Genomic DNA, 64,153 nt, shown 5'->3' with positions numbered 1-64,153 from the left:
GCCGCAGAGGCAAGCAGTTGCATGCCTGGGAGTTGAAGGCTCTTTGGCAGTCTCCATGATAACCGTAAATGCAAAGACTCCAGAGAGTCTTTAAAGCAAATCTGTGCTGCACCTTACTAGCTGTGGGATTTCCGAAGTCACTTAAACGCTGAGTCTCATTTCCTCGCTTGTATACATATTCAGGGGGGTTGAAGGAGTTCGATTTATAGTTTTGTTGTCAGAATTGAAAGGGTTAATTCATGAAAAGAGTTGTCACAGAGCTAGCACTCAGACTGCAGGTGCTATTCTTACCACATGAGAAGAGAACACCTCAGCTGGGAATAGTTATAGCTCCGTCTCCACTGTGCTTTGCAGCTGACATCTTGCTATGGACTTCTGTCCATCCGTCTTTCCCAGAAGCCTGACCATCACCGGCCTGTGACGGCCTTTGGGAACTTCATAGCTCTTGTTGTTCCCAGGTCTCTCATTCTTGCTATTCAGGGAGCTATATCTTAAACTCATGGCCCATACCTCAGTGTGATAAATCTTGAGACTTAAATGAAAAGTAGATGAAATCCCTAATCAGCCATGATCAGCTGTATTTTCTCCCCTCAAGGGTTTTCTCCTAAGAAATGCAAAGTGCTTCTCAGGAGGAAGGCAACGGGGCTCTGCTGTTAGTTCAGCACTGTCTGTATTTGGACTCACCTTGTAATCGTTTTTTGCTTTTTTTTTTTGATCCCTTATCTTAAGACTGGTTTTCATCTTGGTTCCCAGCCCTTGTGCAAAATCTGACTTGACTACAGGCTTCCTCTTTAGTCTCTATCTCCAGTCTTCCTGGGCTCCACATTGAAGTCTGGACACCAGGCTTTGCCCTGGCCAACCCTAGACAATAACATACTGAGATTACAACACTTTGCTTTCTGTGTGTCTCCAGCCATCATATTTTCAATCACTTTGAGGTTACATGACACCTGTGCAGAGCCACAGCTCTTACTCAGCTTTTCTACACATCCTTGTTGTCCTTCTAGTACTTTAACTTATTATGCAAACATCAAATCAAGTTCTTCTGGGTTTCCTATGTAAATGATTACTTAGACTTGAAATCAAGAATCCTCATCCCTTTCTCTTGTTTGCATAGCACACCCTTTTTGTTGCCTAAAACCACCAAACTTTCTGAGAATTTTAAATACAGCTTCATTCATCCATTCACTTTTTGGCATATAGTCATTTAATGCTCTCCCAGTAGAGCCATGTAAGACCTTCCTAATAGACTGTGCTGGTGTGAGAAGGTGCAAGAGTCAGCTACTCCCGCCCCCTGCATGCACGCATGCACACACACACACACACACATACACACTGCAGTACGAGACTAGACAGGGTGGTCCGTAGTGGGTCTGAGTAGGGACTGGTCCATGCCTGTATGACATCGCGTGACACACGGCACATAGGGTATGTTTGATATGTGTGAAAAGGAATCCAGGTGATGCAGAAAACCTGTGCTGTTCTCGTGAGGAGGTGGTGCTCCTCCTGTGCCCCAGCCACGTGTTCACGTGCATGAACAGTGCCTCCTGCTGCCCCCGGTCCTCTCATGTGTTCCTTGCTCTGGTACCCAGTTCAAACCCTCAGCATCCCCCAGCTCCAGGGAGGGGGTGCCTCCACTATTCCCTCTTCCCTCCTTCAAACTGCCATCAAAAACAAGAGAAATCGTGGCATTCTGCTGCCCTTAGACCTTCCATAGTTCAGAGAATAAATCTGAGATGCAAAATCAGATCCAAATACCAATGTCCCTGTACCCCCCTTCCCACATCCTTCCTCTCTGTCTCTGTCTCTCCCTCTGTCTCTGTCTCTGTCTCTCTCTCTCAGTGCCCTGCTCATAAGGGGACTGCCTTTGGCAGTGTCTGTACTCGCCACCCACTGTGTCTGTAAAACAGACTGTTCTGAAGATCTACTTCCCTCAGTACCGTGCTGAGTGACCCTTAGTGTTTAACACCATCGTGGTCTGGTCTGGAGCCAGGAATGTCTTTATTTTTCTTGGTGAAAAGTAGCAGTCATTTTCTAATTATTTTAATGTTTACCTTGTCTCAAAGTTTTAATAGAAACATCAGTTAATTTAAATCCTCTTTTTTTGCATAGCATATATAGAAATCTGAGAATAAATATAATTTATAAAACCTTTTACAAAATAAAATATTTATAAAACTCTCCATGTGGCTCATTGATTATAAATAAGACTTCAGAAAGTAAGTTCTAGGACAGTGATAGAATTTGGATAGTTTCCTAGAAATCAGGACAGGATTTAACTTGTAAGATACAGTATTCTACAGTTATAATTGGGTGTACTGTTTGTTCCAGAATAATAATTTAAACCCTGCTGATGCAGTTTAGGGTTAAGCAGAAAGAAAAAGACAAAAACTCTTTTTGGTCACAGCTATTTTAGTTTTGATTAACATTCATTTATCTCCCTGAGATTTTTTTAAGAGAAAGGAATAGGGTCTAAAATTCTGGGATTTTGTCCCAACCTTCCTGGAACTCAGCTCTTTAGGTGTCACATGACTCTAAGTTCTTTGGGTTTTTGTTTCTTCAAAAAATGAATTAGACCAAATTATATAGTCATTCTCAGCTATAAGTTTCTTTGATTCTATGTTAATTAAATATGAGTGAGTGGCAGTTCAATGTTGGTAAAACCTTGATTTGCAGACTTCTGCCAAATCAGACTGCATTTCATACGTCTGTAGTATGTGGGGCTGAATGTCAAGAGTCAAAGGGTTATAGTTTGGTGTTAGCTCCCTGTCTGCTTGAAGCCGGTGAGTGGCCCTGAGAACACGTCTTTGACAGACTGTCTGGAATCCAGGATTCTCCTGACGCTTTGGTTTATGTTACCTGTCTGGATACTCACCTGAAACTGAATGACTTAGGAAGCTCCTTTTTGCTGTGTTAGTTTTGAGTTCCTTTAATAAAATTGCCAATATTATCTTTGGTAATTTTTATTCTCTTGTAATTTAGATGAGGTACCTCACTTGAATCTTGGCATTTTTATGGGAAATTTAAAATGGCAATATTCTATCATGTTATTTAGTCATTTTACCATTTTTCCTTTAAAGAGTGTAAGAGGACCCAAGTTCTGTGAAGACTTGCAAAGCTGATTATACTCAGAAAGGAGGAACTGATCAGTTTTCTGGCAGATCAGATGTGATCCAGAGCTTCCCATACTAACGGATGTACCGTAGGGGAGGTGGCCCCACACTCAAAGGTCACCCTACTTGACATGGGACAGAGGTTATGGGTAAAAGCCCTCTGCATTTAATGATGTGCAGTACTGGAACACCACACTCAGTGTTCCAAAGCTTTTGAAAAAGCATATTTGAAAACTAGATTTGGTATGTTACTCTCACTGGTTCTCTTAGAGTGCTAAAACAATGCTAAAATGTTTAACACTGTAGAGGAACCTCCATATTTTCATTATTGCACAATGAGAACTGTGTATGTAACTCTAAAACTAAAAGTATGCTACTTGCCTGAATCTTCAGAAACTTATAAGCAGAATTCAGGACTCACTGGTAGTAACTAATTCATCTCCACTCCCTTATTTTAAAAATGTGCTTTATATTATTTAACTTGGTAAGCTTTCTTTTTAAAAAGTAGGACATAAAATATATACACAAAATGTTTATCAACTCTTTTATTCTGCTAATACAAACCAGCAAAGATACAAGAATAAAACTAATATTCTAACACCTGTGTGTGACACTTATATATTTCAAGTAATACAAGTCACTATTCTAATTGAGGATTAGAGTAGGAAGGGCAGGAGACAGAGGCTTTGCAACCACAGCTAGAGAGAACCCACAGATGTTCCCTCCAGAGCTTCGACACTGTAGGACTTAAGGAAGGAGCAGGGAGAACATGCCGCAGCTGCACAGGCGGCCCGTCCCAAGGAGGAAACTGGAATTAGAAAGCATTACACTCAAGCTTCCTAGGGGATCTACAGGTTCCCCACGCCAGGCCCTTCACCACCAAAGTCTAAAGTTCCCAGATTATCTATCACCTCGAACACTCGTATCCTCTCAGGTAGTGTGATGAGATAACTTATCTTCCAAAGCAGAAAACTTTTAGAACGGAAGGGTCACTTCTAAGAAACAAATAGCCTGGGATCACATTAGTAAGCCCAGACTGTCCAGCATGAAACGAGACCCATGGTCCAATCCTCTGCCACTCTCTGTCCCACGAATGCTTCCATTCTGTCTTTGGGAATTCATTGTCTGAACAAAATTACCACCCTAGATCTTTAATCCAGGCGCACATTGCCTTCACCCTGTTACTCTTACTCTGGAAAGGGACCCTCCAGGCTATCCCATGTGTGGTCTGTCCAAAGTTCAACTGCTGGCTTTTCTGTCCCACCTCCTGAGAGGGGCCGACGTCCTCCTTCCCCATCGCTGACACTGGCCATGGGACTGTCCTCCCTCCTTCCCCGCACGAATCTCAGATTCTTCAGTGCGGGGGTCACTGGCCCGCATTATCCGTCATACCTTCCTGCAGGCATCCGTTCAATGCTAGACCCTCCTTAGTTGTTAAGTACTTTAGCAGCTTGCTCATCTTTTTGGTTTAATCCACGAGTCCTCTGTTTTTCTTCAAAATACAACCACCCAAATTCTCTGGTGGCTTAACTCCCATGACCTTTTCTACAATCCCTCTTCAGTCACCCATTCTCATGGCTGAACTTTTGATTTTGTCATAACCTTTAACTATACCACACCCAAAATGTAAGTTGCATGATTTCTGAGCACCTCCTTTTAGCTTTCTAATGCCTTTACGCTAGTATTTCTAATCTGAATATTCAATAAAACTCAAGCACCCTACCACTTTTTCTTGGTCTCATTGATCTCACCCTTCTTTTTCTTTGTCATCTTAAGTTGATTTATTTATTCATTGCTTTTATCCATTGCCCCATATCCCTCACATCCCTCTTCTTTACAACCACTTGGCAAGACTCTCCACCTGCTCATGACTCACCTGAACCCCGGAACATGGCTTAAGGAAGAACATTCAACCATGTTGACTCTCAGTCTTGACCCGTAATTCTGTTACCTAAGTTCAAGGTTTTTGGAACTGGGAGATACAGCCCATTGGTGGGGCACAGAATTAATTTGAGGGGTGGCAACCTGCATTATTAATGAATTTGAAGAGAACAGAACAGAAATTGTTTGAGTGTGTTTCACATGAGAATAGTAAATAATCTTTGTGAAACGCTTGTTCCAGATTATATGTATGTGAATTGTATACTAGTTTACAATCTTAAAAATATTTCAATATAAAAATATTTCTTATATTTGTATCTTAAAAGTGTTTCTTCTTCAAAAGTAATTCAATTTGTTGACCCAGTCATTTTCTATTTTATACCTAGACACCCTCCTCAAACCACCTTCCTCACTTAGCAGAAAACCTTCCGTCGATTTCAATAACAAAACCAGAAGCAGAAGAGAACTCCCTCATCTTTCCACCAGCTCTCCTGGGCATCCAGCACCTGCACCACAGGCTCTGAATTCTGTCCTTTTTCATGGATGAACTTTCTCTGCTTCCCTTTAAGGCAACCAGTCCATTGCTACACTGGTTCCCATGGTCTTTTTTTTTGTGTGTGTGTTAATGTTGTTGTTTTATTTTTTTGCATTTTATTATTTATTTATTTATTTTTATTTTGTTATCATTAATCTGCAATTACATGAAGAACATTATGTTCACTAAGCTCTCCCCTACCCCAAGTCCCCACAACAAACCCCATTACAGTCACTGTCCATCAGCATAGTAAGATGTTGTAGAATCACTACTTGTCTTCTCTGTGTTGCAAAGCCCCCCATATTATACATGCTAATCATAATACCCCATTTCTTCTTCTCCACCCTTATCCCTCCCTACCCTCCCATTCTCTCCAGTCTCTTTCCCTTTGGTAACTGTTAGTCCCTTCTTGGGTTTTGTGATTCTGCTGCTGTTATGTTCCTTCAGTTTTTCCTTTGTTCTTATACTCCACAGATGAGTGAAATCATTTGGTATTTGTCTTTCTCCGCTTGGCTTATTTCACTGATTATAATACCCTCTAGCTCCATCCATGTTGTTGCAAATGGTAGGATTTGTTTTCTTCTTATGGCTGAATAATATTCCATTGTGTATATGTACCACATCTTCTTTATCCATTCATCTACTGATGGAGACTTAGGTTGCTTCCATTTCTTGGCTATTGTAAATAGTGCTGCGATAAACATAGGGGTGCATCTGTCTTTTTCAAACTGGAGTGCTGCATCCTTAGGGTAAATTCCTAGAAGTGGAATTCCTGGGTCAAATGGTAAGCCTATTTTGAGCATTTTGAGGAACCTCCATACTGCTTTCCACAATGGTTGAACTAATTTACATTCCCACCAGCAATGTAGGAGGGTTCCCCTTTCTCCACAACCTCGCCGACATTTGTTGTTTGTCTTTTGGATGGCAGCCATCCTTACTGGTGTGAGGTGATATCTCACTGTGGTCTTAATTTTGCATTTCTCTGATAACTAGCGATGTGGAGCATCTTTTCATGAGTCTGTTGGCCATCTGAATTTCTTCTTTAGAGAACTGTCTGTTCAGCTCCTCTGCCCATTTTTTAATTGGATTATTTGCTTTTCATTTGTTGAGGTGTGTGAGCTCTTTATACATTTTGGATGTCAAGCCTTTATCAGATCTGTCATTTACGAATATATTCTCCCATACTGTAGGGTACCTTTCTGTTCTATTGATGGTGTCCTTTGCTGTACAGAAGCTTTTCAGCTTGATATAGTCCCACTTGTTCATTTTTGCTTTTGTTTTCCTTGCCCAGGGAGATATGTTCATGATGAAGTCACTAATGTTTATGTCCAAGAGATTTTTGCCTATGTTTTTTTCTAAGAGTTTTATGGTTTCATGACTTACATTCAGGTCTTTGATCCATTTTGAATTTACTTTTGTGTATGGGGTTAGACAGTGATCCAGTTTCATTCTCTTACATGCAGCTGTCCAGTTTTGCCAGCACCATCTGTTGAAGAGTCTGTCATTTCCCCATTGTATGTCCATGGCTCCTTTATCGAATATTAGTTGACCATATATGTTTGTGTTAATGTCTGGAGTCTCTAATCTGTTCCACTTGTCTGTAGCTCTGTTCTTGTGCCATTACCAAATTGTCTTGATTACTGTGGCTTTGTAGTAGAGCTTGAAGTTGGGGAGTGAGATCCCCACCACTTTATTCTTCTTTCTCAGGACTGCTTTGGCTATTTGGGGTCTTTGGTGTTTCCATATGAATTTTGAACTATTTGTTCCAGTTCATTGAAGAATGCTGTTGGTAATTTGATAGGGATTGCATCAAATCTGTATATTGCTTTGGGCAGGATGGTCATTTTGATGATATTAATTCTTCCTAGCCAAGAGCATGGGATGAGTTTCCATTTGTTAGTGACCTCTTTAATTTCTCTTAAGAGTGTCTTATAGTTTTCAGGGTATAGGCATTTCACTTCTTTGGTTAGGTTTATTCCTAGGTATTTTATTCTTTTTGATGCAATTGTGAATGGAATGGTTTTCCTGATTTCTCTTTCGATTGGCTCATTGTTAGTGTATAGGAAAGCCACAGATTTCTGTGTGTTAATTTTGTATCCTGCAACTTTGCTGTGTTCCAATATCAGTTCTAGTAGTTTTGGAGTGGAGTCTTTAGGGTTTTTTTATGTACAATATCATGTCATCTTCAAATAGTGACACTTTAACTTCTTCTTTACCAATCTGGGTTCCTCGTATTTCTTTGTTTTGTCTAATTGCCATGGCTAGGACCTCCAGTACTATGTTAAATAACAGTGGGGAGAGTGGGCATCCTTGTCTGGTTCCCGATCTCAGAGGAAATGCTTTCAGCTTCTTGCTGTTCAGTATGATATTGGCTGTGAGTTTATCATATATGGCCTTTATTATGTTGAGGTACTTGCCCTCTATGCCCATTTTGTTGAGAGTTTTTATCATGAATGGATGTTGAATTTTGTTGAATGCTTTTTCAGCATCTCTGGAGATGATCATGTGGTTTTTGTCTTTCTTTTTGTTTATGTGGTGGATGATGTTGATGGATTTCTAATGTTGTACCATCCTTGCATCCCTGAGATGAATCCCACTTGTTCGTGGTGTATGATCCTTTTGATATATTTTTGAATTCAGTTTGCTAATATTTTATTGAGTATTTTTGCATCTACATTCATCAGGGATATTGGTCTGTAATTTTCTTTTTTGGTGGGGTCTTTGCCTGGTTTTGGTATTAGGGTGATGTTGGCTTCATAGAATGAATTTGGGAGTATTCCCTCCTCTTCTATTTTTTGGAAAACTTTAAGGAGAATGGGTATTATATCTTCTCTGTATGTCTGATAAAATTCCGAGGTGAATCCATCTGGCCTGGGGTTTTTTTCTTGGGTAGTTTTTTGATTACCACTTCAATTTCTTTGGTGGTAATTGGTTTGTTTAGATTTTGTGTTTCTTCCTTGGTCAGTCATGGAAAGTTGTATTTTTCTAGGAAGTTGTCCATTTCTTCTAGGTTTTCCAGCTTCTTAGCTTATAGGTTTTTGTAGTAGTCTCTAATAATTCTTTGTATTTCTGTTGGGTCCGTCGTGATGTTTACTTTCTTGTTTCTGAATCTGTTGATGTGTGTTGATTCTATTTTTCTCTTAATAAGTCTGGCTAGAATCTTATCTATTTTGTTTATTTTCTCAAAGAACCAGCTCTTGGTTTCATTGATTTTTTCTATTGTTTTATTCTTCTCAATTTTGTTTATTTCTTCTCTGATCTTTATTATGTCCCTCCTTCTGCTGACTTTAGGCCTCATTTGTTCTTCTTTTTCCAATTTTGATAATTGTGATGTTAGACTATTCATTTGGATTTGTTCTTCCTTCTTTAAATATGCCTGGATTGCTATAAACTTTCCTCTTAAGACTGCTTTCGCTGCATCCCACAGAAGTTGGGGCTTTGTGTTGTTGTCATTTATTTCCATATATTGCTGGATCTCTATTTTAATTTGGTCATTGATCCATTGACTATTTAGAAGCGTGTTGTTAAGCCTCCATGTGTTTGTGAGCCTTTTAGCTTTCTTTGTACAATTTATTTCTAGTTTTATACCTTTGTGGTCTGAAAAGTTGGTTGGTAGGATTTCAATCTTTTTGAATTTACTGAGGCTCTTTTTGTGGCCTAGTATGTGGTCTATTCTGGAGAATGTTCCATGTGCACTTGAGAAGAATGTGTATCCTGTTGCTTTTGGTGTAGAGTTCTGTAGATATCTATTAGGTCCATCTGTTCTAGTGTGTTGTTCAGTGCCTCTGTGTCCTTACTTATTTTCTGTCTGGTGGATCTGTCCTTTGGAGTGAATGGTGTGTTGAAGTCTCCTAAAATGAATGCATTGCATTCTATTTCCTCCTTTAGTTCTGTTAGTATTTGTTTCACATATGCTGGCACTCCTGTGTTGGGTGCATATATATTTATAATGGTTATATCCTCTTGTTGGACTGAGCCCTTTATTATTATGTAATGTCCTTCTATATCTCTTGTTCCTTTCTTTGTTTTGAAGTCTATTTTGTCTGATGGTAGTACTGCAACACCTGCTTTTTTCTCCCTATTATTTGCATGAAATATCTTTTTCCATCCCCTGACTTTTAGTCTGTGCATGTCTTTGGGTTTGAGGTGAGTCTCTTGTAAGCAGCACATAGATGGGTCTTGTTTTTTTATCATTCACTGACTCTATGTCTTTTGATTGATGCATTCAGTCCATTTACATTTAGGGTGATTATCGATAGGTATGTACTTATTGCCATTTCAGGCTTTAGATTCGTGGTTACCAAAGGTTCCAGGTTAGTTTCCTTACTATCTAAGAGTCTAACTTAACTCACTTAGTATGCTGTTACAAACACAATCTAAAGGTTCTTTTCTATTTCTCCTCCTTTTTCTTCCTCCTTCATTCTTTATATATTAGGTATCAAATTCTGTACTTTTTCTCTATCCCTTGATTGACTTTGGGGAGAGTCAATTTAATTTTGCATTTGCCTCACAATCAGATGCTCCACCCTCCCTACCATGATTTTACTACCTCTGGTGACAGCTATCCAACCCTAGGAACACTTCCATCTATAGCAGTCCCTCCAAAATAGACTGCAGAGATGGTTTGTGGGAGGTAAACTCTCTCAGCTTTTGCTTATCTGGAAATTGTTTAATCCCTCCTTCAAATTTAAATTATAATCTTACTGGATAAAGTAATCTTGGTTCCAGGCCCTTCTGCTTCATAGCATTAAATACATCATGCCACTCCCTTCTGGCCTGTAAGGTTTCTGCTGAGAAGTCTGATGTTAGTCTGATGGGCTTTCCTTTGTATGTGATCTTATTTCTGCCTCTGGCTGCTTTTAAGAGTCTGTCCTTATCCTTGATCTTTCCCATTTTTATACTATGTGTCTTGGTGTTGTCTTCCTTGGGTCCCTTGTGTTTGGAGATCTGTGGATCTCCGTGGCCTGAGAGATTATCTCCTTCACCAGAGTGGGGAAGTTTTCAGCAACTACCTTCTCAAAGACACTTTCTATCCCTTTCTCTCTCTTCTTCTTCTTCTGGTGTTCCTATAATTCAAATATTGTTCTGCTTTTATTGGTCACACAGTACTCTCAATATTCTTTCATTTTTAGAGATCCTTTATTCTCTCTGTGCCTCAGCTTCTTTGTATTCCTCTTCTCTGGTTTCTATTTCATTTATTGTCCCCTCCACCATATCCAACCTGCTTTTAATACCCTCCATCGTTTTCTTCAATGATTGGATCTCTGACCTGAATTCATTCCTGAGTTCTTGGATGTCTTTCCGTACCTCCATTAGGATGTTGATGATTTTTATTTTGAACTCACTTTCAGGAAGAATCATGAGGTCCATATCATTTAAATCTTTCTCGGGTGTTGTATTAACAATTTTACTCTGGACAAGGTTCTTTTGGTGTTTCATGTTTGTATATGGCACCCTCTAGTGTCCAGAAGGTCTATTCTGGAGCTTCTGAGCCCCTGAAGCAATGTCGGGGGTCGCAGGGGAGTGGTACTGGTGCCTGGGGGTAGGAAAGAGCTGTTCCCGCCTCCTGGCTGCTGTGCCTGTCTCCACTGCCTGAGCCAGTGGGTCGGTCACACAGGTGTAAGTTTTTGTCCCAGAGCAGCTGGATATGGTCCCTGCTTTTCACAAGCAGCCAGAATCCCAGTCTCCTCAGGAACTCTGCCTGTATTAACTTTCCATCCCGGTAGTCATGTGAGTCTCATGAAAGCACCATGAAATGTAGGTTTGTGCTTCCAGAGCAGATCTCTGGAGCTATGTATTCAGTAGTCCCAAGCCTTCCACTCCCTCCCTGCTCCATTTGTCTTCATCCCTCCAGTGAGCTGGGGTGGGGGAGGGGCTCAGGTCCCACGGAGCCACAGCTCTGGTATGTTACCCTGTTTGCTGAGGTCTGCTCTTTTCTCCAGGTGTGTGCAGTCTGATGCTGTCCTCTTTCCTGCTGCTCTCTCAGGATTAGTTGTGCCAATTAAATTTTCTAATTGTATCCAGCTTTAGGAGGGAGCCTCTGTCTCTCTCATGCTGCCATCTTTTTCCCCATGGTCTTGTTTTCTCACAATCTCTGTGCATGAAATAAAACATGTCTGTTGCATCATCAGTTATTTGCTCTTGCCTCTTATCATTCTCTGGAATAAACAAATGTTTGATAAACATAATACTGAACACATATAGTTATCATATGCCATAATCTGTTGTAAATACTATAATATGTTAATTCTTTTCATCCTCATTCAAATTAGGAATTAGTCTTCGTTTATGGATGAGGAAACTGAGGCACAGAGATGTTAAATGAAGAGCTTGGGGCCATGGTCCTCGGATGTGATGGCATCAGGATTTGAACTGGACAGTCTGGCTCCGGAGTCCATGTTCGCAGTCACTGTGCACGTTGCTGACCCAAACTCATTGAGCCATTGCCCTATTTGCTCTGGTCTTCTTTATGGAGAAACCTGTGTGTCAGAGGCCCAGGTGGTGCCGCAGCAAAGGTCTGGGGAGCCTCACGCCACAGCCTTCTGCTCCTGACTGCAGCAAGGCTGAGGCCATTGGGTGTGTGCAGCTGCCGGCGGCTCACCTCCAGCCCAGTGGCAGCGTCTCTACCCCCGTGTGGGTGCAGCCGGCAGTCAGAGGGGTCAGAGTTCCTCAGGGCCCAGCTTCACCCACAGCCGAGCAGGGTCAGGGGTTACAATCCCCCACCTACCCCCACGTCCTTCTTGCTTACAATTTGTTACAATTGTTGCTGTTTCTTAATTTGGATATATAACAGACATCTCTAACTTTACATGTCCAAATAAAAACTGGGTATCTTAACCGAAACCAGTTCCTCCCTCAATATTCCGCATTCATTCACTTCACCCTGCTGCTCAGGGCAAAGCCTGCGGCAGGCACTCTTGAACCTTCTCATTGTCTCACATGCCTTCCCCACCCTATCAGCCAGTCCTGAGCTACAGCACAGGTTGTCACCGGCACCAGCGCTGCCTTCACGGCTCAAACTACCGTTACCCCTGCTCTGAGCCCTGCGTCTGCTGGCACTGCCCTCTACAGTCTGTTTTCTGGCAGCAGTTGAAGGGATTTATAAAACGAGTATTTCAGACCATGCCTACCCGTCTGCTCCAGAGTCATCCAACGGCTTCTTTGGAAAGGTGAGATTAAAACAAAAACGAACTCTGCATCCGCTCTGGACCTGCTGGCTTCTCTCTGTGCCTGCACCACACCTGACTGCCCGGGCTCTGTAGTGGCCATTCTCAGGCTGGACTGCTTCCCCGCAGGGCCGCTGGTTCCTCCTGTCGGTCAGGTCTCCTCGGTAGGCCTTCCCCGGGTCGCCTCCGTGCAACAGGCACCTACCCAGCCATTTGAAGGGGGTTGGGTGGCAGAGAACGTCGTGGTTTCGGGAAACATGCTTTCATCAAAGTCAGTTATGGCCTACAAACAGTTTTACTGTCCCAACTGAGAGTGCAGGATGGAAAGACAAAATGGAAGGCAAAGAATGAGCTAAAGGAAGAAGTTTACAGAAAACAAAGCAGAAACAAAACCCATAACCTTCAGTAGAGATGAACAGAGCTCTCTCAAAGGGAAGATGGGTTATGTTTCAAGACTGGCTAAGCCCCTGATTAATTAGGTACGGTGCTGTAGTAGTGGGCACGAAGGCAACGGGACGCCTGGCTCCGTGTTCACGGGGCTGCAGGATGGGGATGGGTATTCACCTGGGTGAAGGAAATGTTGCACACCTTGATGTGAATGATGGTAACACCAATGAATATGTCTGCTGAACCTCACGGGAGTGCACACTTAAGGTCTATGAATTTCACTCTGTGCAAATCATACCTGAATAAAGGGGAAAAAAAGGTCCAGGAGCATCACTGTTTAACCACCTGGGTGAGGTAAATTATAATCTGCTCAGATGTACAGATCACTGTGATTGAATCGAATGGAAAAGGAAAAATCATTTCCAAAATTGTATATTTTTGCAAGGTAGAACAACCAGAGATTTGAATGCTACATGTACCTGCTCCAAGGCAGTTAAGTCACACACCTTAGCGGACACTCTAACCCTTCAGGTAGAGTCTGAACAAGCAAATGGGGCTGGAGGAGCGGGTCCAGCTGACTCAGTCCTTGTTCCTCGGGGTGCAGATCTCTTCGTTTTCCTAGTATGATGTTGTTGCCAAAATAGTCTTTGCTTTTTGCCTCAGCAAACGCTAAGGACAAAGATTTGTTTTGAACTAAAGAGCACTGTCCTATTTATTCAAAATTACAAGAAGGAATTGAGGGTAGGAGGAAAAAAAAACTGGCGTATTCCTGGCCCATTGCCTAAAACCATGGCTTCCTTGGTGAACAGATGAATTTGAAAAGTGACCACGGAGGGAGCCTGGTAGAGCAAGCCCAGACCGCCTTACTCTCAGGGAATAGAGTATTAATGTGGCAGAAGAGTGTTGCCCTGCATTATCTCCTAAGAGCGTGTGTGTGCCTGTCACTCTCCACTCTCTCTCCGGAGAGAGAAAACCCAACTCTCAGCGAGCCAAATGAGGGAAGAGAAGTTGAGACCGGATGACTGCACATCAGGTGCCCTGGGAACAGTGCAGGAAGGCAGGGCACCACACGCAGAAAGGGTGTCATAGCCAGTACCCACGGTGCTTGTCTGTACCCCACCATGTTTTGTCCATCCAACTAGGGCTGAGGGGAGTGGGGGGAGGCAGTGGCTTTCAGTTTCTACTTAAATATTTGGAACAATTCAGAGTGAGTTGTAATAATACATCATTAGGTGGCTGAGAGGCTGTTCCAGATCTGATCACTGCTTAATGTTATCCAGAGTAGGAAATAAAGAAATTCTGATAGATGTCTGTGAGTTTGGAATGATTCTGAGACTTACTTACAAAGCAAACAAACACCTATTTATTACCTTAGGTCCTGACAGGGAGATTTTGGTCAGAGATTCTCATTTTCAAAGTGAAGTATTATAGCAATGATTAGGAAATTCTCTGATCACCATCTAAACAGAACTTGGAACCTGGGAGACACATGTAAAGAACACTGCAAATGAAGTAGGAAGTGGCAATGGAACTACCTTTCAGGCATGTGCCTATTAGGACTATTATTAGCTCCTCAGTTTTGTTTTTGTTTTTTTTTTAAGCTCAGGCAGGACCCCTGCCTTAAGGTTGTGTCTCAGAGGCTGGGATCTGGTATAACCTTACACATATGTGTGCAAGTTAAGACTAGAGTTTATCAGTTAGGAAAGTGTGTAGCTTATTATAACCCTTAAAAGCGCACCCAAGTACGGTGCCTGAAGACAACGCGAGAAGAGAACCAGGTATTGTTGAGTTCAAGGCTGTCTAGGGAGCCCTGAGCAGCCATGGGGGGAGAACTCCTCACCTAGTGACAGGGCTTGGGAACCTGGGTGGGCTGAAAAGAAAAGACCGAGCATGGTCAACAAATCTTGAATAAATACAGTTAACAAATAAATAGGTAACTAATAGCCAGAAAAAAGAACACATTCACAACACAAACGAATACATGTTGAATTAAATAATCGAGTGCCCATAGGGAACTGGTGGGAAAATCTGCTTTTCTTTTCCTGAGCTACTGACGCCTTTGAGCCGGGGATACGCCTTTCCCGGCTGATGTCGGGGACGGTCCTTCTCCACCTGTGGGAAAGAAGGTTGATGGGGCAGTGAATCAGAGGATGACGTGGGGATGAATGACACATGGGACCTGGCCGTCAGCCCACTCACACCTGGGATCTGCATGCTTGAGCAACGCCCTTCGACCGGGCAGATACACACAGTGAACTCCTGGGGACATGAGAACATCCGGGGAAACTACAGCCTCGTAGTGGGAGAACATTTCCACTCTGGGGAGACTGAAGTGAAGGACTGGGATTATTCCAAGGTGGGAGGGACTAAGATTTCACTCTGTCAGGGCTTTGTTACGCTGCTATTGTCCAGGTACTGCAAAAAGTTATCACTCACACAATGGGGTTTTGTTCCTCTGAAGAAATCATTCCTTTCAGCCTGGTGAGAAGTCATTAGGAAACCACCCCCTGCTCCTTAAATAAACCTGTTTGCAGAAGAAGGTATTTGTAAGGGCATCTGAAGATTTTAGGGGAGGAGAGGGAAACCATTGTTAACAGTTCTTGAATTGTTAATTAATAAGGAAAGACTGAATGGAATCTTTTCTGAGTCTATCTGGATTGAAACTAGACACCTCTGAATTTGAGAAACATACAGCTGTCTGAATTTTGTATGATTGTTACCAATGTTACAGTGAAAGACCACAGATCTGTGGATGGAGTGAGTTTTCTCCTCAGGGGGATGGACAGCCCCGGTCAATCACTCTGGATAGAAATCAATCGTAAAATGAGATCTGAGAATCTGCATACCCAGCACAGAGCAGGGGAAAGGGAAACCTCTCTTCCCTGTTAGACCACGAGAATTTGGGTCTAGGCTTGACACTCTCTTGGCTGCCTGAAGGTTCTCTACTAGGTGGAAGTGCTGGCGTGGGGAGGGGGGAGGCTGCTGGCCAAGGGAGTACAGGAGAAGAGGAGCAGGTAGGCTCTGGGGTGGCGCGGGTCCTGGGCAGCCATGCAGTGTTATAGGTTCAAAGCTCTATTTTTTTTTATTAAGGTATGATTGATATACACTCTTAGGAAAGTTTCACATGAAACAATGTGGTTACTACATTTACCCGTATTATCAAGTTCCCACCCATACCCCAATGCAGTCACTGCCCATCAGTGCAGTAAGATGCCACAGATCCATTATGTGCCTTCTCTGTGCTACACTGTTCTCCCCGTGATCCCCCACACCATGTGTACTAAACATAATACCCCTCAATCCCCTTCTCAAAGCTCTTATTCCCAAGTCTCCAGAAGCCTTTTGAAATGACCAGAAAGTCAAGGCTGCTCTCCGTGGTGCTGTGGGAGATGAGCTGAGAGCCTCTCGTTGCACCTGGGGAAAGGCGCTACAAGAGAAGCAGCGTGGTCTCCCGGGGCCCCAGTGGCAGTAGCAGGGTGGGGGACTATGACTGTCTGGTCTCCAAAACTGAGGGAAGCGCCTTCCCTAAAACAGTAGGTGGATATGTCAGGGGAGCTAATTTCTAAGAATACAGTCTGGGATGGCTCCTGGCCTTGGAGTGCATATTTGCACAGTGTTCGTCACTGGTGTTCAACAAGGAATTGTGCTATTATGTATCCTCAATAATATTCTAAAAGTCCTTCTGAACTAACAACTCAGGGCAGATTTGTTTTGTTTCTGAAGAAAGACTATTCAAAACTAATCTTTTACTTGGTTTTAACTTAAGCATCTTTTCAGGAATTTCTCTTTCCTCACTAGTAGATCTGCTCTGAGTGTCATACAGTGGCTCTGGTTGTAATTTATAGGTCATGTCACTGCCCAGTAAGCCAGGGAGGTTTGTGAGACCAGTAGCTGCTGGCTCTGAGTTGTGCAAGGCAGCCATCTCAGTGGGCCAGAAGGCAGTTCTCACCTCCTATGGCCATTAACCTTTCTGTGGTCAGAGATTCCTGTAGATACAGAGAAATCTTCCTAATAATCATAAATTGGGTTTCTACTGAAAAGTTTGCAATTTACCTGATTCGTGAACTTTTGTACTTCAGTTTACAATTGCTTTCTGTTTTTGATTATTTATTATTGCTGCTTTTACCCTTCAAACTAAGAAAATGACAAGGTAAAACATTAAGTTTCTTTCCCATTCTTGTACATCATCCCTTTAGTAATGACTCCCAAATGACTTGGCAGTTTGGGGGGTAGTTATTAAAATAAAGATATTTCAGAATCACTCTTTATGCTTTATGGAGTCTCATGAAGACTTAAACAACTTTATTACAGAAGGCATCCAGTTCAAACTATATTCTAACCGAAGCTTCTATTTTAAACAAACTTTCAACAAACTCATTTTATATTATAATTTACTTGGGAAAAATAAAAGCAATTTTAATTCACCTCCAAGTCATATTTCTGTTATAATGACTGCCATGACCATTCTTCTCTAAATTATAAAATGTATTACTTTTTATTACTCCTGATGGAGAAATACATGCTATATAGCAAAACAGGGAATTTCCACATAGTTACTAAAACTATTTCCAGTTACCATTCAGTATTCCTATTGCACTTAGAATTTTGCAATACAAATCGAAAATATCCCCAGGATTTCTGGAATGGATAGATGTCTCTAACTTTTATTTTGTAGAAGCTAAAAATGGAAGCTCAGAGTAACCAGCATACAGCCAGAGGTTAAGGATCTGTCACACAGCACAGAGGGAACAGCCAGATGATAGCTATCTTACAGGCCTACTTAGAATAAAGAAAAACAGTTCAAAGATGTATTCCCTAAATATTAAGAGAAAGCTATATCAAGGCACAAACAGGTTCATTAATGAGATTAATGAACTCCTTAACTCACGCAAAGTGAATACTGTTAACTGTAGTTAGTAGCCGCTCTTGCAGGCTGAGCGAAAGGTTCTTCCTCTTCGCAGGATGAGTCAACTCCTCAGCTTGGTTTGTCCAGCCTGCCTACGTTTCTAAACCAATCCCAGCCACAGTTCTTCCGTCCAGGGGTTCTGAAGAAACTCGTGTGTCCTGGATGCGAAGCCTTCACAAGACCCTCCAGAGCTTTGCTGGTCCCGGGCTGTCCGTGTGCCTGGCGCACGTCCCAGCCCTCCTTTTTCTCTGCCGGTTCTTACAGCGTCATTTCTCATCGCTCTGGAGGCTGAGCGTCCGAAATCAAGGCGCGGGCCTCTTTGGTTTCTCAAGAGGGCTGTGTTCTGATGAAAAGCTGCGTGTGTGATCGCTCACTTGTTGGTGCCTAAAAATGGTCAGGAATCAGAATTTCTTACATGGTTTTACTCTCCGGGATACCAAACACCAGTTTATTCATGCCACTCGGGATAATTTTCCTGTCATTTATCTTACTGTATCAGTTGAATTTGTAAAACAAACATACACTTTGTATTAACCGGGAGACCTGCCCAGGATTCATCAGGAGCTGAGGAGGGGATCCAGGGATCCAGCGCCAAGGGTGTTCCCAGCGCCCAGGGGCGGGGCGGGGATTTTCGCAGGCAGACGGGGTGGGGGGCACCGGGTCAGGAGCTCCAAGCGGGTCTGCAGGGGGCGCTCTGGGTCGCGGGGCGGGTCTGCGGGGGGGGGGGGGGGGTGCTTGGCTGGGCCGCGGGTCAGATCGGCCGGGGTGGGGGCAGCCCTGCGGGGTCGCCTGCAGCGCGGGCCTGGTGGGCGGGTGTGCAGGGAGCCCCGGGGCGCGGGTGCGGGCGCCGGGAGGGCGGGGCGGCCGGGGGCGTGGGGAAGCAGCGGGGTGCGCCCGCCCCGCCGTTCCGAGGGCGAGCACCCGGCGGGGCCGCGGAGCGAGGGGCAGGCTCGGGCAGCTCCCCAGCCGCTCCGGCGGGGATAAAACTTGAGGAATAACTAGGAGGGGCAGCTCGGCGTGTCCTGCGTCCAGGCCCGACTCAGGAGCGAGCACGCTCCCGGGCAGGCCGCCTGCGAGAAGCCACAGCGCCCGCGACCCGCCGCGGCGAGAAGCGGCCCCGATGGCCGCCGACCGGCGCCCGTGCGCCCCGCGCGCCGCGCTCTGCCGGCTGCTCCTGGCCCTCGCGGTGAGTGGCGGGAGGGTGCCGCCGCGGCCCGGGGCCCTGCGCGGCCCGTGCGGTCGCTGGGCGGGCCGGAGTCTCCGCCGGCGATCGGCGCGCGTTTGGGCGGACGAGGAGGGCGTTGGGTGAGGTCGCCCGGGAGCCCCGAGCCAGCGGAAGGCCGATGTGCCGGGCGAGCCGGGGGCGTCCCCAGGCCAGGGCTCCCGTGCGGCCGGGCGGGAGGGGCCCCGGGGCTCGGGGCATGGGGAGGCCGCGTTGGGGCCGGGCCGCGCTGGGGGCCTGGTGGGGGCGTGGGGGGGGCGGAGGAGGCCGAGTCCGGGGAGAGGGGCTGTGCGAGGGTCGTGGGTGGTCGTACTTTTTCACCGTCTGCGGGGGCGCAGACCTGAGCCCGGTCCGGGGTCCTCGGGTCCAGGAATCCTGCCACCCAGGGCCACAGCCGCCTGGAGGTGCAGTTGGGGACAATTCCCCGAGGACTCGGGAGACCGAAGCGAAATACTGGGAACTCCGCCGGCGCGATTACGCGCGGGAGCTGCGGACGCGACCAGGGCTGCCCCGGCCGGCGGCCCTGGGGCCCGGGGCCCGCGCGTGGTCCTCTACGGCGGCTCCGGCGCCACCAAACGTAGAGCGATGGGTGGCCAGCTTTGCCCTCTCTTGCAATCAGCGAGTTGTGAAATATAGCCTGGTGGTTACGATCCGAAATGTACTTGTGGACGAGGAACCGTATCACCGAGCGCACAGGCTTGCGAGGCATCTATTCCAACGAACAGACAGCTTTTGAAATAACTCCAAACGGGAACTGCTTCAGTGTTTTCTTCTGTGATGTATTTGGAAGAGTTTCCAGCCTTTATGTTTAGATTCATGACTTTCGTGTTCTGTTTTCTCCGTGAATGGACGTGAGAATGGGGAGAAGAGTGGCCGTATGCCCCCACTGCCCTCTGTTCTCCCTGCAGGGGAGGCGTGGAACCCCGCGAGCCGTCCCGAGGGCGGGCTGGGCTGTGGCGAGGCAGGAAGGTGCGTGTAAGCTAAATAGATACCGACAGCTATAGCATATGATTTACTCATTTAGGATTATTTTTTAAAAGCTTAAATTAAGTGGTATATCTGGAGACTTGAATACTGGGGAGTGTGCACAGAATGGTTTCTTTCAGCAGCAATCCCTTACTAACACATCTTCAATTTCTGATCAGATGGGTAAATTAAGACCCCTGTTGACCACCGTGCTCCGTACAGTACATATTTTCATTTGACTCATAGGACTCTCAACTATTCAGTTTAATATTAATGGCATAACCTTTCAGACACAGTTTTCACTTTATAATTACTTTACTGGATCTCTCGAAAAAAAAAGATTGCTTGTTTGAAGTAGGGCTCTTCAAAGCAAGTCTTTAACACAAAACGGAGACTTTTAACATGTTAGCCTTCCAGCTGGGATGTCCCACAGCTTGAGGAACTTGCCGTTTGCACTTTTCTGCCCCATCTGCATTCCTTTCCCACCCCTCTGTCCTCACTATACTCAAGCAGCAATTACAAGCACAGGTCTTAATGATCCTCCCCAGACACACACAGAGAAAAGAAAAAAGAAAATAAGGAAGTATAAAAGAAAGGAGTGGAGGAAACTAGAAAAGAAACACATCAGATCATCCCACTATTGTTGAAATTAGCGAGTGTCTCTTAAAATGGTTCTCTTAAAGTAGCAAAATTGTCAGGGATGGCGGTGAAACTAAATTGCATTAGCTCAGTTCAGATGTCTTCTGCACCCGGTCTAAATAATGAGATCCTTTTAAATATGTGTTTAACATTGTCCACCACATCAAAACTACTTTGATAAACACATTGTTATCTATTACATACTATAAATGGTATGACTTGGACAGTTGATCTATCATTTTGCTGAAAGGACTCTTCAAAACGAGTTAAAATGATATTTTTCTTTTATAGTATAACATACCTTTTCCCCTGGAGTATGTGAATCTCACCTGTAACTTAGGTTGGCAAATGACTGTTCTATCTTTTCAGATTTTATAGCACTAATTAATGAGATAATGTGATTCCTCAACCAGACTTCTTTTTTATTGATAACATTTGATATATTCGTCTTTTAAAATGAGAATACAATAATGTCTATTAATCTTTTGCATTAGTGAAAAAAAGGTTAAGGCATATAGTAAAGGAAGTAAATGAGAAGTAGTTTATTTTAAAACCATGACCTTAAGGAAGTCAAAGTTTTAGTATATACTTAGCTCAGCGCATTGTCAGCTACCTTTTAAAGAAGAGATTGTTGATGTTCATGCTGAGATACAGCTAGATCCTGAAATGCCTTCTGAATCACTAAATACACGTAAGCCATGCACAACTTCTGGTCCTGCTGCGATCCCCTTGGCAGTTGGCATTCCATGTATGGTCTGTGTAGTGACCAACGGTTGATCATACTTTCTGTTTAACTAGAATACCTATCTTACAAAGGGTTTGGTGAGAAGGAAATGTACTAGAATGATCTAAGTACTGAGAATACAAAGAGGTAAATCTTAAAATTTAGAATTTGAAAGGTAACATTTCCTTTTTCAGAAGCAGGTGTCTGTAAAAGAAATGACAAATGAAAAGATCTGTGACTATTATGCTTAGTTAAGAAGATCTCCTTTATTTTTTAGGTTTTCCATATATGTCTGTTCTTTAGTTTCTCCTCTATTGGAAAATGGTGTCATTTTAGAAAGCTATGTCATGTATTTACAGTAAGACTGACAAACTGACAAAAAAGTAAAGCAATCTCAGATAAGCCTTTCATTTTCACTCTACTTTTGGTATTAGATTTCTTTCTCAGATTTTAATGATTTGTATGATAAGCTTTCTATCATACAATTAACAGAATATGGATACTCCTGTAAAAAGAAACAAAGCAGTTAATTTTTCCAGGACTACAGTAGGCAGTATATTATAATTTTTAAAAACTTAATTTGTTACATTTTACCTTAGAGTTGATTGCAACTCTATGTTTAATAAATCAAATATTTATAGTTGCTCTGGAGGGTTCTCCATTAAAAGAGATTCTTTTATAACTCAAATAGTCAACCCGTGACTCATTAATCTTTAAATAAATTTTTGTAGGATGCAACTTTATTGGGCATCCTATATAAAAGTTATTTTTAAAACACCTTTAAAGGTCATTAGTTTATCATTGCTAATCTAATGGTGACTGTACATTTTTATTTATTTTATTAATATATCCCATCCCCACAAATATAGTATCAAAGTATAGTTTCAAGAAGGATGACTTAACTGAAATCTATATATGAATATCATCCCTTTCAAAAATTATATTATTGAATTAATCGTACATTCTTTCGAATGATATGCTACATAGCAATGAAAATGAGTGAACTACAGCTACATACTCAGCATGAATAAGTTTCACAAACCTAATTTGAGCAAAGAAATCTAATTGCGTACAATTTGCATATGACTGCATATAGGTAAAAGCCAAAAAACTGACAAAATAAACCTGTATTTTCTTTAGGAAAATGTGGGATAAAATTAAGCAAAGGCAGAGGACTAAATTATCAACACAAAAATCATTCATTAGTCATCACCTGAGTTTTAGGTGTTGAGGGAAGGAAGAAATGCAATTGGGGAGAGGTTTATAGGGACTTTGAAAATTATAGTAATGTTTTATTTCTTAACTCTGAAGGCGAGTTCCCTAGTGTTCATTTTGTTATTTCTTAAAACACACATATATACTATATATAGTCTTTTGTATTTATAATGTATCTTACAAAGAACATTAAAAAAAAGAAAAGGGAAAGAAACAAGCGAAAGACTGGATTAATGAAACCAAACGTTGTTCTTGGGAAGCATAGACCTGGCTAAGACTGAACAGGTAACAAGTAGAGAAGGCCAGATACACATATTAGGAATAAAAAAGGAGGCACAGTTATGGAGAAACAAATGTTTTAAAAATGATAATACCAATGGCATTCCAATTGAAAACACACACAAAACAGGCAATTTCTTGCAAAATACAAATCACCACCCTTGACTTGAGAAAACAATCTTAATATAAATAGATTTATAACCACTGAAGACACTGAATTGGAAGCCAAATGACTCCATATACACACACCTTCATATCCATCAAGCCCAGACCTGTGAAAGGTGAATCCTTCCATAATTGTGTGGAACAATTTCTACCTTATATAAATTGCTTTAAAGAACAGAAGAATTAGAACTCCCTTTAACTCATTAACTGATGTCACTTACGTATATTTGAAGTAGTAAAATAGCAGCAATCCAAACCAATAATATATTTAAAAGGTTATCATGTCCACCCCAGGAATGGAAAGATGGTTTCACATTAGAAAAGCTATTACTGTATTTTAACATAGTAATATATTCAGAAAGCAACTGTATGCTCTTTTCAAAATAAGTAGGAAATTACATTTATTTCTATAAAAATTCTTAGCAAACTGGAATATAAGAGAATGAACTCATAATGAAGCATGTAACAACAATGAAAGAGAAATTATTTAAATCATTTAATTAATCTTAATTAATGGTGAAATGGTAAAAACATTTTGTTTAAAGTTAGAAACAAATCCTTGATGGTCACTGTAGCTATTTCTATTCAACTTTCTACTGGAGGTCTTAACAAACATATACATGAGATAAAGTATATAATAGCAATAATGAAAGAGGTTAAAGATTTAAAGGAAAGAAATCTAATCGACATTTTGCCAGCTGTAGGATTAGCTACATGGACTAAGATAGTGTGGGATCTATCTTAACCAATTAGAACTAATAAAAGTATAAAACTATTGGCACTTTCCTGGATGAAAAAACCTGAAAAGAATTTTTTTCATGGAATTGATCAGCTGGTCATAAGAAGAAGGCTGAGAAAAACTAACATACTTTAAAGGAAGATGATAGGGATTGGAGTCACCATAACAAACTACCAAGATTTATACTAAAGCTATTTGAGTAAAACTATAGAGCATTGATGTGAATATAAATACACATGCTGCTGAAATAGTGCAGTGAGCCAGAAGCAGATTCTGTGTTCATGGGACTGTGCATATCAGGTATGAAGCATAATCATTATTAGTTAAGAAAGGAGGAGTTATTAGTGATGGTTTTGGATCAGTTGGCTATCCATGTGGCAAAAGGTAAGGTGAGCTACAGTGAACCAAACACAAAATGCATTCCAGATGGGTGAAAGATTTAAAAGTTGGAAGTAACTTTACAGTTTTTAGAAGAAAATACCAGACTGTGTATTTATGACAGAATAGAGGGAGAGTTATTAATACACAAGAGTATAAGCCAGAAGAAATGATGAAGTAGTTAACTACTTCAAAAAAACTAAAGGAAATGATTAATAAATTGGACTACCTTAAAATTGAAGCACTGTGTATCAAAAGTTACCACTGAAAGATTGAAAAGGCAACCCACATAAGCCTACAAGTAAAAAATAAAAAGATAATACAGAAAGAACTAAAGGAGAGGAATAAACAGTTTGCAAAAGACAGTGGCATAAATGTAGGAATGAGCAGTCACATTAGAAATTAAGAAAATGCAAATTAAAGCAACAGCCATGAGACTGGCAAAAATTTGAAGAGTAAGGAAAATTAATTGGAGTAGAAGATATGAAAAAATAGGGAGATCTAATATTCTAGGGCATTAATGTAAGTTGATATTAGTAATTTGGAGAGCAAGTTGGCAATAGTTAATGAAACTGGAGATGCTCTTGTATTTCTACTGAAGATGCTCCAATGAAATTAGACATGCTTCTATGTATCTTAATAAATGTGTGTATATATATATATTATATACATATGTTTTATAAAATAATATACATATATCCTGTATATCTTGCATGTGTAAGACTGGCCACATCTGTAAATTTTAATTAAAAAATGAAGCAAAAATTGAGATATTTGAATTGAAATTAATTAGAATATTAATTAAAAATCTGGATATACACATGAGCATTTATTATATTGTGTTCTATTTGATTTAAATATTTAACTTAAAATATGTTTAAAAGAGTTGTAATTATAATATATAGTTTATGGCTTTCTTTTGCTACTCCAAGATATTCAACTGTAGAGTTAAGACACATTTGGACCAATGGGTACATTATTAAATAAAATGATTTTTCACCCCAAGATAACAACTATATTCCTAGGGACAATATGCAGTTGAGCATATGAAATATGGTTGTATTTTTTTAAAGGGCAACTAGCTTACCACTTTATTGGTACAGTTAGCAATCTGATTCAGACTTTCTGAAAGTGACTTTTCAACTTATTATTTAAATTAACACTATTACATGTTGACCCTATTTGTCTATACTTTGGAGTTGTTTTCTTTTACTTTAATTCAAGCAAGGTAAGATAGGTCTTACATAAGTGCAGTAACATTTAGAGCACATATATGTGCAAGAATTTTTATTGTGTGTATATATATATATATATATATATATATATATATATACACACGTTATGTTCCATGACTTAAAATCTTTTAATTTTGTGAAGAAGTCTGTTATCAGAAGTGAAATATTTCTCTGTGGTTATTGTTTGATTTTGTTTTGCTGAATTTGAAGGAGCCTTTCACTGCCAATTTGTGGAGGTGGGTGTGGAAAGAATAGTTTTATGTCAGTGACACTGTAACCATGAAAAAAATTGTATTAAGATATAAATTATGTACCATAAAACTCATGCATATTAGGTATACAATTTAACAGATACTAGCAAACTTAGAGAATGTACAATCATCACCACAATCTAATTTTAGAACATTTCCTTCACCTTAAAAAGAATCATGCTCATTTACAACCACTCCACATGTCCACCTCCAGCTCTGGGCAACTAACTTACTTTGTATGTATTTGTCTTTTTGGGACATTTTTCATAAAAAATCATATGCCATGTACTCTTTTGTGTTGTTTCTTTTACTAAGCATAATATTTTTAATGTTTATCCATGTGTGGCATGTATCAGTACCTTATTTCTTTTCATAACTGTAAAATAGTCCATTTTGTGGATATATCACATTTTGTTGGTCCTTTCATGGGTTGATGGACATGTGGATTGTCCCCACTTTTTGGTTACTGTGACTAATGCTGCTATGACTATTCAGGCACAAGGTTTTGTGTGAACACAGGCTTTCATTTCTTGTAGGTAAGCATGGAACTGCTGGATTATATGTTAAATTTATGTTTAATTTTTTGAGAAACTGCCAGTGTTCCAAACTTGCTGTACCTTTTTCCATTTCCACCAGCAATGCCTGAAGGTTCCAGCTTTGCTCAATCCTTGTCCACACTTGTTATTCTCTGTCTTGTTTATTTAGCTACCCTGACGGGGATCTCATCGTGGTTTAGATTTACATTTCCCTAATGCCTAATGCTGTTCAGCATCTTTTCATCTGGATATTTGTTTATTTCTTTGGATAATGTCTCCTCAAACATTTTGTCCATTTTCTTTTGTATTACTTGTCTCTTTATTGTTGAGTTGTGATGGTTCTTTACGTATTTTGGAGAAAAGTCTTTCATTATTGTGTGCTTTGAAAATATTTTATGCCATTATGTGGGTTGTATATTGCTTACTTTATATTTTTTGAAGATCAAAACTTAAAATTTGATTAAGTGCTATTTGTCAATGAGGGCTTTTGGTGTTAAAAGAAATCATTGCCTAACCTAAGATAATGAAGCTTTACTCTTCAGTTTTCCTCTAAATAGTTTAATTCTTATACTTAGATCACTTAGATCTGTGACGCATTTCAAATTAATTTTTATATATGGTGTGAGGTAAGGGTCCAAATTCATTTTCTTGCATGAGACTATCTAATTGTATTAGGACCCTTTATTGAAAAGACTATTTCATTGCCTTGAACTTTCTGGGAACCTTTGTCAAAATCTGATGACTACAAACGTAATGGCTTATTTGTGGGATTTCAGTTCTCTTCCACTCATCAATATGTTTATGCTTACCCCAGTGCCACTCTGTCTAGGGTATTGTATCTTTGTAGTTTTCCTAGTGAATATATTGAATCTATCGGATGAATTTTGGGACTATGTCTTCTGATGCATGCAGATAGGTCACTACTGTGAATGGAATTGTTTGCTTAATTTTGTTTTCAGACTTTTTATTGCTAGTGTGTAGTAATACAATCAATTGGCTTGCAATCAAATGGAATGTTGATCTTGTATCCTGCAACTATGCTGAACTCATTTATCATTATTCCCTTCTATTCCTTCTTTGTTGAAGGTTTTTAATTGTAAATGGGTGTTGGATTTTGTCAGTTACTTGCAACTATTGAGATGATCTTGTGGTCTTGTTCTTTACTATTTTTTAAACCATTTTATTGACGTAGGATTGACACACAAAGAGCTGTACATATTTAATGTATACAACTTGAGGAGTTTGGAGGTAAGTATAGATCTGTGAAATCATCACCACAGTCTATGCCATAAAAATATCCATCACCTCCAAAGTTTTCTTCTCACCCTTTTTATTTCTTATTATTATTTCCTTGTAATAAGAATACTTAACCTATGATCTACCCTCCTAGCCACAATTTTAAGTATATAATACAGTATTGTTAACTATAGGTTTTAGGCTAGACAATAGGTCTCTAGAACTTATTTATCTTGCACATCTGAAACTTTTGTTCTCTATACTGTATTGATGTGACTCTTTTTTTTTTTTTAAATTCTAGGTCTTCAGTTATGGTTGTGAAGCCTGCAAAAAGGTGATATTTAATATACCTTCCAAACTAGAGGCAGACAAAATGGTTGGCAGAGGTGAGACATTTCAAAACTGTTTTTAAAACAGAAATTTAGTTTACCTCTGCTGGAAAGAGCATGTTACCCAATCTTTGCCTTTTGGAATTTGCCTGGCTCGATTTATAATTAGATACAATTCAAGATAATTTTAAATATATCTTCCATTCTTTGTAACATTGAATTCTGTGGTTGATTCCAGTGCAAATGTTCTGATTCGAGTTTCTGTAGTCATTCATGTTTTAACAATTTAAAAACTACATAAAAGATTATATGCAGGATACACCCTTTCATGATTCTAGGACTTCAGAGAGATACAGGTAAGTTGCTGAGACTCTCAGCAGTACTTTTATTGAAGCTATAGCTGCCCTGGAGAATGTGGCAAGGGGAACCATTCCTTTCCAAACCAAACTTAATCACCCATTTGTGCCCTGAGAAGGTGCTTTCCCAACAGTTGGGAAGTTGGGAAGGGAAGGACTTTAAATATGGTACAGGGAATATTGGAGGAAAGCGTCGTGGGTTTTTTAAAAAAAGAGATAATAGTTTTTCCCAGAGATACCAAATTTACTTTTTCAACATAGTGCCCCATTTCTGGATAAACTGCCTCCTTTAATTTTATTAAACAACTATCACTTTTATTCCTATGGGAAGGAAGAAAGGAGAGGAGGATTTAAAGAGAGGTCTAGCACAATAGACGGGAGGTTTTCATTACCCTGAAAATGTGAAGATGAGAGAAATATGTCGTTAATCCTGAAGATGCTCTCTTCCTTCTGCTTAAAGCTTTTCAGGGTGATGGTTTGGATGAAAGTGAAAGCTCTGTGCATGGGTTGCCTATGAGTGTTCTGGGAGGTGGTTACTCAAGTGAATGCTAATGTATCGGCTCCGGTCCTGTTAAAACACATCGTCGAAGAATGGGATGGATTTGATACATGTTTCATAACACTTATATTATTACTTATTCTTTCTTGCTTTTTACTAGGAAAAATTCTAGAGGGGAGCAGATCCCATGTAAAGTTTCAGTGGAGAGTCCTGGAAGGCTAGAAAGAGGAACACAGAGAGAACTGTGGGCCTATTGGGGGGACAGGGGTGGGTCTGGGGGTGGGGTGTGTGTGACAGAAAAGTGCCAACGGGAAGGAGTCAATGATAGATTTTTCTCACTTGACTATTGGCAAACTCATACACTCCATTACCTTTGGGCACATGTGTATAACTTCTGGCTGAAAACAGGTGTACCTAAAGACTCAGATATACTTTTAAGGAAAATTTTTCTCTCCTTTATTCCGGTACATGTGGGGGGGTGTAGCTCAGTTTTGTTGTGATTGCTACGCACATTCCTCTTTAATAGGAAAATCATTTTTATAAGCCTTTTGGAAGTGTAGAAGACACCTTATTTCATACAAGTATATAATCAACAATTTTTATTTTTTAACTGAAAGAAAATTTTCATTTTTTAATACATGTAAGGAGCCTGGTTAAGATATTTTGGTAAATGCAGAGTAATTCTTTTAAGACTTTTTACTTTTTGCATCCATTTCTACTTTACAACTTGGAAACTCTTACTTGCAGTTAATTTGAAAGAATGCCTGGGGTCTGCAGACCTTGTCCAGTCGAGTGATCCGGATTTCAGAGTTCTAGGTGACGGGTCGGTGTACACCACTAGGGCTGTCATGTTCTCTGGTGAGAAGAGGTGGTTCACCATCCGGCTGTCTGACCTGAGGAAGCAGACACAGAGTGAGATACCTGTGCTCCTGGAATGTCCGAAGAAGGTATTAAAAGTCCACTGATGTTTTCAGGCATGTTCTTCGTTTCATATAAGTACTTTCCTTAAAAATTGCAGATGACAAAGGGATAAATAGGCTTTTTTTCCTCCTCTTTTCCCTTCCCTCTGTGTGCTTTCTGTCCCTCCCTGTCTTCCTCCTTTCCTCTATTCTCCTCCCATTGGCCTTGGATTTTCCTTTGTTAAATCTAAATGACATCTGCTCTGTGAAGGCTTCTTCCAGTCTGAATCTAACTAATTGCTATTGTGTGATTAGTGTGGTCAGCCATCATGACAGTGTTTGCAAGTTTTTACTAGTGCAGACAGTCTATCTAACTTCCTTAAGGGCACGAGTTGTGCCCTGTTGTATTTATAGCCTCAGTGAATGGAAATCCTGGAGGATGCGTAATGTGGAGAAGAATATGTCGGGCACGGTACTGGCCATCCTCTAGGTGACTGCCCACTGTGGTTCTCGAGTCCGTGACATGGAGATGGTCACCATGAAAGTAGTCACAAGGGTGGTTAAAGATTTAGAGCAGATTACAGCTAAGTGGCATTAATGTGTTAATGATGATGTTAATTTAAAAGACTGTTTAGCATTTTAATAAATGCTTAATAAAACTATTAATTAATTCTCAGGGAAATAAAATGTCTGCCTTGGTACACCATGAAATGAAATGGACCACTATTGCAACAATGGAAATATTCTATAATCTGCACTGTCCATTACGGTTGCCCAACAGGAATGGCTACTGAGCACTCACATGTGGCTAGTGCAATGGAAGGATGGCATTTTATATTTTACTTAATTCTAAATTAATTTAAACTTAAATAGTCACACATATTGGACAGAGTAAAGAGTGTTAGGACAGTGAAGAACATGCAATTTCTTGCTGTGGTTCTGAGAGTGAGGTTTCAGCAGAAAAATGAGGTAAGTGCTGTCTATAGATGGTTGCATTGAGAATGTGCTCTCTATCTCTATGTAAGAAAGAACAAGAAACACGAGGAACACAGTGACAGTTTTCCAGATCTGAAAGTTTGGTCAGAGTTAGGAAGGTGCACAAAATGAAATTCTCTCATTTAGGGGAATCTTTAAAGTCTGGATACATTCTTTCCCTTATAATTAAGGCAAAAAGCCTTTCACTTCATGGAAACTCCCAGGACGGAGCCTCCGGGAGGCCTTAGGTTTATAGGCTCCCCAACTCTTTCACAACAAAGAGGCAGTGATGCTGTTTTTCTTCAATTCTCTTTCTCTAAATTCAGGTGCTGAGGAAAAGGCACGTGAAAGAACTGGTCCTCAGGCGTTCCAAGAGGAGATGGGCGCCGATTCCCTGCTCCATGCAGGAGAACTCCCTGGGACCCTTCCCTCTGTTCCTTCAGCAGGTAGGCTGGAGGGCCCTCCGACGACTTGTTTCAGTACTGAGAGTCGGTTGTGTTCAGGTTCAATAACTCTTTAAGCATTTAAAGTAAACAGATTTGATTGAAGATATTCATGAAGTGTAAGAGTGAGCACAGTGAGATCACAAATAACCTAATAATGAGGAAAACTAGAAATCATTAAAGAACTAATAATAATAATAAGAGAAAAACTTTGCATCCGTGAAACGCCCTTGGCTGAGAGCTGGTTGGTGGGCTCTCCTTGAACACCCAGGCTGGGCCCTGCCGGGACCCTCTGGGAGGACCTCCCTGTCTCTCCTCACAGCTCATGTGAGGTCCCTGTCTGCCTCTACCATGTCTGCAGTGGGCTTTATGGTTCTTTGCTCTTTGCCAAATCGGTAGGTGGGAAATGATGCCTTGCTGTTTTTAATGAGGTTTCTCTGGGTACTCGTTACATTGAATATTGTTTTCATTAAACTTGACTTAAAAGAATCTTTTGCTCTATGGTTTTACTGTTCTGTGTATTGATGATGTGACAAATGTGATTATCATTTTGTTGTCAATAAAAACTGTAAACACATAAGCTACATTTTTAAAAAACAGCATTTTTTTTAACTTCTGTGTTTTTCTTTTTAGGTTCAGTCTGATGCAGCACAGAACTATACCATCTTCTACTCAATAAGTGGGCGTGGAGTTGACCAAGAACCTTTAAATTTGTTTTTCATAGAAAGAGACACTGGAAATCTATTTTGCACCCGGCCCGTGGATCGTGAAGAATATGATGTTTTTGATGTAGGAGCTTCATTGCTATCAATGACTTTAAGTGATTCACTTACGTTTCTCTTGGCTCTCCAGCTGCTCTTTCTTTCCTTTTTCCCACCCTCTCTTTTCTGAGGGCATCTCAAAGTCAGAGGAAGTAGATATTCAGAATACTTGGTCTCTGTCTCAACCTCTGCTAGGTGAGCCTGACACGGAGCCACCAGGTTTAGTGGTGCTGGAATTCTGGTGTTCGCCAGGGGTTGGTTTGCTTGTGAGATGCCCTCTCTCCCCGGTCGTGGTATGCTTCCTTTCCCCAAGACTTGGCCACAGTTGAGTAGAAGGGTCCTCTCCCCTTTCTGCTCTTTTTTTTTTTTTTATCTTCCTTCCTTTCATATATATAATTCTCTGGCCATGTCTGAGAACTAGATAAGGAAGCAAAAGTGGGAGATCAAACCGACAGAAGGGCTGGTAAGCCGGCATTCTGATATGGATGAGCTTATAGTCAATGGGGACGGATGCAGACAATTTCCAGTGTAGTATCGTAAATGCTGTGTGAATGTTTCCTCCATAGGAAAGAGGGATTATCTTCCTAGAAGAAGGAAATGTGATTGATGCCCACTGCATGTCTTTGTTTTCTGTTAGAATATTTTCAACTCAGTGTTGTAACCACACACTGAATAGATGTTCCGTTTGACACCACATGGCCTTTGATGAATTAGAAATGCAGAACCTGGTAAATGATGTCTGTTAGAAAAACTCTTACAAATATGTGATCTGTGAGGTAAAACAAGAAAGGGCCTTGGGAGTTAGCAGGTGGAGGTCATTGCTTTAGTTTAACAGATGATGAAGTAGGGATTTCTCTAGTGTGGTATCTATTTTCCCCAATATAACTTTCTGATTATGGAGGGAGTAAGGACTGCAATCAGAGTCTCTATATTCACACTAATTCCTGAGTTTGATGGCCCTCAGTTGTGTGTGACCTCACTGTACTCTGAAGTTTTATTTGAAGTATAGTCATTTCTACACCTGTTGCACTTAAAGTGTTCCATTTGATGCTTTGATGATTCAAAAAGCATTGAATGGAAAATTGTGTTTTACTATTGCAGAGATTTTCAGAGGAGGTAGCAGATAGCATAGCATTCTTTCTTGCCAGAATCTCTGTTAATGGACTATTGAGCTTGCTTTGTCCTGTTTTCCAGCTGATTGCCTACGCGTCCACTGCAGATGGCTATTCCGCAGACTTGCCTCTCCCGCTGCCCATCAGAGTAGAGGATGAAAATGACAACCACCCCATTTTCACAGAATCAATTTACTATTTTGAAGTTCTAGAAAGTAGTAGACTTGGTAAGATGAATCTTTTTCACTGATGTTTTCTTGCTGTTTTCCTTTGCCATTTGTGTTTTTTTCTTTTGTGAAATGTATGTTCATATCCATTGCTCTTATTTTCTTTGGTGTTTACCTTTTTATTGACTATGTCTTTAATCTACCTAAAAGCATTCTGTAGTATTAAGGATGTTAACCTTTTGTCACACTGCAAATATTTTCTCAGCATGTTAGTTATTGCTTTACAATTGTATTAAAGCTCCTTTTGAGGCACAGAAATGAGGGTCTCTCATTTAGGTGAACCTGTCCATGAAGGGCTTTTCCCTTTCAGACTTTATGGTAAGACAACTTATAAAAGTAAAATGTATTATGCTAAATATGTTTGTACACATTTTTTGAGATGTTGAGGTTTTTATACTCAAGGCCAGACCGTCCTGAGATGACATTGGGTGAGGATCTGTTTACCAGAATACATTCAATGCTGTCAGATTCAAACAGTGTGTGATATATAGGGTATTATGCAAGTTTGTGGGGTTGTCAATATACACCAATTACTTACAAAGGCAGACAACAGTTACTCCAGCTTTGTATGGTATTTGGTTTATATGCTTTATTTCATTTTGCTATTCTGTGGATTTATCTTTGTTCTCACTTCCAAGAGAGGACATGCAGTGTAGAATGTATAGTAAAACTAAAATCAGTATAGACATCTGTATTTAGGGGGCTCTTGAATGACATCCATTGACAATACAGTTTTTTTAAGCTCTTCGTTATGTTGTCTCTCTTCTTAAGACTTATGACTCCCGATCTGGAATAACTTTAGAGAAACATGTTCTCCATCCTGAACACTTGAACATATGGAAACACAAGTGTTTCTGTTTAGTTGGCCCTTACATGTGGCATTTGTGATGTTTTCTGAGATGTGCAATTTGGGGAATAACCACTCTCAATAAATCTGAATGAGTGTGAACTCTTTCAGGAAGAATCACTTTCCTAACTTGCCTATTAATGTTTCTAGGAGTTACTATGTCTTCACTGCATTATTACATCTGCTAGTCCTCTTTCTACTTTACTTTGGTAATTTGATGTCATAGATGCTCTTTGTTGTACATAAGGTACAATTAAAAAAATAAAAATTGTTGGTTTCAGAAACCTAGTTTTTAATTCAGGGTCTGTTGTTAATTCACTGTGGGAAACCATGGAAGTCCCTTTGAGTTCCCTGACCTGTAAAATGAGGTAATCACATTAGATGACCTACAGTGTTTTTAACTTTACAATGAGTATGACTTTGGTGCATTTTTCTTTTTTTCAAAGAGGGATGATTGTTTTGAACTCTTGAGTGTGCTTCTCTCTTTGGTAGGAACAGAAGACTCCAGGGCAAACTCTTTGATGCCCAGATTAACTCAGGGTACTTTAAGCATCTCTCAAGTTCAGACCAGTTAAGGCTCTGATGCTCTGAACTAACTGGTGTTTGCCTCGAGTTGCCTTAACTCAACACAAAGGTTTGGACCTACGGTGCTCAGCAGATCCTGAAGGACAGAGCTCAGGGGAAGGAGTCTTCAAGCCAAGATTTTAGGAAAATTTTCTGTGATAAGTAAAACCAAAGAATCAAAATAGAGTTTGTGTCTCCTTGTCAATAACTGCAGGAAGAAAAGACTGCCTTACGGAGATTATGAACTTTTCTTATAAAGAGATGAATAACATTTATTTTCTGATAATAGTTAGATAATCCTTCATGTCTTCACATCAATCCACTGCAGAAAACTTGTCATTTGTTATAAATGTGTAACTGGACATTTGCTATCATGTGATATATATGCCTATATTTACTTATTTGCATGCATAAACATATAAATATCAACTTTAAGCATATATTATAGTGACAAAATGATTTAAAACTTTTATTTCCTTGCATTAAGAGTTTTACTTGGTTTTTATTTGCTTCAAATACAATATTTCAATGCATAATATGTGTTTGTGTGTGTGCGTGTGCATGTGTACGTGTGTGTGTGTGTGATTGTATGTGTCTGTGTAGCGTTCCTCAAGCCAGTCTTACAAACAGGACTATAGGCAAAGTGCATCTATGTATGATATTTCACGGGCTTCGGAACACTATCTTCACACCATAAAAATACCACTTGTATGTGCTCTTTGATACCTGAACTCCTTTACCAGAGCAATATTCTTACATTCCCCCAAATGACAAATACTCATAGCCCTATCAAAGAATCAGTTGACTTAAATTTTCCCTGAATGGTAAATAGTATGAAATCCTTTCCTGAAGATTAAATTGGGCAGTGGGATGTGGATACTAGGCTGGTGGATGAGAATGAGGCCAATTAGAGACCAGAGAAAAACATCACAGAAAAGGGACTGAACTGTGGGGGGTCAGTATGACCACCTACACAGTTATACCCCAAATCAGTCTTGATGCAATTGTTACTCAAAAATTCAGTGTAAAACATTGGATTTACTTAAGAGACATGGTTTAACCTCTACAGCTAGGTTTGTTATTGTAATATGTGGGACTATATATTGAAATTATTCTGGATTGTCATTTACTGAAATTACTTGATGACCATTTAACTAAATTTTTAGTAATTTACCATCAAACCCTTGTAACAGTGAGCAAAGTAAAAATACACCTTGATTCTCAGCATCATTGAGTTTTGACTGATAAATGTGAGGTCATTTCCGTCAGTAATGGCAAGAAATATATTTAAAATTAGGTTTCCACCATCACTGCTAAACTGAAAAGTGTAGGTACTCCTAAGTATATTTTTCAATTCTGGAAATTAAAGACTTCTTTTTAAACATGTAGGTACCACAGTGGGAGTGGTTTGTGCCACGGACAAAGATGAACCGGACACTATGCATACACGCTTGAAGTACAGCATTCTGGAGCAGACCCCGAGGGCACCTGGGCTCTTCTCTGTGCATCCCAGCACAGGCGCCATCACCATAGTCTCTCACTCCCTGGACAGAGAGGTACCTGTCACCCTCCACAGAAGAGCATTTGCCAGGAGTTGAGCCCCACACCCCATTCACTGTAATTTGCTATTCTGTGGATTAGAAGTTTATATTTACACTTAGATGTAAGACAATAAAAATTTCTGGCCATGTTACCTATCTTTTCAATATTCCTTCTATTTCCTTCTGTAAGAGAAACCGTTAATCTAGAAATACACACCAGTCGGAATTTAGAAGTGGGAACAAAAAATAAGTCTTACAGAAGTCGTTATCATGGAATATTATTCTATTTCTGTATGTGGCTAGTTGCCTCCAGCTTTGCGAAGTCTTCAGTTCTCATGTAGGACAGTTATGCTCGTTCCATGAGTATAGATCATATCGTGATCCCTAGGCAGTTATCACAGGTGTATGCTTTTTGTCAGGAAAGAGTTAGTGGAGATAAAGTCGATGGATTATTAAAAATATGTAACACTATTTGGATGATAGTACTGGCATATTGCCAGGTATAGAGCACATTATGTTTCAGATTCTTTATGCATAATTTATTCGATCTTTATAATTTCATTGTTTGACTAGATAGGTGTTATATCCAATTTATGGAAGACAAACGTGACAGTCAGAAAGGCTCATTGACTTGCCTAAGTCACATTGCTGCCCTGGATCTTCTAATTTTTGTTGCTGTAGCTGTGTCCATTTGGCCAGCCTATATTCAAATCAGAGCCGTGAAGTATGGACTGAGGGAGATTAGTCAATTTCGTGTGTACAAAACAGCTTCTTTAGAACACTTCAGTGGCTCACTGCAACCACAGGAACAAAAATAGAAGGGTCAGTGTGACTGGGAGCAATTTTAGAAGGAAGAAATCATTGAAATTTGGTGCCAAAGAATAGCTCCTAGATCGGTATTTCTGCCTACTAACTTTTTCTTGAGTATAGAGAGGGCTCTTGCCTGGGTGCCTTCCGAACCTTTCCCTGGAGGTTTCCCGTGGGTGCGTTAAATTGAGGACATGCCATACACACCTCGTTCTTTCCGCCCATCCGTGCTGTGCTCACTTCCATGGAGACTGGCTTCTCCCTCTGGATTTCCCGAATTCGTTGGTGATACCCTTGTCTGCCTACCTGTCCACGTAGGACCCTGAACATCATTCTCCATCCCCCCTTTCTCTCTTAGCTTGTATATAGAATCTGTTATCAAGTCCTACTGCATTCTACCCCCTCAGTCAACTTGCTGTCACCCTTCCACTCCATTCTTATTGCTATTACCTCAGATTTGGACCACCTGAGACTATTTCACGAGCTCTTCAACTGGTTTCTTTGACTTCCAGCTCAGTTTATTCCAACTTTTGCTGAACTTAAGGTTCAACATAACCTTTGGCATCAGATGTTCTTGAATCCCTCTATGGCTCCCATAAAACTTTTCCCTCATACCTGCTACTTAAAGCCTAGGTCTAAATTTCTAGTAGGGCCTTTGTAATTTAACCTTTGTCTGTCTCTTCACTATCCCTGTCTACCAAATTCTGAGAGTATATATGAATAGGGAAATAAAATAAAAGCATGGATATACACAAATAGAAGAGTGTACAATTGAGGTTTCATTTATAAGTCTAAACAAAGCTTTTCAAAACTAATTTAAATACTTGCTCGTTTTCAGGTTGTAGACAAGTACTCATTGATAATGAAAGTACAAGACATGGATGGCCAATTTTTTGGGTTGATGAATACAGCGACCTGTGTTGTAACAGTAAAAGATTCAAATGACAATGTACCCACTTTCAAAAAAAATGCTGTAAGTGTATCAGAGTTTATCTTTGTTGATTGTCATTTGTTAATCTGATTCAATAGAATATTTATCATGCTTTGAAGTATATATGCTCATTTCATGAATAAAACTAAAGTATAAATAGCTGACATATAAATATTTATTCATAGTAGTGTCGATGTCATCCCCCTCTTGTTTAAGACCTGTATCATTAGTTTTTGTTTGTAATGAAGTTCTTCTTTTATTTAAAAGACAACCCTTAATGAAACAATACTGTCTGTGATTCATGGCTTTGAAATAGTGTAGGTCGAAACTGTAAGAACAAGGACTTTTGAAGTGGAACAAACACTTTACTTTTTTTGTAAAAAAGTTCTCTTTGTAAAGTAAGTTTTTAATGAATTCTTTGTTTCAGTATGAAGCATCAGTAGAAGAAAATGTAGTCAATGTGGAAATCTTACGAATGTCTATAGAAGATAAGGATTTAATTAACACTGAGAATTGGAGAGCCAATTTTACCATTTTAAAGGGCAATGAAAATGGACATTTCAAAATCAGTACAGACAAAGGAACTAATGAAGGCCTTCTGTGTGTTGTAAAGGTACAGTAATAGTGAATAATTGACTCCTTGACTAGTTATCAAGTTTTAATCAACTATTGGTTTAAACTAAATAAGTTTCAGATTATTCCTTCTATAAATTGGAAGGGAACTTCACCTCTTTAGTACAGCTGTGCCCATCAAATGCCTGTCTTTCTTGTATGATTTTGTTGCCAAGTATGAGTCACCCAGCTTACACTTGAACAATATCAAGTACAAGGATCTGTGTATTTCCATCAGCAGCTTATTCCATAGTTGGAGGGTTCCAATCTCAGAGGTCCTTGCTTCTAATGTGCCTAAATTCTTCTTCTCGTACCCCATGTGTTGGCGCTGGGTTCTGTCTCTAATGCTATGGAAAGGCTTTTAGGTCCACTGAGACTGATGTTTTCTAAGATAAATATTCCTAATTACTTTATTCTTTACATGATATAATTTAGAAGCCTGTATTCTTCTCAGACTCCCTCTTGAATATAAGCCTGTTTGTGTCTGATCCTTTTAAAAATGATTGAGGATGAAATACAGTATTATGTCAGACAGCACTGAATGAGCTTATTCTTGTTCTGTGTACTGTATTTTGGGTTGCACTGTTAACAGTCTCGAGTCCAGGTAATGAGGACAAAAGAGCTCCCCCCAGGGTTCCCCAGAAAGGAGGGCAGCTAGACGGTGATACTTTACTGCTTTGTCTCTGGTTCAGTTTAAGTTAATTTCACATGAAAAGAACATAAAAAAAAACTTCCCAGTAAAATTTGTATATACTTATTTCCATTATTTTTAAACATGAAATAGTTGCACCTGTTTTATGATTACTGCCTACTCCTTACATCTAAGAAGTGTTTTTAGAATTTTCAAAGTGGTTGTCATGTCCTAAGCATTTTTACACCACAGGGAATGCTATTCAGGCTCCTCAGGTAAGCTGTATTTAGGGTCACATCCCTGTTAGGGTCCAGTGTTATTATTATCCCATTTTATAACTAGAAAAAGGTTTGTTTATAGTGTTCTTCTTTTGCACAATTTCTGCTAAGTTTGTATATCAGTATTAGGCTTGTTTCACAAAAATACCTTATTTTGCTTCTTTGCCCATGCTATGGAATTCTAAACAGAAACAAGAAACATTGGGTTAAAGGATTTATTTTTAACCTTAACAAGAACCTCCTGGTGGGTCCCTACCATTCTCGCCATCTCCAGACGAGGAGGCTGAGTCAAAATAAGCGCAGCGCTTGCCCCAGGGCGTTGGCTGCGCGGGGATAAAGCCAGTAGCCAGCCAGAGACGCCTGGTGTGCACACGCTCCTCAGAACAGCGTGCTCTCCTGCCAGCTCGGTGCCCCTGGGTCTTTTCCATACTTGGGTTACATGGAGGTTTTCTCTTTCTCTGGAACTTTTCCTTTCTACTTCTCTGAGTTTATGTTGTGCATTATTTCCTCCCTCTCTCTCTTCCATTATCAGCTCCTTTGCTGATTGGACCTTCTCTTTGAGCCATCCATGATGTTCTCTAACACTTTGGCCAATAAAACTTGCATTTGCCATGTTTGGTCTTCCTTTCTCTATTCTTAGAAAGATGTGAGTCGTCCCAGAGCTCCTTTGGTAACCACACTGGTCTCTAAAGGTATCTCACCCTTTTTTTGGTAAAGATCTGTGTTTACGTTCTTGTTTTATTTTTAAGGACTTTGAAACCTTGATGAAGTAGGTGTATTCTATTTTAAAATCAAACACTGTGTAATCAGGGTATTTGAAGTCCATCTTTCTGTCATGCAGGCTGCGTGACTGATGACGATTAACCTCCTCCCTACTATTAAGTTAAAAGGATGCATCAGTGTGTTGATGATGCCTTACAGGAACCCTCCTCTTCCAGCGCCTTGGTTTTTCCCTGTTATATAGGGTTGTGTTTAGGATAGGATGCACTTTGTTTATCCCCTAAAGGATTAAATAATCAGGAGGTCAACCCCAAATTTGCTTAGGAGTACTTACCTTCGCTGAACAAAGCATCCATTTGCCTTGTTATCTTATTGCATTATATTGGCTGTTAACAAACAATGCATCACTTTTTCCCTTCATTTACCTGTGTGACAGCTAGAGAGAGAGAGTACTAAAACCTACAGGGTCAAGCACTAATTGTGTGCTTGAATGCTAAATGTCATTCCTTTCAACAATTGTATGGAAGAGAAAACTTAGTCCCAGAGAGATAAAGAAACTTTGAAAAAGTGACACAACTAGGCTGCAGCAGAGACAGGATTTCCAAGTGTGCTCCTGTGCACTATGTTAAATTGCTTTGCAGAGCTGTGCGGTCTTGGAATGTCAGCCTCTGTATTACCTGTGAAATACGAGTAATGCTTCCTTCTGCCTCCCTAGTAGCTATTCAGTTATAATAATGACAGTGAAGGCTCCTGGTAAACTATAGGATTATTAGTGGTTGTATTTTTTAAAGTCTTAGCTTGTGCTTTTGGCTAGTGCTGTGATTTTCCCTAATAGAACCAAAGAGCATGAGCCAATACAACGTTTAGCTGAGTCTTGGGTAAACTTCCCATATCTGATGTTTCTTTCTATTTCAGCAGCTGTAGTGCATATGGGCTTGAGTGTGGATGGTAGTATTCTTGATCGTCCTCAACATGCAGGATCCTCCAAAGGAGTGCAACGCTCCGTTTTCTAGGGAGTTGCTAGCAGATAGAGGATATTTTCGAACACTCTTTTTTTTGAATTGATGAAACAAAAAGTTACCCTGTGGTGGAAGAGAATTCATGGATTTTCATTAATCATTGAGGTCAGCCTGCCACATTTCTATTCTGGCGGCGTGTTAAGCTACTAAAACAATATGCAGCTTAAGCTGGAAAAATTGTACAAAGAAATCCTAAGGTCCTGGCCAGTAGGGAATGAATGCACCTCCCCAGACCTGCAGCTGTGTCCTGAATCTCCATCCACTCCTCATTGCCAACAGATGCGCTCACTGCATGATCTTATCAACACGTATACTTTGTGAGATAGTGTTCACTAGCAGCAGATAAACAGAGATTAATCCTTCTTTCCTCTTGACTGTCCAGTTTCTGGGATGTTGATAAAAAAAATTAAGAGTTTTAAAACGTTTTGTGGATTCTAAGATTCAGAAATTTTCTTGACTGATTAGTGGACTCATGATATTAGTATTTCAGCCTGGTAATATCTAGGTGTGGGAAAAGGTTTTAAAAAAATTTTACTTGTCAGTCTTGATTTTGTTCAAGGTTCAACCAGTGATTGTTTTGAGAAGCAGAAAGAATTGAAGAAAAAGTGCTTCAACTTTGCAGCAGGATGTAAAATAGTGTTTTCTGGGTTTTGCCTGATTTGCTGTCTGAAAATCCATTACCATCAAAGGGTTGATTTAAAATGTTTTAGAGGCTAGTGAACCAGTTAAGCAGCATAGTAAAGCAGAGGGATTACAGTGTGGTGGTGAAGGACAGGGGCTCAGAGAGGCTCACTGACTTCACACTTCAGCTCAGATGACTGTCTTTTAGCCTTGAGAAAATCAGTGTGCCTCCTGTTCACCACCTTCTTGCTCTGCCAAATGGGGAGGCCTGTAGTCATAGTGCCGCTGGGCACATCACTTCCCTGTGAGAGTTTCCATAAACTACAGACAATGTCAAAGTGTAATTCTCAAATTGTCAAAAACATAATTTTTGAAAAAGTAGATAGTGAGCACATGTAAATGTTTCACTTAACTCATTAACGAAGGAATCAGCAAAGAGGCAATGCAGATACCTAAGAAATAATGAGAACTGGGATGGATTGCGGTAACAGGAAAAGTCGACATAAAATGGCTGTTATATGCCTTCCATGACAGTTAAAGCGTGCATTTGGAATATCATTTCCATCAGAGAGAAAATGAAATCATTCCACCCTTGTTACTGACCCTCTGTGAGGGGTTGAGACCCCTACAAGGGTCCTCTGGCCCAGTGTCTCTTATGCTAGTGGAACAAGACCAAGTTCAGGGCAGCAGAGCAGAAGTTTATTCTTTAATCAAGGAAAGGAGAGGTGAGATCCTGGGCTCTAAAGACACCTTGCCCTCCAACGGAGTGAGCAGAGGGAGCGGGAGGGAGACTCTCAGGGGTCAGGAGTGCAGGGCTGGTGACGGGGCAGGATCCAGTGGAGGGTGGGCTCTGTGGGTGGCTGGGGCATGCCCAGTCCCACAGGCCCCTGGGCACTGCACTGCTGTGCCTGGGACCCTGCACCTCTCCCCTCTGTGGTGGAGGATATTTATATGGCAATGTAATGAGGGCGTAGTGAGCTTACAAGGTGGTCAGGGGTGAAACCAGGCAGCCGTCTGACACTTGAAGTTCTCTGGTTCCAGCCGACTCTGCGGTTGGACTTTTGTGGCAGGTGTCAGGGCTCCGTCTTGTTCAGCTGTGTTGTAGCTGACACCTAATTCTGTAAGAGCTGTGAAACGTCTAGACTGGAGTCAGTAGTAAGGAGCAGGACAAGCACTGCCTACTCCTGGCCAGGTGACCCTTAGGCTGGGGGGTTACACAGGGTCCCAAAGCGGGGCCACACAGACACTGTCATCTTGCTGCATTATGTTTGGGTTCATGGTAATAATTTTCCTTAGTAAGAATGAACTCTGAAAATATTTCAAGAATCGCTTTTCCATAACTCTGTAACACCACCTGCAGAAACTTCTGAACCAATCTTGTTAAGGCTTAGTGAAGAATCACCTCTCTACTTTGCAAAAGTTAAACATCAATACTGACTGAATATGCAGCACTGTTCATAGTTACAGAAGTTCACTTGCTACTTGAAGTGCCAAAAGTATTTTACACAATGCTGACATACATGTACTTTTTTCTTCTTTAAGCCATTGAATTATGAAGAAAACCGTCAAGTGATCCTGGAAATCGGAGTGAGCAACGAGGCTCCGTTCACCAGAGACGTCGCCCTCAGAACGACAGCCATGAGCAGAGTGTTGGTCACCGTTCATGTGCGGGATCAGGACGAGGGGCCCGAATGCAGCCCTGCCACCCAGTTTGTACGGATTAAAGAAAATCTAAAAGTAGGGTCAAAATTCAGTGGCTATAAGGCATATGACCCCGAAACCAGAAGTAGCAGTGGCTTAAGGTAATGAGAGCTCTATAACCACATACTAGTAATGCATTTGTAGTCTTTGAGACAGTAACTTGTTTTTAATATATCTTATATTGCTAAAGGCTATTTTTATTTTTTATTAATAGGTTCAAAATATTGAATGATCCTAAAGGGTGGGTCACCATCGATGAAACTCTGGGGTCAATCACAACATCCAAAATCCTGGACAGGGAGGCTATGACTCCCAGAAATGAGTTATATAATATTACAGTCCTGGTGACTGACCAAGGTAAAAATGTTTTAATATGGTATTTTAGAAAAGAATTGGAGAATAAACTTCATTGATTCTTGTGTAAAATTTATTGCAGTAAGTATATGGGATTCTTAGAAATTACTTAAAAGATCATTCCCATTTCTCTTAGTCATCTAACAGAGTGAAACTTCATGGCAGCCAGAAGCCATGTCTTATTTGTGTTTATATATTGCCAGCATGGGGGCCTTAAAGCTTGTAGAGCTCCCCATTAGAGGACAATGATGAAGTCTGTCTAGGATTAGATAACGTGGTCTCACTAGACTCTTCCACATCTTTTTATGCAACTTTAAGTCAAGCCCAAGCATCTGTACTTAAAAAATTTTCCTAGGTAGTTTAAATGTACTGAGATTAGAATAACTTTTCTGTAGCCACTTTACTGCTTATTAACATTGGCACCAGAACAACCCAAGGAAATAGAGTTTGAAACACAGACACTAATTTTTATTATTTTGGTAATGATTCTTGTAAAAGAAGTTATTGACAGTTGTATCTGACATGCGAGCAACAGTTGTGCTTGTGCAGATGACTTTCATGCTTCATTTATCCATCTGTGTTTTTGTTTGTCATTTCCTCTCATAATCCATTTATTTTAAAATACATTATATGTTGACTCTAGTTGTGTTTTTTCTTAGGAAACTATAAAAGAATTAAAAATGACACTGAGCCTTTTTCCTATCCTCCTAGGTGGTAGATCATGTACTGGGACACTTGCAGTTATAGTTGAAGATGAAAATGATAATTCACCAGAAGTGCTGCAAAGTTACCTAACAGTTTGCAAACCGAAGATGGGGTACGCTGACATTTCTGCTGCTGATCCTGATGAGCCTATCCACGGCCCTCCATTTTCCTTCAGTTTGGCGAGCACTTCCCCAGAGATCACCCGAGTATGGGTGCTCACCAGGCTTAATGGTATTCAACCAAAAATAACGATTTATGTGCTCTCGAAAAACAGAGTGGGTTTACCTGTTACTTGAATATTCTTATTAACATATGTTAGGAGACTTAACCTTTTGCCAGGGGGCCTGTGTTATATACAGTATGTAAAATGAAAGAAATCATTTTTTATGAAGGCAACATTAACATTTATAACAAAAACAAGAAAGCTTTGTTAAAATATTAGGTAGCTTATTATTAAGACAACTTGTTTCTGTTGTATTTTTAAAGTAACTCCAATAAGTTAGGAGAGAGCAGAAGGTGAACAGGTTAGATTTTAGTGTGAACAAATTGTGAGAATGAGGATTGGAGTGTCTGGGACAGGCAATATTCGATGATAACGAACAGCATATGTGTCCTGGGGGTGTTCTGGAAGGAGACACAGTGGGGTGCAGATGGAGGCATGGCTGTGCGGCCCTCGGGGCAGCTTGCTGTGCTGTTGGTCGCTGGAGGTGTGATGTCCTGTGCGTCAGCCAGAGGTCACTGCTGTTCTGTCCCTCCATCATCTCATTCATGCAGCTGGACTTCTGTGTGGGCCATGCCTTTTTCCTAGAATACCTCATGCCCCAATTCTTAGCCTGATATCCGCAATACTTATGGAGCCCCTATTATCCACCCAGCACTGTTCCAACTCTGGGGAGATGTATGGATATGAGCAGGCAGGCATAACTCCAGATCAGATGCTCACATGTGTGAAGTTATTCTTGCTGTAGGAGTGGCCCTGTGACCTGTCCGTGCCTTTGCTACAGCTGTGTTCACGTTGTATTTTGTTTTCTTTTCTCCTCCATACCTGAGCTTCTCAGGGCATCTGTAATCCATCTGTTATTTCCAGCCTCTAGCCCAGTGCTTAGTTGCTGACTAATAAATGTTTGTTTGATCAATAGCTGATTAATACATATGTGTAAAGAAGAACATATTAGGGGAATAAATAAATCAGTGTTGTTAGTGTTCAGAGAGTTTTAGTTGGATGCTGAGAGACGGGAGGGAAGAAGGATGGAGTCTGGTGGTGAAGGTCCCTGTGAGCAGGCGGAGGGGACGAACCTTGGCATTGGAGGCCACAGCAGATGTGCCCTGGGTGTGCAAGTCAGGCAGTGCTACCAGATTTATGTCTTAAAATGTGGCATTGGTGACAGGAGGACAATTTGACAGGAGCAGAGCTCACTGACCAGGAAAATCAGAGGCTACTGCAGTAGTACGAGAAGTTGAGACGCGCCTCTGTTTGTGAGCCAGGAGAGGGCTTGGAAGGGTCTAGCCTGAGACACAGCATGATCCTGAAAGGCTCCAAATAAACCATACGAGTAATTGCATTCCTTGAGGGACTCGGTATGAGGTGTCCCTCTGTAGGTTCTTAACAGCTCTAACAGTGCATTTGAGGAAGGTCTGAGAAATCCGGTGACTTCAGGTGCACACTTCCTACTGCGTCATTTCACCTCACTGCAATGCCCCCCAGGTGGAAATTGCCAGTGAAAACGTGTGGAGTTTTTGGTCAGGTGATAATTGAGTTGTTTAAATAATGTGTCAGGACTATTGGGGGAATATCCCGTTGCTAAGGATGTATTGTAGTGGTATAGATCCGTGTTCCTGTGTAAGCCTTATACCTGCCTGTGTGACATTAATTAGCTTTCTGGTATCGAGATCACTTCCAGCCCAAAGGCATTAATATGAAGAGTCTATTGAGCTTTGAAAAATTACCTTATACCCAAGGTACCAGAAGGTAAATAGATAAGAGAATGTGAAATAAACGCTGAAGAATAATTGTTCATTAAAAGTGTAATTGCTTTTTTCTTTCAGATACGGCTGCCCGTCTCTCATATCAGAAAAATGCTCAATTTCAAGAATACAATGTTCCTATTATTGTAAAAGATAGAGCTGGTCAGTCTGCAATGAAAACCTTGAGAGTCAATTTATGTGACTGTGTTCACCCCAGCCAATGCCGGGCAGCCTTGAGGAGTGCCGGGGCGACGCTTGGGAAGTGGGCCATCCTGGCCATTCTGCTGGGCATAGCATTGCTCTTCTGTAAGTCTTTACATACTTAAGTTAAAATGTGTTATTTAAAAAAAAATTACTATTTAACTCATGATTCTAAATACTTTAACATGATGGGTAGAATTCAAGCTCTTAAAAAGGGATATAATTAAAATACACACAAAATCACTTCAAATTTAAAAATCTTAGCTCAAGTTAAGGCCTGCTAAAAATGTGGAAAGCCCCAGGTAACACATAGGTCACCATGCTCAGTGGCTTTATATTCCACCCGTGCACCTCAGGTGCACGTTTGTTTTATTCTGAATATGCTAAACTTTTCTTTTTCTTTTTTTTTTAACTTAGCTGTGCTGCTGACCTTAGTATGTGGAGTTGTTGGTGCCAAAAAAAGAAAGGCTTTTCCTGAGGATTTAGCACAACAAAACTTAATTGTATCAAACACAGAAGCCCCTGGAGATGATAAGGTGGTAAGTAATGTTTTTTAAATGAATATTTGTCTCTGAGTATCTCCCATAATTTCCTTAACTTATCCTCATAAAGTTACTTTGAAATTTAGGTGTTAATTTATACCTTTAGGTTTGTCAGAATTTGTAGGCATAAGTATTTTATTTTCAATATTCAAATATTTATATAGTGTCATTATTAAACTTCTGAATTGGATGTATTGTTTTAGTTACCATTTTTCCCCTCTCTAGTGTTATGATCTAAAACTTGTTCTTTGATGTTGCAAATTTATTATAGTAACAATCATTTTTGGCTGCTCTCTGAAGTATATAATTCCAGATATCACCTGTTTATTTGATTCTGTGACCATTTATAATAGAAAAAATACTTGTTCTTAAAAGTCTCAGACTAATAAAACAGAAGTTCTCAAGGTAAACTAAGATAATATCAAAGAAATATATGTTTTAAAAAGTGAATGTGTGTGTGCATGTGTGTGTGTATGAGTGTACATATGTGTGCATGTGTGTGTGTGTCTGTGTGTACAGGGTGGGGGGCTTGGAAGATTACTGCCACTCTCTTTCCTTATATATTTTGTGGGACCTCTGAACTGCTGGACACTCTGCTTCTCGTTTTTTTTGGCCAGTATATACAAAACGTTCTTATAAAGCATGTTCATTCCTCAAAAATATTTCAATTTATTTATGAGAAATCGACTCTTAATTTTTTGGGGAAAAAAAATAGGAACATAACAGTGCACCATTAATGTTGATATGCTACAGCCCTGTCAGAGTTGGAACATACTTAATGATATGTAACTTTATTCATGTTGTTTGAATCAGCGAAAGAGGTACAAATTACTCTGTAACTTGAGGAATAACAAAGGTTTGAAAGTGATGGTTACTCCTCCGGTCTTTTCTGTTACTGTTTTCTAAGGCAATGAGATGGTATGTATCTTTTATAGATATATTTCAGATTCAGTAAACCATCTGAACCTGAAAAGTCTTCCAGTTTAGCTAGTAACTCTGCATATAAAATAGAAAAAAGAGTCGGTAAGAAGATGGCACAGTGGGCCTGATCATCACGGCGGTCTCGTCTGGAAAGTGGTAGTTCCCAGGCAGAACTGACACGCAGAGGTCAGCGCTGAAAACAAACCTCCCTCCGACAGCCCAGCGGGTCGGTGTGAAGCCCCACGTCACTTTTCTGTTTAATCAATCCTTCATTTTAAAACTTCCCTAACACTTTGTTCTCCTCTAGGTCACTCCATGTCTCTTTTCCTTTGAAAGGGAACTTTCTGAGAGTATAAAAAACCATTTATTTTATTCAGTTCCTCTGTGGCGTTACTTCCTATTCCCCCAGCCCTCCTTGGAAATTCTTTTGACAAAGACCACCAGTGGCCACTTCTTTCCTCAACACCGATGGGCGCTTTCGTCGTCTGAACTGGGTCTTGAACGGCTCTCCTTCCTTCCACGTCGCTGGCCTCCCCACTGCAATCCCCTCTGGCACGGCCTCAGAGCTGGGCCTCTTGGATTCCTCTGTTCAGCTAAACTGTGTCACAACTCAGATGACTTTATGAGGGATAAAGCATGATTTTTTTCTTGTGGCTGTATTCTCAGACGTTTTTTCATTTAGTCTGCAATTTTCTCTGGGTGATGTCCTTTATTCCTGGGGCTTCAACCGCCACCTCTCTGGTAGTGACTCCAGAATAGAGCTCCAGCTCAGCTCTCTCCCCTGAGCTCCAGCCCCATCATGTGCAGTTGACCTCTGAACAATGCTGGGCTTAGGGGTGCTGATGCCCTGCGTGGCAAAAAAATCTGCTTAGGACTTCTGACTCCCCAAACACTTAACTACTAATAACCTACTGTTGACTGGAAGCCTTAGAGTTGACTAACACATGATTTGTGTGTTACACATTATATATTGTAACTCTGGGGGGAAAATATGTTCCCAGTTCAGGGAAAATTACCTTTGAAGCCAAAATCAGTCAAAGGGAGAAATAAAGTGAGAGAAACCTATTTATTGCCTATAAGCAGTTGTCCACTTCTGCTCATCCATGTCTCTTGTAACCTGTTTGCAAAAAGGGACCCCACTCAATCTCTAGGGTCCAGATGTGCCCTCACTCCCTGCTGCCCCCTGTAATCACCTGTTGATACGGAGATGCACTAAGGCCAGGCAAGAGATTCTGGAAATACTGCAATTTTACCCACATATATATTATTGCAATAAAGTAAGCTAGAGAAAAGAAAATGTTTTCTCAAATTGTCACAAATCTCTGAAAGATCTTCCAGTATATTTATTGGAAAAAAATCCATGTAGAAGTGGATTCCTGCAGTTTAAACCTGTGTTGTTCCAGGGTCAATTATACCCATTTTGGATGTCCACAGATGAGAAATCTGTGTGGCATGTCCAAAACTGAATTGCTCACCCTCCTCCTGCCACAGCCATGTCTTCTCTATTTCAGTGAATTGCACCATCTGTCTGGTTGCACCAGCAGAACACCTTGAAATAGCTCCCAACTCCTCTCCTTGCTGCCTCACCCAACCCACCACCACTAAGCTTTCTGTGGGGTCCATTCCCTTCACTGCTTCTGCTCTGGCTCAGGTCCTTACCATCTTTCACCTCCAGTGATTCAGTGCCTCTCTCTGATACCCATGGCACTGAACTGGTCTCCTCATTTGTCTTTCACATTATTGCGTAGAATGATTTAAAAAAAAAGTCCCTTGCCTATTCATAAAACTCATCTTTGAGTCTCCATGATCTGCCTGATAGTCCACATTTTTTATCATGGCAGATAGGTCTGTCCTCTGGCCATTTATAACCTCTTTGTGTCTCTGAACTCTGTGTGGCACCATTCTCAGCAGGCTGACGCTGAGGCCCCCAAATCACCCTGCTTGCCTTTGTTTCCACCTGCAGGCAGACACTTTCCTCCCATTCCTCAGCAGGAGTCCCTGGGCTCAGTTTTCCCAGTTTCTCTGGGTTGCATTTTAATGCTTTTCTTCTATGTTCCATATAGCATTCATCTGAGTTCCACAATCTTTAAGTAATTATCTATTGGAATTTTAGCTTCTTGGGGCCACTGAGGGATCATGTCTGTCTTTGCATTCCAAGATGGGGCCTGTAATTGGAGAATGAGAAATGTCTGTTGAGTGAACGAGTGAATAAAAGGTGCAATCAAAATTCTCTCTCCTTTGCCTTCTTGTGACTTTACTTGGACTCCATTTCCTCCCAATACTAATGGTCTTATATTATTTTATTTCAGTGTTCTGCCAATGGCTTCACGAGCCACACCGTGGGCTGCTCGGCTCAGGGAATCTGTGGTACGCTGGGATCGGGAGTGAAGAACAGAGGGCAGGAGACCATCGAGATGGTGAAGGAAGGGCACCAGACCTTGGACTCGTGCCGGGGGGCTGGGCAGCAGCCCCCGCTGGACTCCTGCAGGGGAGGGCACGTGGAGGTGGACGGCTGCAAATACTCGTACTCAGAATGGCACAATTTCACTCAGCCCCGACTCGGCGAAGTGAGTTTCCTGGAAGGTTTTGGCTCTACCAATTGAATGTAGGAGTGGAGAACAATAGGAAATAGAAATTAACACATATTTTCAGAAACTGCCTTTTCATTTTCTACAATGTATTCTTTCTCTTTTGCTCTCTGGTTATTCCCCCCCCCCCCCCCACCGCTCTTTGGTTTTGTTACATTATTTAACATAAAAGAGTTTTATTCCATCTGTCATTTTTCTTAATTTCTAAAATCTCATGAAAACTGGAGTTTCTAATATTCCTCACTAAAGTTATATTTTATATTTCACTATTAGATGTATGCTAACCTCCTGAACTCTTTTACTGTAGCAGAATATGAAAAAAAACCTCATTCCTCACAATCACAGAATTCCTCAAATCAAATCTGTGTTTCTCTGTGAATATGAAATGTGTACACAATTCCAGGATGACACCAAATAGTATGATCTATATGAACTGTCTTTAATGGAAGAAGCACCATACAAATCCAAAGTGCTTTTATTCACAGTAAAGTAAGGATATACAAGAAAGGAGGGATTAAATATAGGATTTTAACTTCTGGCAGTGCATCAAAATCCTGGAGGAGCTTTTAAAAAATACTAATGCCTGAGCTCCACCTTGAAAGATTGCTTTAATTGGTTTGGCTTTTTCTTCTTAAGCAGAGCTCCTCAGGTGATTCAGATGTGCAGCCTGGGCCAGAACCATGGGATTAAATAGTCTTTCAGGTACTAAGTGTTCACTTCTTTCATCAGAGGGCACCAGGACCCTGGCAACACAAACGCGGGACCACAGGCCCTTCATTCTCTGATGATTACAATGGGCAGTACTCTGTGACATGGCTGTAGCTTATCACAGGTCCATAGCATTTTTTTCCTGCCAAATTCAAGTGTTAATCCTTTTACTGTTTCTAAACAGTCAGTATTCATGTGAGATCAGGTTGGGAAGGAGGGGAGCTTAAGAAGCACTCTTGGGAGTTTCATCTATGTCTACATCAGGTGTTGGGCTATGAGGCTTAAATGTTCATGAGGAAGACACCAGATAACATAAGCCAAGGAAATGTGCTCTGGGTTAGAGGGAGTGGTGCACAGGTCAGATGGGGGGAGGCACAGGGGTTTGGTGAGTCGGCAGACAGGCCAGTGACAGAGTGAGGGCACATGTGGCTGAAGGCTTGGCCTCTGCATTTGAAAGGTGTGGTTTTTGCAATGTGGGTTATGTTGATTATTTTTAATTTCACTGAAATGTTTTGTGTGTGTTTTGGTTGCCTTAGAAACTTGATGCTGAAGCCAATGTGGTCCTTCTTATCTTCTTTATAGCTGCATGTAATCGAGGTGTTAGTTAACATTTATTGAATATTTACTTTGTCCTGGGCATAACATGGGTATCTTTCTTGCACTATTATTTCATCATTTAATAATGATCTTGTGAGACAGTCGCTGTCTGTATTTCCATTTTAGATATGCCTAAAAGATGTTCAGTGACTTGCTCAAAGTCATAGACCTGATTGGTGAAGCCAGAGCTATGACAGAGTGACTATCCAAGCTCAAATTCCTAACCATTATGTGTGTTGTCACTGTTTGTGGACTTGCCTGACCTAGATACAAGACTTAGGAATGAGCATTTAATGGTGATTTAAATGTACTTAAATATACCATTTGAGTATATAATTTTTTATTTGTATGGATTACTAGAAATGTAAAATATACTGACTTTATGGTATGGTTGTGATACAGACCAATCATTTGCATTTTTTATATATAGGACTCCATTAGAGGACACACTGGTTAAAAATTAAACATAAAAGGTAAATAAAAAAACTATAAAATTCTATGTTCATATGCTTAATTGTGTTTAAAACAATAATGCAGCCCTTTCTTTTTATTTTACAGAAATTGCATCTATGTAATCAGAGTGAAGACCTCATGCCGTCTCAAGATTATGTCCTTACGTACAACTATGAAGGAAGAGGGTCCCCAGCAGGGTCTGTAGGTTGCTGCAGTGAAAAGCAGGAAGAAGATGGCCTGGACTTTTTAAATAATTTGGAAGCCAAATTTACTGCATTAGCAGAAACATGCTCAAAGAGATAATGTTAAAGTGCTACAATTAAACGGGTCTTTGAGAGACATCATTCTGGAGGTTTCCAAAAGGAATATTGCAAAATTCAATTTCAGTTTCATATATGTGTATATGTATGTGAATTTTTCTAAAATTTGAATTACGCTGTTAACCAATTTGTATTTTTATAACAACTTGTGCTTCTATTTGCTTAGAAGTTTAAAATGTTAAGGCATATTTTGCCTTCTTTACCCTTGAACAGACGACTAGCAATCTCATGCTATGGCATTGGGATTTAGGTCTATAAAGGGTTTGCTCTTCTTTACAGATACTTGCCCGATAAATAGGTAAACATTAGTCCAATGCTAGCTAAGCTATATTAGATCAAATATAGTAGAACAGCTGTATGGGCTAAAAATTCTGTTCTTGTTCTACATTTAGATTTAAGTGGAATGGAATTCTATAAAATATTATGGTAAATTATGTTGTATTTTTTATCTCTAAGATATTGGTAGCACCTAGTTAGTAGCTTCCCAGACTACTAGAATTTCATTTTCCTTCTGGTTATGACTAGATTGTGAAGAGCAGTCCTATGTATGCAGTTGCCCTGATAAGGTCTTAAAAATGCATAACCACAGAGTCAGGCTATACCGGGAAAGTACACACCAAAAACTGTGTTGTTTTAATGCTTTTGAGTGTGTGTTTTAGTTTACAGAAGGATTGCTAGGGGGAACATATCTCAGTTTCCTTTTTCTCAAGAAAGAACTATATTCACCACAGAGTTATTGTTAGTATTTTAATGAAAAATATCAAAGATCTTCTATTGAGATTGAAATCAAGTTTTAATATTTTTTTCCCCTGAGATTCAGGACTAGTATTGATAATATGGCAGTCATGAAAATTATACTGAGAAAAATTTTTCTTCTCTTTGAATAGTGCTTTCATATTTCTATTTGCAAGTTTAGCACATATGACTCTTTATTTTCTGTCAATTGTAGTCACTTGCAGTTAGAATATGTTACCCTTAGATAAGATGTGCTTTCTGAAGAAGCAGACTTCTGTACCAGTAGCAATGAGAGATGAGCATGTATTTCTAATAAAATACATTATTCCTTATTAAGGCAGATCAATATTACAAATGCTGTAAGAATCAAAAAACATAGGAACACTTAAGCCCTAGGTGCAATTTAATTTCTTCCAAAACATTGCTTAAATGTACTGATTTCCTAATTTGTTCATGTGATAGAGCTCCCAGAAGGACTTGCAAAATACCCTGAAGCAGTGATGTTTAAACTTAACATAATACCGAATCTTGTGATAAATTTACTATCACGTTATTGTATACTCACTTCAAATGATAGTTTCAAAACAGACAAGAAATAGCAGGTATGACCAGCTGAAGTAACTTTTGGGAGAGAAACAATTAAGACTAAATTAACTTTAAAAATTTGCAGCTATGAAGTGACCTGCTGCCTGACCCCTTGCCCCAAACAAGGAATTCTTTATTTACCCTTGGAGGCAAAATGTGTTGAGTGAGCCCATGAAATTGCAGTGTTCTTTATGTATATAGGTTGAATTGACCACATGCATGCACACACACACACACCCCTCACTTCTTGAAAGTTTGTGTTACACCACTTTGCTTTTCTGAAACACCTAAATTAGTACCTGCTTTCACTAACTGAAAGAAATTCAAAGAGGATTTTCACTCTTTTGAAAAAAAGTGAAAAGCCAAGCTTGGGTTCAGCGTTGCTTTGTGAGGCTGCTGTGGAGGCTACAGCACAGGTGGTGAGAAGGGCAGGCCAGGACCCCTGCCCAGGACCACCTGCAGCCCCTCAGCAGGCAGTCACCAAGCTCCCAACTGGGAGCATCTGTCTTTCCTGTCATGTTTTATGCATTTGTTAGCAGCATGTGTTCTAAGGTATCAAAAAGCTAGAAGAGTTGATTTTTTGGGTCTGGGAATGCTCAGATTTTCAATATGAATTAAAGGTAATTGCTTCTTTATTTTATGCCATTTTGGCTTATGAAAGTTTCATAGGAACATGCTTTCAGGTAACTGGGGAAACCTGTATATATATACACACACAGGTACACATACCCATACAACAGGTACTTACACACACACACACACACACACACACACACACACACATACACACACACACATAACTAGAAAGATTTAAAACAAAATGAAAACCAAAGGGGAAGATAAGAATTTAAACGAGGCTGGGTTTGTCCCACTAGGAATCCAGGGTTAGAAAAGAGCCTGTCTCGCTTAGTTGTGATGTGCTGGTGGTCACTGAGCACTGCCAGGAACTGGTTCATGTACATGTGTGTGATGTGTCTCAAGCTGCATACAGCAGATGGTTTCAGTGGGGAGGGAGCCGAGTGGGACAGCAGGTCTCTGCATCGGTAAGCGAGGCGCAAACTGGTGCACCGCTGTGTGGCTAGGGCTCCCTGACTTGGGCTAGCAAGGTTCCAGATAAACTAATTAGTTTTCTTAGAACTAATACTAATAACCTTTTTAAACCTAGTTACGATAAACATAAATCTTCTATCACCATTTTCTTTCTCTCTGCTAACAACTGACATTTTGAGAATTTAGAGCCAAATAACCATATCCTCTAGGTCAGATTTTCGAGGGTTAAGGGAGTTGGGATGCAGATTTTACTGAAAGGACTGAGGTGGGCATGACTGTCTCTGATAGGAGCCCACAGACCCCTCCCCACTCTGTGTTCTGGTCAGAGCCTGGGAACTGTGAAGTGTCAGTTCCCTCTTCACTGCCTTGTTTTAAAGTGACATCTATGTCAATCGAGGAAATCCAGCCCTCCCGTCTGGCCCATTTCTCTCTCCCAGTGTTAGTAATACTTAGGAGCAAATAGTCCAGGCTGTCAGTCACCCTTCAGTATGAATCAATTTTTTTGAGATTACTTTCTTATGAGGATTTTTTAAATAGGTGAAGAAATAGGAATGTGGTTAAGAAATAGGAAATAGGAAAGAAAAAAGATTTAGTGGTCATTTCGGGACAGAGGGACTTTGGGGAGATCACAAGCCTAGGGGGGTATTTGGACTTTATTTTATGCAAATGTAAAATTTGGGAGAGCAACATGAAAACTCAGGTCTCCACTGGTAAGGGTGTGTGGGCGGTAAGAAAGGCAGTGGAGGTCGCTCCCTAGATTTTCCCAGGCCAGACCCTGCCTTGTCTTTTCCCAGACCAGTGGCAGCTGCCATTGATTTGAGTGAAACATCGCCAGCCCTCTCTGCCTCACCTTATTTGGAGTGTGGAGTCAAGGAGGAGAGAGCTGATGGCAGGATGAGTCTAAAGGCATTTGCAGGATGGGCCTCAACTGGTTGTGCAAAACAAACAGTGCGTTCTTAGGGAATGCGTTAGTCCTTATGCAGCCCGCTGGCACTAAGCCTTCAATTAAATGTGTGTCTAAGACTTTTTATCGAATGCTACATTTTCTGTTTCCTAATTTGCCCCTGAAATCTAAAGTTTTAGACCTAGACTTCTGGAAAGGGCATTTTCCTTTTAAAGATATTTTTTTTTTATTTTTAGTGTAAGCATTTTTAACATGTAGTATTCTTCTTACATGTGTAGGGTAAAATTATGCTATTTTAGTGTTGAAAGGAAATGTCTTTTTAAAAAATTTCATTTTTTTTCCCCAGAGGATGTTCTTGAATTTTTAATGCAAGTGTACGGATTATTTTTTCACACTTTTAGATGGAAGCAGTTAAGCATCTACAAGGCAGTGAGGTTTGTTTTTCAATGTTTTAAACAGAGCTTTAGTTTTGCTGTTAAATTACTGTGCTTTTAAAGAAACATGGCGGGTTAAAAAAAGCAAAAATCGGTGTGTAAAATCTTATTTGCATATCTAGAATGTTATTAAACAATGTTAACTCGATTGCTTGTCTTTGCTGTATTTAGAGATTAAATGATTTCAAGGTGCTCATGTTGCAAAATTGTTTTTAAGACTGGCATGGAACTAGATTCTCAGTAATGATATATAACTGATATAACTGGGGAATATTTTGGTGAGCGGGTAATCATCAGATTGTCAGCATCAGTTATATGTTCACTATTGGGGGTGCAGCTTTACAAATGATATCTATCTGAGTGTGTCTGTCATCACGTGTCTGTCTGATTTTGATTGGGTAAAGAAATATTAGAAGGTGGTTGCAATTGCAGAGTGTCCTAGAAATAAAAGTCTCGTACAACATTCTTACTTAGAGGAACATTGTAGTCAAGGGGAAACATGAAGAGATAAAAAAAGAAAAAAAGCAAGCTATATTCCATATCTTGGTTCTGCCACCTACAGGATATACGATCTTCTAGCTTTAATCACAACCAAATTATGGTGCTGTGAACTTCACAGCGAATCTTTTCCCCAGGCTGTGTATGTGTGTGTGTGTGTGTGTGTGTGTGTGTGTGTGTGTGTGTGTGTACTTTCCCACAAATGTAAGACTGACCATTTCAAAAATTTGAGTTATATCAAAAGCTCTACATTTTAATATAATTTGAACCACAATTTCAGTTTCAGGAATTTTATTATGATTATTTGTGTGTACATAGTTGACATCAAGAGTGCTTGTTGGGTTTTGTTTGTGACAGCAAGATTTTGGGTAAGTTCCAAATATTTAGAAGAATCGATTTGATTAAACATTAGGTCATAGGTCGAGAAGAGTGGACATTAGAGTTTGTTTGATTGAAACCTGGCTCTGCCACCTACTCTGCGTGACTTTAGAAAGGCTACATATCCCCTCTCTAAATCTTAAGATTTCTCATGTTTAAAATCCAGATAATAATACCCACCTCACAGTATTGTGTTGGAATGAGTAAATGTGTTCATATATTTTAAGCACATAGAACACGGCTTGTACATAATAAAAGATTCATAAGTGTTAGGTACGTAGACAATAAAATCACGTAGTTGTATAATACTGCAAATACTGCAAAATAGTATCTAATCTCTTTTTAGGGAAAAGTTTATGCTTGCATATGTAAAAAAAGATCTGAGTAGATCTTTCCAGACAATGGAACTATGGTTGATTTATATTTTGTGTTCATTTTCTACAATGAACATTGATAACATTTTTAATTAAAAAAAAAAACAGAGGAGGTTAATCCCAGCCCCAAGGACAGCTTCTCTCTGGCTCTTGTGTTAGTCAGAATTGACGTTGAGTGCATGGACAGAAACCTGAAGATGCAGCGGCTCAACCACATGGTATTCAGATGAAGTGTGCAGGTCCCTCTATTCTGACCATTTACTTTGATTCCATCTACTTGAGCCTCAGAACTCTCGTTTTCCCTTTACTTTCATTTTCTTTTAGTTATGGTAAAATTCACATAACATAAAGTGAGTCACTTAAACCGTTTAAAAATGTATGATTAAGTGTTTTCCAGTATATTCAAATGTTGTGCAACCATTACCGTATCTAGCCCCAGAACCCGTTCCTTGCTCACCTCCCAGGAGGAAACCCTTTGGGCTGCCACGGGCACTGCCGGGGCTGCTGCTCCTGGGCCGCCCACCGGGAGCGAGAGGGGGGCTCGGTTTCAGTCATGCAAGCTGTGAGGGCAGCATCATGCTTACAGTCATCAGTGTCTTCCTGGGCAGGAAAACACTGCTGAGGGTAGAGTTCATGCTATGTGTTTTTCACCACAACGGGGAAAAAAAAAACCACACTTGCCTTCAAGATAAACTGGCAGCTGGTGTTCTTTGGACCAAGTAAACGAAGTTCCCCGAGTCCCTGGCAGGGGATGCCTGGCGCCCTGCCTTTACCTCCAGCTCCTCTGCAGGCACCCACAAGCAAGCGAGGACGGGCCCTCAGTCGCTCACACCTGTGCTGCGCTGGAGGACAAGCAGGAGGAGGCACCTGGGCTACAATGCACACGGGCAGTGCCAGGGACGCGCTGTTGCAGTGCATTCGACTTCAAAAACAGGAACCTCTTCAAAAGCCCATTGAAAAGCCGAACATGGGCGGGAATGCCTGCAGCTGAGCTCTTACTGTCATCCTCATCCTCTGTGTCCTGGGCATCAAGCACGTGGGAGGCAAATACACAGTTTGGGTATTATTATGAGCTGGTGTCTTACATTGGTAGGAACTAATAGATGCGATATGATTCCGGAAGAAACCTGAGTATTTGCTACTAAGTTCTTACATAATTTGTATTGATTTCATTATTTTCTTGTTAAAACACGTGAAGGTGGAACACGTGCTGTGTGATGTAAGTGCATATACATTTATGCTATTAAAAGATGGATTTCCATTGTAATCTTAATAGCGTCACTTCCTGTGTGGAAGTCAACCTGAATCCCTAGTTAAACTGCTGGTGGCAGAGCTGTGCCGGGCATTGGCTCCTGGCTCACAGGCGACGCACGTTCCTCACGATGTGTGATGGGTTGCAAGCTAAAGGGCAATTTTCCCAGAAATTCCTAATACATTAAAATTTTTGTTTTTTTCCTTAATGTCACAGAGAAATTCAACAAGATATGTAATAATGTACGGTTACTTGGAGAAAGGCAAGAAAATGGCTCAACTATAGTAGGCATAGAAGAAGAGGAAATAGGAAAAAAGTGATGTGAATTTTGTTAGAATCAAGTTGGTCTGGTCACGTTTTTGTTCTGTGAGCTGAACCTGGTGAAGCTGGACAGATCTGACCCACTGTGAGAGTGACGTCTCAGAGCTGAGATGAATACCTTTTCTAGTCCAGCTCTCAAAACACTTTAAAAGGGAGCCTCATTCCCCTGCCCTCTGGATTCAGAAAGCTCATCTGCCGTTTAGAAGGAGTTCTATTATATGTGTGTGTGTGTTAACTTAGGCTGCAAATAACACCTGTGATCACAAATTCAAATGTGGAAGAAGTGTTACTATTTCTTTATAACTTAATCCCCCACCTCCCATTTAGCTGGGTGGCAAATTAAATAAAAATGTAAACTTTAGCAATCAGATTAAAACTAGGGCTCCCTCTCACTCTTCTGGTCATGGATTGTGTCTGAGTTTCACAGAGTGTATGCTACTTCACCCAGTTGGGGATCAGAGTGAAGGGTTTCTGTTCCTGAGATTTTTGGATCCAGAATGTGCCCACCTACTTTTTCACTGTATTTACTAATTCTTGAAAAAGTTGCTTGGTTCTCTAACCCATTCTTCTGGCCAGATTTGCTAACTAGTCTAATTATGCAAGTTATTAAACACATATGTATACACAAACTAAACATCAGCTTCAAATTTGAATGTTGTTTATGTTGATCTAAGGAAGTACAGACATTGTTGGGTCCAGCACAGGAGAAATATTTCACTTTCTAGGTAATCTGGATAAAGTACTCGATGTCTGAATTTGTCATCTGAATCGAGACTACTGTTCATTCATTCTTCACAGTTCTTTCTCGGTCAGCTACCACATGCCAGGCAGATAAGTCTAGATGCTGAAGACAGAGTGGTAGATAGGACAGCCACAGTCTGTTCTTGTGACAGTTACACCCTAAGCAAGGAGGGGAGACAGAAAATAAAAACAGGTGCAGATAGATGTCTAATATGTCATGTAGCAATAAATGTTATATAGAGAAATCAAGCAGAATAAGGGGCATAGAGAATTCTGGGAAATTTTTATTTTATTAAGAATGATTCCAACCCTTATGATAATGTGATATTTGAGCAAAAACCTGAAATAAGTGAGCATTCATGTTGCTGTGGGGGGAGAGAGGGGAGAGCACATTCTGGGGAGAGGAAGCAGCTAACACAAAGGCTCTGAGTGCTTTTTAAGGATTTTGCTTGGTATGTTCCATAAACATATAGGGTGAGGATGGTGAGAGGCAGGCGCCGTGGGGAGAGTGTCATGGAGGGCTCTGTGGCTGCAGTAACGGTTTAGGACCTCCTCTGAATAAGCGGAGAGCCTGTTGGGGGGCATGACTATCAGCGCCTGCACACAGGTGACATGGGATGGTGCCTGTTAGGGTTTCTTCACCCTCCTCTCCCTCCTCTCTTCCTTGTCTTACTTCAGTAGCACAGGGAATGCATGCAGAGGCATGAGCCAGCAAGTGCCTTTGAGAACCAAGCTGCCAATATCAGCACAGGGCACCTTGTTCCTCTTCTAACCATGGGAATCTAACTTGTCTTCTAACATGTCTTTACAGCCATGAGCATGATCTGATTTCAAGTCTGATGTTCGCCCTCTGGCCAGCTTACATTACCTTTGACTGTTTTTTCTCCACCCCACGCCAATCCATTCTTGCTACAATGCTTCAAAAACATCCCTTTTAAGCAGAGCCTGCATGTACTTATTAATCTTAGGTCAGGATATGGGCCCCCTGTAGTCCACAGCTGAGGTTTCCTGCTCATCTCCTCAGCAAGTATCATTTTGCATGCTGGTAAGGAAGGTAAAAGGCAAATATTTATGCTCGAAGGGGCCTACCAAACAAATACTCTGAGTAATCTTGATGATTAGGGAGATTAAAATAAAGATCTCAAGGAGATTAAATTTGGAAATTTATCTTCTTTTATTATAAATTAAAAACCATCTCGTGCTGGCAAAACTGGACAGCTACATGTAAGAGAATGAAACTGGATCACTGTCTAACCCCATACACAAAAGTAAATTCGAAATGGATCAAAGACTTGAATGTAAGTCATGAAACCATAAAACTCCTAGAAAAAAACATAGGCAAAAATCTCTTAGACATAAACATGAGTGACTTCTTCTTGAACATATCTCCCCGGGCAAGGGAAACAAATGCAAAAATGAACAAGTGGCACTATATCAAGCTGAAATGCTTCTGTACAGCAAAGGACACCATCAATAGAACAAAAAGGTATCCTACAGTATGGGAGAATATATTCATAAATGACAGATCTGATAAAGGGTTGACATCCAAAATATATAAAGAGCTCACACACCTCAACAAACAAAAAGCAAATAATCCAATTAAAAAATGGGCAGAGGAGCTGAATAGACAGTTCTCTAAAGAAGAAATTCAGATGGCCAACAGACACATGAAAAGATGCTCCACATCGCTAGTTATCAGAGAAATGCAAATTAAAACCACAATGAGATATTATCTCACACCAGTAAGGATGGCTACCATCCAAAAGACAAACAACAACAAATGTTGGCAAGGTTGTAGAGAAACGGGAACCCTCCTACACTGCTGGTGGGAATGTAAATTAGTTCAACCATTGTGGAAAGCAGTATGGAGGTTCCTCAAAATGCTCAAAATAGAAATACCATTTGACCCAGGAATTCCACTCCTAGGAATTTAGCCCAAGAATGCAGCACTCCAGTTTGAAAAAGACAGATGCACCCCTATGTTTATCGCTGCACTATTTACAATAGCCAAGATATGGAAGCAACCTAAATGTCCATCAGTAGATGAATGGATAAAGAAGATGTGGTACATATACACAATGGAACACTACTCAGCCATAAGAAAAAAACAAATCCTACCATTCACAACAACATGGATGGAGCTAGAGGGTATTATGCTCAGTGAAATAAGCCAGGCTGAGAAAGACAAGTACCAAATGATTTCATTCATATGTGGAGTATAAGAACAAAAGAAAACTGAAGGAACAAAACAGCAGCAGAAGCACAGAACCCAAGAATGGACTAATAGTTACCAAAGGGAAAGGGACTGGGGAGGACGGATGGGAAGGGAGGGATAAGGGTGGGAAAAAAAGAAAGGGGGCATTACGATTAGTATGTATAGTGTGTGGGGGGGCATGGGGAGGGCTGTGCAACACAGAGAAGACAAGTAGTGATTTTACAGAATCTTACTATGTTGATGGACAGTGACTGTGAACAGGGATGTGGGGGGGACTTGGTGAAGGGGGGAGCCTAGTAAACATAATGTCCTTCATGTAATTGTAGATTAATGATACCAAAATAAAATTAAAAAAACAAAACAAAACAAAACAACAAAAAAAACATCTCCATTATGTTACTGACATTCACTATAAGAAGAGATGAGGATACTTATCAAATCATTTTACCACAGAGCTAATCATAACTTTGATTTTATTTATATGTCCAAATATGTTTCAGGTAATTTTAGGAAGGCATCACACATCACTGGTGCAGGATACAATAATCCATGTTCTCTCTTCTTAGTTACATCAGCTATACCCAAGCTTGCAGTTAACTCTCTTTTTTTTTCCTTTTCCCTTCTCTGTTTAAAACCCAGTGCTTTATTTCACCCACTGTAAAAGCACAGAGCAATTCATGTGTGGTGGAGAGCTATTTGTGAGTGCTTTTTCCTGCTGCTGATACTAAACATGAATCAAATTAATGTACTTGAAGTGGTTTCTATGAGAAAATTAATTTATTTTTCATACTTTGGCAACATGAGGTGAAAAATCCCAGTTCTGGGCTATAGTTTATCTGTCAAAACTCCTATTTTAAAATTAATGAGGTTAAGATTTCAGGAGAGAGATCAATCTACCCAGGAAAAAAAGTGGCCTTTTTCCTGACTCTTTATTTTCTACCTGAAATAATACTTGCTAAACATGCAGATATTGTCTACACTCATTTCATACCTCTGTGGGTGAAATGAAATTTTTTTTCCAAATCAAGGCAGTTAAAGAATTATTGCATTTTGGGGAGTCACTAGAATTTTTTCCAAGCAGAGTTGTGTATTTTTTAAATTTCACATGACCTTGGAGGCAGATATAATGGGCAAGTATCAGTGGCACCAAACATATTAGTTCATCTGAGGCAGTTTTAATGGGCAGGTCCCGTTCTGTTCTTCAGAAACAGCATTACACAGCCAGTTGGCATAATTTCTGGACTTAAAAGTTTCTCATGGGAATTTTGCAAAGTAATTTTTGGAAGTGACACACAACTCTTGTAAATTTCTTGCCGGAGATTTCACTCTATAAAATGAGAGTCCACTGGCGGTTTTTAATCAGAGAAGACATATGAATTACAATACCTGTACCTACCTCTCTGGGGTGCTCTGCAGACTAACTGAGCTGGTACGTGTTAAGTACATAGAGCATCACCTAGCCTGAAGGGAGCATTCACCAACTGTCAGCATTTATGTGGTTATTTAATATGACCAGATCTAGAGTTAGAACTGGGTTTGAATCTCCAACTTCATCATTTGCTGGAATCCTCATCTATGCCCCTGTGGATGTCTTTGCTGTAAGTTGCATAGCCTTAATATCTGGACCCTGTGAAAAGTACACTGAGGGGCCTGATCTAGCAGATTACATTTAGAACCCTAACCTTCATCACTATTTGGCATCTGATCCCTGGTGGTCTGAGAACCTGAGTGTCATGGTACAATGGTTAAGATGCTCTGTTTTTTGTTTTTTAATTGAGAAAATCCAGATGGCCAGCAGGCCCATGTAAAGATGCTCCACATCACTGATCATCAGGGAAATGCAAATCAAAACCACAGTGAGATACC

At 40.4% G+C, this 64,153-nt stretch overlaps 1 protein-coding gene across 3 annotated transcripts; it reads left to right on the top strand.

Moving 5' to 3' along the window:
* The first annotated feature begins 18,889 nt into the window (after positions 1–18,889).
* Positions 18,890–56,700, top strand: DSC3 (desmocollin 3). 3 transcript variants are annotated; one of them, XR_012121110.1, is made up of 18 exons: positions 18,890–19,174; positions 27,875–27,959; positions 29,505–29,704; positions 30,958–31,077; positions 31,708–31,863; positions 33,030–33,174; positions 35,975–36,141; positions 37,772–37,906; positions 38,292–38,477; positions 43,288–43,547; positions 43,661–43,803; positions 44,512–44,736; positions 46,552–46,776; positions 47,089–47,210; positions 50,444–50,701; positions 51,362–51,424; positions 52,458–52,500; positions 52,586–52,819. XR_012121110.1 is itself a non-coding variant. In XM_073212717.1 (17 exons), exons 1-16 carry the CDS (start codon positions 19,109–19,111, stop codon positions 52,482–52,484), a joined length of 2,520 nt encoding a protein of 839 aa, XP_073068818.1. In that variant the 5' UTR covers positions 18,892–19,108; the 3' UTR covers positions 52,485–52,500; positions 52,586–56,700. The 3 variants fall into 3 exon arrangements, 2 of the variants coding, with proteins under 2 accessions (XP_073068817.1, XP_073068818.1); XM_073212717.1 differs by lacking the exon at positions 51,362–51,424 and having other exon boundaries at positions 18,892–19,174; positions 52,586–56,700; XM_073212716.1 differs by lacking the exons at positions 51,362–51,424; positions 52,458–52,500 and having other exon boundaries at positions 18,891–19,174; positions 52,586–56,700.
* The last annotated feature ends 7,453 nt before the right edge of the window (positions 56,701–64,153 follow it).

The sequence above is a fragment of the Manis javanica genome, chromosome 9, assembly GCF_040802235.1.
Source record: "Manis javanica isolate MJ-LG chromosome 9, MJ_LKY, whole genome shotgun sequence".
NCBI lineage: Eukaryota > Metazoa > Chordata > Mammalia > Pholidota > Manidae > Manis > Manis javanica.
Note: the sequence above shows the minus strand (reverse complement) of the source record. Positions and strands in the feature narration are given on the sequence as shown.

Coding starts and splice junctions, on each gene's coding strand:
- DSC3 (XM_073212716.1), top strand. CDS start 19,109: ATGGCCGCCGACCGGCGCCCGTGCGCCCCGCGCGCCGCGCTCTGCCGG. Junction 31,864..33,029: donor AAGAATATGATGTTTTTGAT/GTAGGAGCTTCA, acceptor CCTGTTTTCCAG/CTGATTGCCTACGCGTCCAC. Junction 33,175..35,974: donor TCTAGAAAGTAGTAGACTTG/GTAAGATGAATC, acceptor TTAAACATGTAG/GTACCACAGTGGGAGTGGTT.